Source organism: Microtus pennsylvanicus, chromosome 19 (genome assembly GCF_037038515.1).
Source record: "Microtus pennsylvanicus isolate mMicPen1 chromosome 19, mMicPen1.hap1, whole genome shotgun sequence".
NCBI classification, from domain to species: Eukaryota; Metazoa; Chordata; class Mammalia; order Rodentia; family Cricetidae; genus Microtus; species Microtus pennsylvanicus.
In genome coordinates, this window is record NC_134597.1 from 35911646 (window position 1) to 35983734 (window position 72089).

General features: G+C 39.9%; 1 protein-coding gene across 1 annotated transcript; it reads right to left on the reverse strand.

Annotated features, from left to right (window-relative positions):
* Positions 1–40593: 40593 nt before the first annotated feature.
* On the reverse strand, positions 40594–51324 carry LOC142838216 (TRPM8 channel-associated factor 3-like). Its single transcript, XM_075953572.1, has 8 exons — positions 51213–51324; positions 50179–50815; positions 46016–46980; positions 45661–45758; positions 44705–44918; positions 44188–44427; positions 43142–43479; positions 40594–41133 (listed from the first exon to the last, which is right to left on the reverse strand). Exons 1-8 carry the CDS (start codon positions 51241–51243, stop codon positions 40876–40878), a joined length of 2781 nt encoding a protein of 926 aa, XP_075809687.1. The 5' UTR covers positions 51244–51324; the 3' UTR covers positions 40594–40875.
* Positions 51325–72089: the final 20765 nt, after the last annotated feature.

Genomic DNA, 72089 nt, shown 5'->3' on the forward strand with positions numbered 1-72089 from the left:
AGCTCACATTTTAGAAAAAAGAAATAGACAACAATTAAGTTAAGTCAACTGTATTAGAAACTGGTAAATCAAACAGAGAAAAGTAAAAGAGGAAAGAGAATGTGAGGAATGTAATTTTAAAGAGGCTGCTGTGGAAAGTGGTGTCTGGTGTGGAGCTTGAAGGAGGAAGGGAACCCTGTGGGTATGTGGGAACGGTATGACCAGCAGGAGAAAGGCCTCTCCAGCAGCCCTAGAGTGGGGAAAAGGCCTGGCATGCTCTGGGTCTGTGATCAAACCAGTGCTGTGGTAGGAACAGAGGTCAAAAGAGTAACACATGTGGACCAGAGGGTGGTGAGTGGCCAGCAGGAAGCACCCTGTGAATGACTGGAGGACTTGTTTTTTTGTTTTGTTTAAAGATTGAGGATTGAGATAACATTCAAGTGTCCTTCTGGATGCTGTGTTGAGAGCAGAGTATACTCTGTATAGGCCAGGGAAGAACTCAGAGAGGGTAGGAGATTCTATTACAGCTATCTGGGAAGGAAAATGGCTTGGATCAGATTAGCAGCAGAAATGATGAAAAATTGTTGGATTCGGATATTTTAAGTGCAGAGCAATCAGAATTTCCTGATGGGTTGGATAGGGCGTGGGGAAAAAGAAGGATCAGAGTGACTTTTTTAATTAATTAATTGCTCAGTTAATAAATTTTGCTAGAGCAGCAGGAAAGATAGAAGTGTGCTAAGCTGATAACAGGAAGCTTCATATGATCAAAGATTTAGAACACACATCCAAGAGCCCTGCCAGACAACCAGTATGTCAGTCTGTTGGTTTGACACACACCCTGCATCTCATGGGACAGCTGTAAGTTTGATCACCAGTTATTCTCATTAAACTGCATGCGATCACTCTGGGAATGAAGATAGTCACAGACAGGAAAGTATCCCAAATGCGAGCCCTGGTGCGCTCAAATGTTAGTTTATGTGGTCAAGAAAATGGCAAAATAGGAGACTGAGTGGGAGTCTATGGGCCAGGTTTATCTGGTTTGCTTGTCTTCTACGTAACTCCCAGTTTTCACAGTTTGCATCATTGCAAACTATAGATGGAAATCATTCTATGTTACCTTAGCAAGACTTCTCTCTTGGCTATAAACAACGGCTTCAGTCCTTACACGATGAACATGCCAAGGTCGTGCATAGGACTGGAAGACAGTGTGTGAAAGCCTCACCCTCTTCACCCAGAGGAAGCGAGGGAAGACCGTGAATCCCTTGATGGAGAAACACTGGATACAAGATGCTGCCTTCTGAAATTCCTGGTTATTATACCAAAATTTGCCAATATTTTGGCTACATGTACTTTACGTGTTACTTCTTTTGTACATGTACTTGTGTTTATGTGTGCACGCAGAAGCCTGAGGTTGACTTTGGGTATCTTTCTTAATTGCTCACCAGTGGACTTCCAGGGATCTCCTTGCCTCTGTCTCTCCAACATTAGGACCTCAAGTGCCACCTAGCTTTCCATGTGTGTGTTGCGGACCTGAACTTAGGTCCTTAATGTTTGCACAGCAATAATTTTAGCCTCTGAGCTACTTCCTTGGGCCCTACATTTAACTCTTATGCCCTGATTCTAACCACTAAAATAAAAGAATAATGATTTGCGTCTAATGTTTCTAGGTTTTAAAAGGATCTTGTTTATGTGAACACAGTGTAAATCCTAAAACATCACACAGACCTCATAGTTGCTGTCATAGCGCACAGCCATCATCAAATACATCCTCATGTGTTTTCCAGCCTAGGACTCCCTCTAGCCACTCCTCCCAGGCACTACACTTCAGAAACTGGTGTGCTCTATTCTCATTCTTTCTCTCCACACAGTTTCCTGTAAGGTGAGAAGCAAGTGGGCTGGGACCAGGTTGCACGAGCTTCCCTGGTGGTTAGGAGCCACAGATCTAATATTGATTTCATTCACAAACAGCAATGCAGCTGTGCTTCAGAATGTTAGAAATCAAGCCAAGCGAATCTTGGACATAATTTCCAGGATGTGTCAAGTCTTGAGCTAAAGTAAAGTTTACCAGAGGCAGGAGTTTGAAGTTTTTTACACAAGGTTTTATTTGGCTGCAGGCTGACTTCTTTTGAAGACTATGTCAACAAATGTAGTTCCCTTCCCAGGCCCTGGCATGCCACGGAGTGGCGGTGCTGCCGCCCCGCTTTATGGGTCTGCTGTGACTTTTCTCAGACAGGCAAGAGGCTGGAGATACGTATGGCCTCATCTTCACATCCATCAGTCATTTGCCACCAGATTGCAGATAGCTTGCTGGGCCCGAGGAGGATTTGCTTTTTGATGAGCTGTGTGAGCCAATGAGAAGCTCCTTTTTTTCTGGAGACATACAATTCTAAAGAACTATAGGGATATGGATGTTAGGAGAAACCCAGCAGGACAAGCCTAGGTTATCAAAAATAAGGACATCAATGCGACAGTGAAACAGCGCCTTGGAGATTACTGCTAAGACTTTAAGGGATAGGCGGTCATGGGCATTGAACACTTCGTTCCCAGGAGGAGCTGCTGTCTGGGAGGTAGAGGTGGTACAGCCTTACGGGATGAAGTGTGTCACTAGGGGTGGGCGTTGAGATTAAAGACCTGGCAACACTTCCAGTTCACACTCTGCTTTGTGTTTGTGGCAAAGGGTGTGAGCACTCAGCTTCCTGCTCCCGCCATCATGCTGCAGCACACTGTGTCCCTGCTGCCAGCATGAACGCCCATTTCTGGGGAACTGTCAAATGAAATCAACTGTGCCCTAAGTTGCTTTGCTGCTGATGGTTTATCATAGAACAAAAAAGTAACTAATGTAAGGGTTCCGTAAGGATTCTAACAGATAAATTTCTGTAATTCGTTAGCAGGGAAAACTGTGTAAACAAACACATGCTGAATTAAAATAGTCACAGTGGAGATTCAAAATAATAACAAAAACTAGTTAAAAGTATTTGTGGATACAGTAAATACATCTGAAAATAAAAAGCTGGTTTGCCCAAAAAGAAAGAGAGGAGTTGAATACAGTAATGACCACGAACGGCATTTGCATCTAAAAGGCCATCTTTTGTCCTGTTTCCAATGTAAAGAAGTTTTACAGGTAGATTTTATCAGCATTTCAAGGAACACATAAGCCTAAATAATGCAAATGCTATTCCAGAAAAAAAAGAAAAAAAATGTTCAACTTGTTTAATGCATTGTACATAAATTAGACTTGAGTCATACTTTCAAGTTTATTATACAAAAACATTTACTGCTTTTAATAACAAAAAATTTAAAAGCATTAGTTAAGCAAATCCAGTGTTTTGAAAGTTTAATTACAATGCATATTTGTTTTTGCGTGTGGCTATTTTGCCTGTGTGCATGCCCATGCACAGCATGTGTACCAGGTGTCTGTGTAAGCCAGAAGAGGGCATGGAGTCCCTTGGAACTGGAGTTAGAGGTGGTTGTGATCTGGCACGTGGGTGGGTTGAGAGCTTTGTCCTCATAGATAACACTAGGGAAACTGGAAATGTTAAACAGGCAGGATTGTCTTTTCAAAGCAAAAGATGTATCCCGCAGCAGAGGGGAAGAAAGAGTTGCTGGAGGCAGGGAGACTGAGGACACCAGGAGAAGGGTCCGCAGAATCAGCTAAGTAAGGCTTATAGGACTCGCTGAGACTGCAGCGGCCACCAACAAGCCTGCATGGGTCTGCACTAGGTCGTCTGCATATATGCTATGGTTATTAGCTTAGTGTTTGCATGGGACTCCTAACAACGGGAATGGGGGTGTCTTTTACTCTTTCATCTGCTCTTGGGACCCTTTTTCTCCTCCTGAGTTGCTTTACCCAGCCTTGACATGAGGGTTTGTGCCTAGTCTTATTGTGTCTTGTTATGCTATGTACAGTGGATATCCATGGGAGGACTGCTCTTTCTGAAGGGAAACAGGAGTAGGGGATCTGGGGGGAAAGGCAAAGAGGGGATTGGGAAGAGTAACGGGAAGGGAAATTGTAACTGGTCTGGATGTATTAAAAACAAGCAACCCCCCAAAAAATAACAATAACAAAAAGAAAAGAAAGAAAGAAAAGGATGTATAACCTGATTTTTCCACCTAGAACACTGGGATTAAGGTGGTTAATAATCTGTTGATCTGACTATCTGTAGGGCTGGCCCACACCAAGTTCTAACAACCAGGACCAGAAGCAGCTAATAGTTTTGGTGACCCTTGTGTAATCTATATGGCTAGGGGCTTCCTCAAGCTCCCACAGCCAGAACCAGAGGTGTCTAATAGCCCAAATGACCTCTGTTACCTGTATGACTGAGACCACACCAGATCTTCCACTAGGACCTTAAAATAACACATGTAGTCTGTCTCTATAATCCATCTTCATGGAAGACGTGACATGTACTCTTAGTAGAGTTTAGATATAATTATGTCTCTTTGAGCACAAGAGAGTGTGTACACCAGGAAACTTTTTTCCAAATTGTGCTATAGTTAAATATATCTAAAATAAACTGCTCAGAGTCTCTGCTAGCAGTTTGAACCAACAGCAGCTGACTAAGTCATGTTGAACTGAATTTCCTTCTTGCCTTGCAAGGATGGTTACTTTGCCATCCATGGCATTTGCAGAGACCCAAACATGGGTCTTGGGAATTGAACCTGGGTCCTCTGGAAGAGCAGTCAATGCTCATAACCGCGGATCCATCTCTCTATCTTCCAGTGTTTGTAAAACAGCAACAATAACAAATACACAAACACTACTTATCTCTTTTCCCAGAAATACAGGGATGGCTCAGCTTCAGAAAATCCATTAATTCACGAATATGTTTCTAGACTAAAGGGAATCAGAGTCATTTGACATACATGAAAGAAATAAAGAGAACACCTAAAAAGATAGAAACAGAAACTTTTTAACCTCATGAAACATAGGTCTAAACTCTAAAACAAATATCACATGGGTAAATCTGGGCCACCCCTGTTAAGATCAGGGATGAACATGTGAGCAGATTGTGTAAATAATATTTATTGATGCAGTATTTAAAGCCGTGGTCATCATAATACTTAAAGAAAATAATAATTGACATAGAAAATGCATTGTAATTACTTGGTGATGACACAATTTATATTTTGAATGCCTTAGGATGAATGACAGATTGGTCTCACTGGGTGTAAATGCACATTTAAAGGCAGGCTGTATGTTCAACAGTAAGGCCAACACAAAATGAACTCAATTTTACTTTTGTAGAGCTTTTGTCTACAAAAGGTTTTTTTCTGCTATGTTTGGACATTCTTTTGTTTTACTGTCCTTTTGCTTGTATACTATGTCTTAGATTTTATGTTTTTATAATTTTGGTTTTTTTGTGTTCATTTCTTGAGTTTTTTTTTTAATTTTTATTTATTTTCTTGTTTTCTGAAGACAGGAGAAAAGAAAGCTCATGTAGATGGAGAGTAGGGAGGGTCTGGAGGGAGTTGTGGGAGGGAAAACTGATCAGAATAGAGTTTGTCAAAAACTCTTTATTAATAAAAATGAAACGCCTAAACTGACTTCCACAGTGGCTGTGTTACTTTACATTCCTCCAACAGATATGAGATCCTCTCTGTTTGTATCCTTGCTAGTGTTTGCCATTTCTTCTTTTCTTATGACCACCATCCTGACCGAGATTAGATGGAATCTCAGTTCCGTTTTGATTTATGTTTATTTCTTTAATGGTGTATGAGGCAAACATTATTCTTTTTATGTTTATCCTCACTTACTTAATTTTTTGAGTATTATGTGTTCAGTTCATTGGATAATTTGTTGATTGGATTGCTTGCTTTCTCATTCTTTTTTTTTCTTTTTTCTTTTTTGGATTTTTTTGAGACAGGGTTTCTCCATAGCTTTTTGGTTCCTGTCCTGGAACTAGCTCTTGTAGACCAGGCTGGTCTCGAACTCACAGAGATCCGCCTGCCTCTGCCTCCCGAGTGCTGGGATTAAAGTTGTGCGCCACCACCGCCCGCTTTCTCATTCTTTAGTTCCTTGAGTTCTTTTAGATTTCAATCCCATGTCAGATGCGTATCTTTAGTTGTAAGGCTTTGAAATAAAGTCATCTTATTTCACCCACTAAAGTCATATTATTTCAACCACAAATAATTTAATATACCTGCTTGTTTGATATCAAGGTACCACGTTGTTTTCATTAGTACTTCATTAATGTCTTCATTAGTGCATTGTTGCACTAATGACACTGAGGCAACTCTGAAAGAAAAACATTGAACAGGTGCTTGCTTACAGTTTCAGAGGCTCTGTCCGTCATCGTGATGGCAGCGGGCCTGGCAGCCTGAACAGGTGCTTGCTTACAGTTTCAGAGGCTCTGTCCGTCATCGTGATGGCAGCGGGCCTGGCAGCCTGAACAGGTGCTTGCTTACAGTTTCAGAGGCTCTGTCCGTCATCGTGATGGCAGCGGGCCTGGCAGCCTGAACAGGGTGCTTGCTTACAGTTTCAGAGGCTCTGTCCGTCATCGTGATGGCAGCGGGCCTGGCAGCCTGAACAGGTGCTTGCTTACAGTTTCAGAGGCTCTGTCCGTCATCGTGATGGCAGCGGGCCTGGCAGCCTGAACAGGGTGCTTGCTTACAGTTTCAGAGGCTCTGTCCGTCATCGTGATGGCAGCGGGCCTGGCAGCCTGAACAGGTGCGGGAGAAGTGGTTGAGAACTCTGTATTCTGATCCTCAGGCAGCAGGAGAGGTAGGGAACGTCTCAATCCTTTAGGTAGAATATTAATTTCAAACAAATGTTTCCAAATTGTCTTTGGAAAAGGTATTCTATGACCCAATACATTTAAAATGGTAATTTAAAACATTTTTAAAATATTGATCGCACATTCTATTTGAGTGTTAGTGTTTATAAATGGAGATATGTGATTTGTAGGGATTTGTATATAGTGTGCCCCACCAAAAGGCTCATGGGGTGGGGATTTAGCTTCCAGCTAGTGGTTATATTTGGGAGTTTGGACTTAGATGGAGAAAGTAGGTCACTGAGGGTGGGCTCGTGGGCATATCTTGTCTCTGACACCTTACTGCTCATGTATCTTTTCTGTCTCTCTTGAGATAGGAACCTCTTTCACCACAGACTCCCTTCACTATGATGTTATCCCTAAGTACATGGACTCCAGTGACCCTCTGAAACCATGAATTAAAGTAAGTAACTCCTCACTTGAAGTTGTTCTTGAGTATTTTGGTCACAACAACTAGAAAACAGTTATTTTAGGATATATATTATATGTATATAATAAAATGTACATTTATCTCTTTTACTTGTTTGTTTCTAAATGAAGTATCTATTAATATCTAAGATAGCTAGCATTTTCTAGCACAGAGGAATCATGATAAGGGATTTAGGTTTTATATTAAGAATATGAAGAACTACAGAAATGTTTTCATCAAGGAAAGAAGTGCCATGCTATCAAGATCCACCAGATATAGTTTTAAGATGAATGAAATCAAGGAGAAAATTGGTGGTTCAAAGTGATATAGTGTGGGCCTTAATGGAATGCAAATGACACATATGGGTAGAAGAATGAAGAAAGAAAATCTTCTGTTTCGGTAGATAACAGAATGTTATGGCAGAGGGTGTGGAAGAAGACAAACATGAGAAATTTGAGGGCAGTAGCAGTGGAATTATACATAGCATGGGCAGAGTGAACTAGAAGGGATGCTCATCTCACAATGCACCTAGTTCTCCTTGGGCTGTTCAGGTGATTCTGTGCAAAAGCTGTTGAGCAAAAAGGTTTGTCTGGGAACTTTATCTTGGGAAATACAGCTAAGTTCCAACTAGAAGGAGTCTGTGCAGACCTGATAGAATGTTGCGAAGAGAGTATAGAAACAGAACCCAGTTTCCAGTTCTTTGCTGCTATTCTTTTAGAACTTATTTCCAAATTTATATTGGCTATATACCAGAGATTTAGGGGCAGTAAAATGCTTATCACAAATGATGCTATGGAGGTTGAATTGGCTAATATTTGTTGTAAGGTTGCTCTGCAAACTGTAACAGGCTGGGATTTGAAGAGATGAGTCAGTTGATAGCAATTGCTGATCTTGCAGAGAGCCTGGGGTTGGTTCCCAGCACCCACATTATAGCTCATAACCATCATAGCTTCAGTTACAGGAGATCTGATAGCCTCATAGGGCTTCTGCAGGCTTCAGGTATGCATGAGGTAGACATGCAAACATACGGGCAAAACACTCATACACAAAATAAAAATAAATAAATCTTTTTAAAATGCTAAAGGACTGGCCCAGCTTTAGATCCACTGTGAATTGTGATTTGGTGGAGATGGGAGAATAAAATGTAAACTCCAGGTTCAGAGGTAGGCTCCAGAGCAAAATGGCAGGGAATAAAGGTCATTGTTGTTCACATCTACATACATGTCAGGATATCCAAAATTATCGATGGCTACTATAAGAGAAGCAAGAATTTATAACAACGGGTCCTGGGTGAAATAATTAGGGACCAGTTTATTAGAAATTTGAAGCCTGAATGAACAGATCACAGGGCATGAGGTAAGACACCCAGTAGTAGGTTCAGGGTAGAAGATAAGGACATTTACTCCCGAAGCTGGTCATATCCAGGGCAGAGGCAAAGGCAGTCTCGGTGATATTAGGCAGTTAACCTAATGAGAAAACTTGGTTTCAGAGTTGGGATATCCTTAAATAATAAAAATACAATAATTGCAATCAATATTTACATTCTGTGCCAAGAGTAGTTCATTATATTTAATTATCCCACGGAAATGATTTTATTTTCTAATGACCCCATTCTTATTATTACTATTGTTATTGATGCTATTATTTATCTCCCCCTTCTGACTTTTTTGAGACAAAGTCTAACTCTTGTAGTCCAGTCGGCCTCAATCCCCAGCAGTTCTGCTCCAGTCTTCCATTTGCTGGAATTACAGACATGACTGGGTTTTCAGTATCATTTACACAGGGTGTAACTAAAGCCCAATTAGAAAGCTCAACTAGTAAGCAATAGAGACAGGCTCCCTTGGCCTTGGGTATGGCTTCAGAATCAAGCCTCTTCGAGCCTGTTGCTACTGTTTTTGATGTTACAACTCACAACCCTTTATACCACGGATCAGCCACTTGGAATCCCTGGGTGGTAATTCCAAAACAAAGGACATCTTGGTTTTTAATATTCTGGACTCACTGACTTGGAGGTGGGATAAGCCAGTGGAATAAGACAAGATTTAGGTTGAGAAGGATGGATCTGAGATCTGGTTCACTTCACAGGTGACTATGTAGCCTTAAGTTTGCTACTTAAACTCTTTACACCTCAGTTTTGTAGTTTGCCATTAGTGTTGTGTGCAATGTTTCCATGAGCAGGTTTTGGAATCAGACCCTTTGAGTCCTGGGTTGTCCGTTTTATGATCAGTGAGAGTCCTGGGATATTATAGGCTTTCCTATTTTGAGTTTCCCTTCCTATAAAATAGAAATGATAGCAAGTGTGCCCTCAGCAGAGAGTTTTAAGGAAGATATAATGGAGTATTGGCATGATGCCTCAGACCTGGTGAGCTCTGACTGATGTCCTCTGTATTTACAGAGCTCTAAAGTTTTTTTTTTAATTTATTTATTTATTAAGGATTTCTGCTCCTCCCCGCAACCGCCTCCCATTTCCCTTCCCCTCCCCCGATCAAGTCCCCCTCCCTCATCTGCTCGAAGAGCAATCAGGGTTCCCTGACCTGTGGGAAGCCCAAGGACCGCCCACCTCTATCCAGGTCTAGTAAGGGGAGCATCCAAACTGCCTAGGCTCCCCCAAAGCCAGTACGTGCAGTAGGATCAAAAACCCACTGCGATTGTTCTTGAGTTCTCAGTATTCCTCATTGTCCGCTATGTTCAGCTAGTCTGGATTTATCCCATGCTTTTTCAGACCCAGGCCAGCTGACCTTGGTGAGTTCCCGATAGAACATCCCCATTGTCTCAGTGTGTGGGTGCACCCCTCGCGGTCCTGAGGTCCTTGCTCGTGCTCTCTCTCCTTCTGCTCCTGATTTGGACCTTGAGATTTCTGTCCGGTGCTCCTGAGTGAGGTAAGCCAGACCCGAAAAGAGGAACATGGGATGTACTCACTCATATTTGGTTTCTAGCCATTTATAAAGGACATTGAGCTTATAATTAATGTTCCTAGAGAAGCTAAATAAGAAGGTGAATCCAAAGACAAACACATAGGCATCCTCATGAATATTAACCTTCATCAGGCAATGAAAGGAGACAGAGACAGAGACCCACATTGGAGCACCGGACAGAGCTCTAAAGTTTAACCTGGTTTATGAAACTGTGTATAGTGTTATAGTAAGGAGGGCATAAAGTGACAGCTCGGTGTAGCACAAATACTGTGCAAGGCACCGAGGAGGCCCTCAAATGTCATTACTGTCTTCTGATTCACTGTAATGAACTTACACAGAGCAGACACCAACCATGGCCATCGTCTTCCCTTAGAGAAGCCTAGCACTCTGCGTGTTTTTTACACATGTCTTTTAAAGTTGGAAGGCCACCACAGGCCATGAGCCTAGAATTCAATCTCTTAAAAATTGATTAATTAAATTTTTGTGAGTATGGGTATTCTGACTGCATGTTTATCTGTGAACCACATATGTGCCTGGTGACTGTGGAGGGCAGAAGATGACACTGGATCTGAGTGACAGGTGCCTGTGAACCAGCATGTAGGTACTAGGGATTGAACCCATGTCCTCTGGAAGAGTATCCAGTGCCCTTAATTGCTGGACCATCTCTCTAGATCTTTAATTCAATCTTGTTATTGATTCTAGGATAATGTAAGCAAGCTGCAGTGTCATGGAATGGGCAACAGGGCTGTTTTCTCCTGGATCCCACTTAGAGCTGTAGCTGGGCTTTCTCCTGGCTCCTTGGTAGGTGGCTTTGTTTCCCCAAGTTCTCAGGTACACTCTGTGTATGCTCTCACAGCTGTCCTATGACTTCTTACTAAAGTTCCTAGTAAGAAGATAAAAATTATTTTAGTTGCCTTCTTAGCTTTATTAAAATGAAAATGTTACCACGTGAAACTGAAAAAACGCAGCTCCACATCCTCTCCTTAGTTGTGGTCTTCAGTTTCAACTCTGTTAGCTGTGTTTTCTGACACCTAGAAACAATTTTTCTCATTTTATTAATTGTTTGCACTATTCCTCACAATGTATCTGGAATATATCCACCCCTCTCCCGATTTCCAGTAGGGTAGGGGATGTGAATGCTCGGTAGGGGAAGGATTATGAAGAGGGATAACTAATATTAAAGATAGTTTGAGAACTTCATTTGATGTTTTTAAAGCCTTACTTTGGTTTTATTTGTGTGTTTACATATGTGTGTGTGTGTGTGTGTGTGTGTGTGCTTATTCACTTGTGCACAGGTGGTGAGGGCAAATGCGTGTACCTACATAAACCAGAGGGCAACTTCAGTCGCTCCTCAAGTGCCATTCATCTTCATGTTTTATTTTTAATGTTTATATTACCATAATCTTATTTCTGTTATATATTATTATTTTATTTATATGTTGTTATTATATTATTTTATTAATATAGTATTACTCAAAGGTTTCTCATTGTCTTAGAGTTTTTCAAATAGGTTGTACTGTCTAACTAGTGAACCCAGGATCTGCCTGTTTTTGCTTCCGTAAGACTGGGATTATAAGTAAATGTGTTTTATTAGCACACATACTCTGCCACCCAGTTTTTTTAAAATGTGGGTTGTTGCAGGAGATCAAATTTAGGTTCTTATTCTGCAAGGCAAACATTTACCAATTGAGTCATCAGTTGGACTTTCTGTTATTGTATTTTTAAATCTTTATTTGTGTGTGACTATTACTTCCAATTGTATTTACTATTTCTCAATATACCACTGTGGAAATGAGATCTTGGCCTATACACCTCTCCAACATAAACATAGACCAGACAAACATACTTTGTTTTCTGGCATAACGATGACATCATGAGTTGGGTATTGAATAATACTGTGTGAACAATTATGTTCACCTTAATTATGACTGTTATAGATTATTTTATCACCACTAATTATTATGTCTTCTTTCTTGTAAAATTATTACTTCCCCTGGCATTAATAATTACCTCATTGACTCTTTGGTTAGCACTATATGTGGTTATCAGTACTTTCCCCTGAACACTGAGTCTTTGAATTCATTCAACCATAACAAGTTATATGTTTATTTATCTCCAGTAAGGGAGACATTTTCCCCAAACCCTTCCTTTCTTGCCATCCTGTCGACCACTTATTATTATGCTGTTATTTATTGGCTCTGTGTTTTTTTTTTCGGAAATGAGTCAATATGAAGCATAGACTATTGTTGGTAGGCTTTGGCAATTAGGGGGTGCCATAGTGATTTAGCTGGGAGATCTCTAAAGGACAGACTCTAGCGCTCTTCCATGGACATACCAGCATACTTAGAAAAGGATCTATTACATTATAACCTGACAGGCACAAGCGTACCTGCCCACACCCTGAAAATCTCTAGGGAAAGAAACAAGAGGGTAGAATGTGGAGGGAATCTTCCTCAGTGCCCCTACTCTCAGCACAGGACTCCTGCTTTGGACTGTGTATGGTGTCTCTGAATATAGACGTTACTCACTCGACTTTCCTGCTTTCTGCAGGGAACAACATGGCAGCCATTTTCTGCATCTTCTGTGAAGACCTTTAAACTAGTCTTTGTTTCATCATTCCCTCTCCTTTCATTCTTGCTGGGTTCTGGAGACTTTCCAATAATCTTCCCCTCCGCGTTGCACTTTCCAACTACTTCTAGCTTAGATCTCTGCTTTCCTTTATCTGCTGGGTTGGTTTTTCAAACCACTTGTTTTTACCAAGATTTAAACTTCATGGCTATTGCCTCTGCTCTCACACTTGATTTTTGAAGAGTTTTTTTTTTAATTTTTGCATATGGTTCTTGTGATACTTGCTAAAAATGATATAAAAGACTCGGGCACAAATGCACTGCTTTTAGAGGGTCATCACCATGTTGCTGCTTGGCAGTGTGGACCCTGGGGGTTTTCTTCCTTACATATGTCTTCCCTTCTGCCAGCGGCTTGGTCGTTCCTCTTTGCACATCTCTCTCTGTGTCTCCTTCCTTCTCTTCCCTCCCTTTCTTTTCTCTTATCTCCTCACTCTTTTCAACCTACTTTTTATTTTCACTAGTTGGATGAAACTAAACACAGAGGTATTGCTCATTTCAGTCATCTGTAGATACAAAATAAAACAAGAGGATAGTATGTCCATGACCAGCAATGGGCATTTAGTTTTTACATCTGTGTTAAAGGCTTGACTGAGGTACCTTCTTTGCACTGTGGGTTTGTAGGTAAGTAATTACTGTCCTCCATGTTTCTTGCTCTGGAGACCATGCTGTAGACTACCATGGATATATTCTCATGATAATGGTGAAATGCTAGAACAAAAGCCAGCCATTCACACTCATTCCAAGCCTTGCTCATGCCACAATTAACATACCATCCCGACATGTCACTGGTGCAATTAATATATCATTCCAACAGGCCATGGGCACACTTAACATACCACCCCAACATGGCACTTGCACATTTAACACGCCATCCCCAGGTATGTCACTTTGGCTAAGATCAGAAGTTCTATTTCCACAAATCTGTAGCAAGAGTGGGAATGTTTGGTACTGTTATTGGAAAGTGACTGCTTGCCTTACTATTTCATCCTATCAGAGTCTACCTCTGTGGAATGGCTACCCATCTTTCCCAAATTTCTTCCAGCTTCATCATCACATTCTAAAATCTTTTGATTTGTAAGTGTGACATACATTGTCTGATGGTTTCTTTGTATCAGAGACTTATCAGTGATAAGGAGAATATCACTACCTGACACCCTCTTGACATATAATCATAGAGTAAGAATTCAGTAATAGAAATAAACACTTCCACCCGAAATGAAAAAGTGCTAGATAGAATTTCTGAAGTCCTGCTGGAACAAATATTTCTGTCTCCCTAGCTTAGACTCTGGTTATTTTCTTTAGGAATCACATCCTGATCTGTTGTTTAAATCTCTTTTGTACCCTGGGGGACCTTTCCCTGTCCGTCATTACCCAGTTTCTCCAGAGAGCTGAAGACATAGTGTTTATTTTGTGTCTCATATAGTCTATATGTTTTTCTTTGGGTTCTCCTTCTTATTTAGCTTCTCTACGATCACCAATTATAGGCTCAATGTCCTTTGTTTATGGCTAGAAACTAAATATAAGTGAGTACATCCCATGTTCCTCTTTTTGGGTCTGGCTTACCTCACTGAGGATAGTGTTTTCTATTTCCATCCATTTGCATGCAAAATTCAAGAAGTCCTTGTTTTTTTACTGCTGAGTAGTACTCTAATATGTATATATTCCATACTTTCTTCATCCATTCTTCCATTGAAGGGCATCTAGGTTGTTTCCAGGTTCTGGCTATCACAAACAATGCTGCTATGAACATAGTTGAGCATATACTTTTGTTGTATGATAGGGCATGTCTTGGGTATATTCCCAAGAGTGGTATTGCTGGGTCCAGGGGTAGGTTGATCCCGAATTCCCTGAGAAACGGCCACACTGCTTTCCAAAGTGGTTGCACAAGTTTGCATTCCCACCAGCAATGGATGAGTGTACCCCTTTCTCCACAATCTCTTCAGCAAAGGCTACCATTGGTGTTTTATTATTTTAGCCATTCTGACAGGTGTAAGATGGTATCTTAAAGTTGTCTTGATTTGCATTTCCCTGATTGCTAAGGAACTCAGCTTGTTTCAGCTCAATCTGCTAACAATTTTGACAGTATCATTCTCTCAAAATGATTGTGATTCGTCCATGGGTTTTATCCCATATAACTATATGCTAAAACACAAGTTGTTCTTTAGGAGACAGACATGCTTTATGTCTAGGGTTTCTTAGAGGTCAGTAATTGAGAAGCACCAGGCTCCTCTCAGGCATCCCCTAAAACATTTGGCTCAGCTGTAAATGCAGATAAGATGAAACCTCAGTCTCCTACATGGTCATAGTGAATGTTCCTACAACATTACCTTTGATTTGGTCTTTAATCTGAGGCTGTTTAATAATCATCATGCTTTTTCTTGGAGTCCATCATTCAACTCTCCAACTTCTTGTGCTAAATACCCCCCCTTTCTGAATTTTTGCAAACTAACCATTTATTTCCTTGGTTCTACCCTTTCCTCTATAACATCATTATAGTGCAGCTACTAGAAATTAACTAATCTTTCAAAATTCTTCTTAATTTTTTTGCATAATACCACAATTTATTAAATAGGTTTTTCTGTTAACTATCCCAGGAAATTATCATACTGGTTTTTGGAAATATATGATATCTATTACCATTTTCAGCTTTTAATATGTTTTCGTGAAGCTTACAGCCAATGTCCTATCTATAAGGTTTTAGCAGTGTGTGATATGTGGAATCAATTTGTGTTCTAATCAGGTGTTAGCATAACAAACAGCTTTCGCTGCAACGGTTCTGGCATGTGCTTATTTTTATCACATGTACATCTGTGGTTTGACTGGAGCCATTTTGTTTTTTTAGCTGACTCTGCTGGGCTCCAAAGAGGAAGTGATTATCTGGAGCGTGTCCTTTTCATGCCGCCAACGGCAGGGTACAGAAGAAGTCCATCCACGCAAGTAACAGTTTAAGGACTTTCTTAGAGCAGGGCTCTATTTCAGGGCTGATCTGATACCAAGTCAGCTGCTGCAGTCTCAGTCCTGGGGAAGACCAGTGAATTCCATTCTCATGACAGCATGAGAGCGGATATGCTATAATACTGTTATGTGGGGGGCACGAACTGGTACATCATTAAATTCTCCCTGAGACCAGCTAGAAATATGGGAAAACTAGGTGGATCTGAGAAAGGAAAAGATTCTCTCAACTCTCCTCCACCCCTGAGGTCTGCTTTACATTCTTTGGGGGTGGGGGCGGGTACTGAGCCAAGAATTTCTACACAAACAGACAATGCAAAACCACTGCAAAGACTTCCCATGTAGAAAAGACACCACATTCTCTGAGAAATATCCCAGTTGAAGTGATTAAAACAGCTGACTGACGTTAGCCAAGGCCAGATCACACATTTGACATTTTTTTTAACATTTTTTTATTGATAAAAGAAGAATAAAGAAAAAAAAAACAAATTTCCACCTCCTCCCAGCCTCCCCTTTCCCTCCCCCTCCTCCCACTCTTCTCCCTCTCCTCCCACTCTTCTCCCCCTCCTCCCACCCCTCTCCCCTTCCCCCCATTCCTCTCCCCCTCTCTCTTCAGTCCAAAGAGCAGTCAGGGTTCCCTGCCCTGTGGTAAGTCCTAGGTCCTCCCCCCTCCGTCCATATCTAGGAAGGTGAACATCCAAACTGGCTAGGCTCCCACCAAGCCAGCAGATTGCGTAGGATCAAAACTGCGTGCCATTGTCCTTGGCGTCTCATCAGCCCTCATTGTTCGACATGATCAGAGAGTTCAGTTTTATCCCATGCTTTTTTTGGTAATAGTCCAGCTGGCCTTGGTGAGCTCCCAGTAGATCAGCTCCACTGTCTCAGTGGGTGGGTGCACCCCTCGTGGTCCCGACTTCTTTGCTCATGTTCTCCCTCCTTCTGCTCCTCATTGGGACCTTGGGAGCTCAGTCCAGTGCTCCAGTGTGGGTCTCTGTCTCTATCTCCATCCCTCGCCAGATGAAAGTTCTAAGATGATATGCAAGATATTCGTCAGTATTGCGCTAGGATGGGGTCATTTCAGGTTCCCTATCCTCAGCTGCCCAAGGAACTAACTGGGGACCTCAGCTTGGGCACCTGGGAGCCCCTCTAGGGTCAATTCTCCTGCCCACCCTAAAGTGGGTCCCTTAACTAAGGATTGTGGTTCCGTGCTCCCCTATCCAACCTTCCTTTATCCCGATCCTCCTATTTCCCCAAGTCCCCCCTCCTTCCCTTCTACCTTTTCTCTCCCCATCTCCCCTTACCCCCTTCCCACCCCACCCCCAAGATCCCACTTTTCTCCCCGGCAATTTTGTCTACTTCCCTTATCCAAGAGGATAACGATATGTTTTTCCTTGTGTTCACCTTCTTACTTAGCTTCTTTAGGTTCGCCAATTGTAGATTCTGTGACCCCTATTTATGGCTAGAAACCAATTATGAGTGAGTACATCCCATGTTCTTCTTTTTGGTCCTACTGACTGGGAGAAGATCTTCACCAACCCCGCAACAGACAAAGGTCTGATCTCCAAAATATATAGAGAACTCAAGAAACTAGACTTTAAAATGCTAATTAACCCAATTAAAAAATGGGGCACTGAACTGAACAGAGAATTCTCAACAGAAGAACTTCAAATGGCCAAAAGATACTTAAGGTCGTGCTCAATTTCCTTAGCAATCAGGGAAATGCAAATCAAAACAACTTTGAGATACCATCTTACACCTGTCAGAATGGCTAAAGTCAAAAACAACAAGGATAGCCTTTGCTGGAGAGGCTGTGGAGGAAGGGGTACCCTCATCCATTGCTGGTGGGAATGCAATCTTGTGCAACCACTGTGGAAATCAGTGTTTCGGTTTCTCAGGAAATTCGGGATCAACCTACCCCTGGACCCAGCAATACCACTCTTGGGAATTTACCCAAGAGATGCTCTATCACATGTCAAAAGCATTTGTTCAACTATGTTCATAGCAGTATTATTTGTAATAGCCAGAACCTGGAAACAACCTAGATGCCCTTCAATGGAAGAATGGATGAAGAAAGTATGGAATATATACACACTAGAGTACTACGCTGCGGTAAAAAACAATGACTTCTCGAATTTTGCATGCAAATGGATGGAAATAGAAAACACTATCCTGAGTGAGGTATCCCAGACCCAAAAAGAAGCACATTTGACATTTTTGTGGCCTTTGACTTGAACCTGCCATCTATAAACCTGAACAATGCAAACATAACCCCCTTTGCGATTGTATCTAGTAAAAAAAAATTAAGGTGCCATAAATAGTAAGCTAGCGCACATTTTAAATCAGTTTTTAAAAACTTTTCTTAGTCTTTGAAACTGTAAATTATATTCCTTGAACAATGAGGTGGCATAACACAAATAACTATTTTTTTTCACTGTCTTACTCTACTCTTTTTTTATTTTTTTAATTTATTTATTTATTAAAGATTTCTGTCTCTTCCCCGCCACCGCCTCCCATTTCCCTCCCCCTCCCCCAATTAAGTCCCCCCCCCTCAGCCCAAAAAGCAATCAGGGTTCCCTTTCCTGTGGGAAGTCCAAGGAACCCCCACCTCATCCACTGCTGGTGGGAATGCAAACTTGTGCAACCACTTTGGAAAGCAGTGTGGCGGTTTCTGAGGAAATTCGGGATCAACTTACCCCTGGACCCAGCAATACCACTCTTGGGAATATACCCAAGAGAGGCCTTATCATACAACCAAAGTATATGCTCTATGATGTTCATAGCAGCATTGTTTGTGATAGCCAGAACCTGGAAACAACCTAGATGCCCTTCAATGGAAGAATGGATGAAGAAAGTATGGAATATATACATATTAGAGTACTACTCAGCAATAAAAAACAAGGACTTCTTGAATTTTGCATGCAAATGGATGGAAATAGAAAACACTATCCTGAGTGAGGTAAGCCAGACCCAAAAAGAGGAACATGGGATGTACTCACTCATACTTGGTTTCTAGCCATAAACCAAGGACATTGAGCCTACAATTAGTGATCCTAGAGAAGCTAAATAAGGAGAACCCAAAGAAAAACATATAGGCATCCTCCTGAATATTAACCTTCAGCAAGGGATGAAAGGAGACAGAGACAGAGACCCACATTGGAGCACAGGACTGAAATCTCAAGGTCCAAATCAGGAGCAGAAGGAGAGAGAGCACGAGCAAGGAACTCAGGACCGCGAGGGGTGCACCCACACACTGACACAAATAACTATTGACAGGCAAGCCTGTTCCTTTACAAACCTAATGTTCACATTCTGGCCCTATCGCTAGTGTGTACTTCGTTTTATTTGGCTGTTTAATAAACTCAACTCTGTTTTAAACTGACTGTGCTGAAATTCTCTGCAGGTTAAGTTAAAAACTCACAAACTGAAAGCCTGAAGTTGCTTAGCAGGCTAGGTCAGTCTGCCTTTCTCACTACTGTGGACGTTATGAACTCTCAGAAGTAGATCCAAGAGCCTTTTTTTTTTCTAGAGAAAATATTTCTGTCTCTTCTCTGAAGAAATAGCTCCGTTAAAAAAAATGACTGTATTTCTTCATTGGTTGAATACATCTTTTGTAAAGGGAACAGATAATTTTTTTCATTCCCCATTTCTCTACGGAAGCAAAAACTCAAAGTAAACAATAAATCACACACAGTAAAAGAACTGTAGTGATTCTTCAATTTATGTTGGCAAAGAAAGATCTTGGAAATGTTTCTTAGAATGTGTTGAACACACATGGCAATACTTGATGGAAAAGAGCAGCCATAACTTTAAATTTTACTGGGTTTGTTGAATTTGAATTCACTCTGCCAGTTTTAGTGTGCCTGAGGGTCTAACATTTTGCTGGCTTGGTGAATGAAAGCATAGATCATTATCCACAGACTTCTGGGGACAGGAGGATCCCCAAGATTACTGGAAAAGAGGAGAAGAAAGCAGGTAAGTGGTTGGGTGTTAGAACTCATGACACAGACGTGTCTACTCCATGCCAGCTTTTACATTTCTAGGACCTAAGGGCTTAGAACAGGGTTTGATAGAACTTTTCATCTCTTGCATTTCCTACTTCCATGCTGAAAACTGGTGACTGGAAAAAAAAGATTTATAATTATGTCAGAGCAGAAATGTTTGCATGTACCGTAAAAGTACTGTGATTCGTATGTAACCATAGTCTTGGATCTGGGCTGAGGGGTTTCTGGGCAGCTCTGATTGTCAATGGATAACTTGACAATGTGTACAGTGCAAATTGCCCATGTTGTATGTTCAGATCTGAAGCTGCAGTGAAATCAAGTGACTCAGCATGGCCGAGCATCACCCCAAACACCGTGGATTCACAAAGCACTCGAGTTTCTATCAGTTTTGCTCATTTCCCATCAAGAAATATTTTCCTGTTGCTAAAGATTTTAGAATTTGCTAGTTTTTTTTTTCCTGAACATTAGGCTGCAACTCCAGTTTTAGAAGCTGTGGCTTAGGTTCTCACCAAACACTATGGTGTGGGACATAGCAGTGTGTGTTTTCTTAAATATACTCAATGTTCTTCAAAAACTGATAGGTGGGGAAAACCAGTGCATTCTTGATGAACCTCTGATTGATGCGAGTATAGTCCCTGTTCCCTTTGCAAAGCAGGTGAGTAGAATCATTGAGACTTGTCTTAAGTTGCTCAACTTTGTATTGAAGACAACACTAGAAAACTCGTTAGAGAATGGGATAGCATTCCAGTCTCTCAACCTCTTAGAGACTCCTGAGATTGAGTAATTAAAGCAATCCATTCTTAGTGAGTGAGGACTCCACCGGGTGGTTAGATAAAAATGTTGTTGTTGTTGTTATCTTCTGTCATTAAGTGTAGGGAGGGGCCACATCAGCCTACAAAGGACCACAGTTTAACATCAATCAATTCCTGGCTGTGCCACTTCTGAGATCTATGAGTTCCTCTTGGGTCCTTCCCTTCCTCCTGTAGTTGCCCTGGCATGGTGTGTGCCAGAGTTCATGCAGCTGCTCTTCCTCCTTCCTAGGAACAGCAGCTGCCATTGTTTTTCTGTTAGTCATGGAACGATCCACGAGATCCGACAGATACATTTAATCGTGTCAAGTTTGCCCCGAAATAGATCAAACAGTTCTCTAAAACCATATGGCGGTGGTTTTCTTGGTTTTCAAATGTATGTATGACAAAGAAACTCTTAACAACTGATAGAATTTCATTTTTTGATATTCCATGAGGGGGGAAAACAGCACCCCTTCTATGTATGCCTGACACACTTACCATTCTCTTTGAGCAGGTGGTCAGAAGAATATGGTTTACTCCAGTGGTGATAAAACATGGAGTGGGCCTGGGTTCTCAGAGCACGAAAAAGATGCTTTCTCAATACAACATAAGAAACTGAGTTTAAAAATATATCACATTGTCCATTATTGATTAAAAGTTCAAGAATATTATTTTGTTCCATTGATAAACAAGGTATTTTTTTCATTTATTCTTGTGAAACTTATTTTTTAACCAATATATTTTTCTATGTGAAAAGGTGATCCATGCTTACCAGATAAAGGCTTGAAATTCACAGAAACTAAAAGGCAGAAAATTATCATCTATAAAAGCATAATTATCATCTATAAAAACATGATGTGAGCCGGTTGGTGGTGGAGCACGCCTTTAATCCCAGCACTCGGGAGGGAGAGGCAGGCGGATCTCTGTGAGTTCGAGGCCAGCCTGGTCTACAAGAGCTAGTTCTGGGACAGGCACCAAAGCTACAGAGAAACCCTGTCTTGAAAAACCAAAAAAAAAAAAAAAACAAAACAAAAAACCAGCATGATGTCTTGTTTTATTACCAATGATAAACATAAATATGTTCATAAAAATGTACATTCTAAAATAAAAATCATTTTTTAATAATTATAAAGCAATATGTGGTCTCAGTAGTGGAGAAGAATTAGATCTTGGGAAGTATGAAGAACAAACATGATCCTAATGTCTTTGCTTGTGTTTATTTACTACCCATGCCTCTAATACAGTAAAATACCCAAAGAAATAACTTACCTACCTAAAAATAAGATTATTAGTCTTCCTACTTTTGGATTTTGTATTCTAGAGAATTTCTAGTGTGTATATATATTTTGATCTAGTTCACCCCAGCTCTCCTCTTCAATTCCTCTTCTATTCTTTTTATTGTTCTCTCATAATTTCATGGGTTCTTTCAAAAGCAAAAAACAAACAAAACAAGCATACAAAAAACCAACGAGTCTATTTAGTGTGCTGTATGAGTGCAGGGCCAACTATTGTACCATGGGCAGCCTCTTGTGGACCAAAACTCTGAGGAAAACTGACTACCTTTTCTCTGTAGCCACCAACTGCCAATAAGTCCTCAGTTAGGGGTGGGGATTTCGTACAGATGAAGATTTGTTATCATAAATATGTTTTGGTAATATTATTTCACAGTGTGTAGCTTACTTTTCTACACTCTTAAAGTGGCTTTTAAAAAAGCAGGTGTTAATTTTTTCATTTTTTTAAAATTTTATTTTAAAAATACTATCTTTTCTCATTTTACATACCAATCCCAGTTCCCACTCTTTCCCCTCCTCCAGTTTCCTCCATCTCCCCAGCACACTGCACCCCTACCTATCCCTCAGAGATGTTAAGGCTTCCCATGGGGAGTCAACAAAGTCTAGCACATTGATTTGAGGTCCTCACATTGATCCAAGGCCCTTCCTACTATATCCAAACTGAACAAGGTATCCCTCCAAAGAGAATGGGTTCCAAAAAGCTAGTACAAGCAGTAGGAATAAATTCAGTCTCACTGCCAGTGACCCCACAGTCTGCCCCAGCCACAAAACTGTTTCCCCATATTTTGGTCCCACGCTGGTTTCTTTCCTGTCACGCAGGAGTTGGCGGGCTTCCATTAGTTCAGGTAAGCTACCTCAACGAGTATCCCAATCATGGTCTTGACCTCCTTGCTCATATTCTTACTCCTCCCACTCTTCAACTGCACGTTGTGGACTCAGCCCAGTGTTCCACTGTGGATCTCTGCCTCTGCTTCCTTCAGTTGTTAGATGAAGGTTGTATGGTGACATTTAAGATAGTCATCAAACAGGGCAAAGTCAGTTCAGGCACCCTCTCTAATATTGCTTAGGGTCTTAGCAAGGATCATTCTTGGGGATTCCTGGGAACCTCGCCAGTGCAAGGTTTCTTGCCAGCCCCACAATGGCTCCTTCGATCAAGACCCCTCCCTCCTCTCTCTCCATCTCTGTTTTTCCTCCATCTTGATTATCCCATTCCCTCAAGTCCTCGCCCACCCTTCTTTTCTCCCCACCTTCTCACCTTCTGCCCTCCCTTTTCCTCCCACCCCTATGCTCTCAATTTTCTCAGGAGATCTTGTTTATTTCCCCTTCCCAGAGGGATCTATACATGTTTCTCTTAAGTTCTTGTTACTTAGCTTTTCTAGGGTTGTGGTCTATAGGCTTGTTATCCTTTTCTTTACAGCTAGTATCCACTTATGAGTGAGTACATACCATGTTCATGCTCATAAAGACATCATTTTTTTTTACCACTGAGTAACACTCTGTTGTGTAAATGTACCACATTTTCATTATTCATTCTTCAGTTGAGGGCATCTTGGTTGTTTCCAGGTACAGACTATTACAAATAATGATGCTATGAACATAGTTGAACAAAAGTCATTGTAATATGATTGAGCATCCTTTGGGTATATGCCAATGGAGGAGTGTTCTCCTTATTCCACATCCTCTCCAGCATAAGATATCATTGGTGTTTTTAGTCTTAGTTATTTTGACAGATGTAAGATAATATCTCAGAGCTGTTTTGATTTTCATTTCCCTAATGGCTAAGGATGTTGAACATTTCCTTAAGTATCTTTCGGCCATTTGAGATTCTTCTGTTGAGGATTCTCTGTTTAGTTCTGTACCCCATCTTTTAATTGTATTATTTGGAATTTTGATGTCTAATTTCTTGAGTATTTTATATATTTTTATATATTTTCTTCTTTCTGATGTGGGGTTGGTGACTATCTTTTCCCATTTAGTAGACTGCCTTTTTGTCTTATTGACTGTGTCCTTTGCTTTACAGAAGCTTCTCAGTTTCAGGAAGTCCCATTTATTTATTGTTTTTCTCAGTGTTTGTGCTACTAGGGTTATATTTAGGAAGTGGTCTCCTGTGTCCGTGCATTGAAAGCTACTTCCCACTTTCTTTTCTGTCAGGTTCAATGTGGTCGGATTTCTAATGAGGTCTTTAGTATTGTGCATGGGGATAGATATGAATCTATTTGCATTCTTCCATATGTTGACATTCAATTATTTAAGCACCATTTGTTGAAGATGCTTTCTTTTTTCCATTGTATAATTTTAGCCTCTTTGTCAAAAATCAGTTGTTCATAGGTATGTGGGTTAATATCCAGGTCTTTGATTCGATTCCATTGGTCAACCTGTCTGCTTTTATGCCCAATACCAAGCTGTTTTCATTACTGTAGCTCTATAATAGAGCTTGATGGCCAGGATGGTGATGCCTCCAGAAGTTCCTTTATTGTATGTAGGAGGGCTAGTGATTTTTTTTAGTTGATTTTGTATCCTACCACAATACTGAAAGTATTTATCAGCAGTAGGAGTTCCCTGGTAGAGTTTTTGGAGTCAATTATGTATACTATCAAATCATCTGCAAATAGTGAAAGTTTGACTTCTTCCTTTTCAATTTGTATCCCCTTGATCTTCTTTTGTTGTTTTATTGCTCTAGCTAGTACATCAAGAACTATGTTGAATAGATATGGAGAGAGTAGACAATCTTGTCTTGTTCCTGATTTTAGTGGAAGCATTTTGAGTTTCTCTCCATTTAATTTGATGTTGACTCTTGGCTTGCTGTATATTGCTTTTATTATGTTTAGGTATGTTTCTTGTATTTCTGATCTCTCCAAGACATTTATCATGAAGGGGTGTTGTATTTTGTCGATTGCATTTTCATAATCTAATGAAATGATCATATGGATTTTTTCTTTCAGCTTATTTACATGGTGAACTACATTGATAGATTTTCATATGTTGGATCCATCCCTGCATCTTTGGGATGAAGCCAATTTGATCATAATGGATGATTCTTTTGATGTATTCTTGGATTTAGTTTGCCACTATTTTATTGAGTATGTTCATGAAGGATATTTGTCTGTAATTCCCTTTTTTGGTTGAGTCTTTGTGCGATTTCAGTATCAGGGTAACTGTAGCCTCATAAAGAGTTTGAAAATGTTCCTTCTGTTTCTATTATGTGGAACAATTTGAGGAGTATAGGTATTAGCTCTTCTTTGATATTCTTGTGGAATTCTGCACTGAAACCATTGGGCCCTGAAATTTTTTGGGTTGGGAGACTTTTGATGACAGCTTCTATTTCCTTGCAGGTCATAGTTTATTTAAATTGTTCAACTGGTCTTCATTTAATTTTGGTATGTGGTATCCATTTCTTTTACATTTTCCAATTTTGGAGAGTACAGGTTTTTGTAATATGACCTAATGATTCTTTGGATTTCTTTAGTGTCTGTTATTATGTCCCCCTTTTCATTCCTAGTTTTGTTAATTTGGATGTACTCTCTCTGCTTTTTGAATAGTCAGGATAATGGTTTTTCTATCTTGTTGATTTTCTCAAAGAACCAGCTCTTTGTTTCATTAGCTCTTTGTATTGTTTTCTTTGTTTCTATTTTATTGATTTCAGCCCTCTATTTGATTATTTACTGTCATCGATTACTCCTGGGTGAGTTTGCTTCTTTTTGTTTTAGAGATTTCAGGTGTGCTATTTCGTTGCTTGCTTGATAATTCTCCACTTTCTTCAGTTAGGCACTTAGTGCTATGAACTTTCCTGTTAGCACTGCTTTCATAGTGTCCCATAGGTTTGGGTATGTTGTATTCTTATTTTCATTAAATTCTAGGAATTCTTTAATTTCTTTCTTTCTTTATTCCTTGTTCCAGGGGTGATTCAATTGAGCACTATTCAATTTCCATGTGTTTGTAGACATTCTGCAATTAGTGTTGTTGAAGTCTAACTTTAAATTATGGTGATCCAATAAGATACAGAAGGTTATTCCAATTTTTTGTTTCTGTTCAGGTTTTCTTTGTTACTGAGCATGTGATCAGTTTTATAGAAGGTTCCATGAGGTGCTGAGGAGAAGGTATATTCCTTTGTGTTTGGGTAAAATGTTCTATGTATGTCTGTTAAGTTCATTTGAGTCATGACATCTGATAGTTCTCATATTTCTCTGTTAGGTTTCTGTCTGGTTGACCTGTCTATTGGTGAAAGTAGGATGTTGAAGTCTCCTACTATTAGTGTGGTGTTTGATGTGTGTTTTAAGCTCAGTTATGTTTCTTTTATATATACAGGTATTCTTATATTTAGAGCACAGATGTTCAGGATTGAAATTCCATCTTGATAGATTGTTCCTGTGATGAGTATGAAGTATCCTTCACCATCTCTTCTGATTAATTTTAGTTTAAAGTCTCTTTTGTTAGATGATAGGATAGCTATCACTCATTTCTTAGGTCCATTTGATTGGAAAATCTTTTTCCAATCTTTTACTCTAAGGTAATGTCTGTCTTTGAGGTTATGGTTTGTTTCTTGTATTTAACAGAAGGATAGATCCTGCTTTCATATCCATTCTCCTAGCCTGTGTCTTTTATATGTGAACTGAGTCCATTGATACTAAGAAATATTAATGGCCAGTCATTAATTCCTGTTATTTTTGGTGGTAGTGCTTGTGTGTTTCCCTTCTTTGTTTTTGTGGTGTAGTTGGCTTCCTTGAGTTGGAATTTTCTTTCTAGTACTTTCTGTAGGGCTGGATTTGTGGATAAGTATTATTTAAATTTGCCTTTATCATGGAATATCTTGTTTTCTCCATTGATGGTGATTGAAAGTTTTGCTGGTATAGTAGTCTGGGCTTACATCTGTGGTCTCTTAGTGTCTGCAGCACATCCCTCCAGGACCTTCTGGTTTTCATTGAGAAGGTGTAATTCTGATAGGTGTGCCTTTATATGCTACTTGGCCTTTTTCCTTTGTAGCTCTTAATATTCTTTCTTTATTCTGTATGTTTTGCATTTTGATTATTATATTTGGTGTTCTGTAAGCTTCTTGTATCTTCAGAGGAATATCCTTCTTTAGGTTGGGAATGTTTCCATCTATGGTTTTGTTGAATATACTTTCTGTGCCTTTGAGATGGAGTTCTTCTCCTTTTTCTCTCCCTATTATTCTTAGGTTTGGTTTTTTTTCATGCTTTCTTAGATTTCCTTAATTATTTGTGTTAAGAATTCATTGGATTTAACATTCTCTTTGGCAAGTGAATCTATTTCCTCTATAGTATCTCCAACACCTGAGATTTTCTCTTCCATCTCTTGTATTCTGTTGGTTATGCTTGCATCTGTGTTTCTGTTTATTTACTCAGATTTTCTATTTCCAGAGTTCCCTTGGTTTGTGTTTTCTTTATTGCCTCTATTTCAGTTTTCAAGTCTTGAACTGTTTGCTTCACTTCTTTGATTGTTTATTTTCTTGGGTTTCTTTAAGAGATTTATTGATTTCTTTCAATGTTTTGTGTGTCTTTTCCTCCATTTCAATGGATTTTTTTTCCTTTCCTCTTTAAAGATCTCCATTATCCTCATAAGGTTACATTTAAAATCATTTTCTTCTGTTTCTTCTATGTTAGAATGACCAAGTCATCCTGTTGTATAACCACTGGGTTCTGGTGTTACCTTGTTGCTTTTTACGTTGAATGAATTCTTGCACTGGTGCCTACCCATCTCTTTCTCCAATTGGTGCAAGCAATATCTTGGTCCAAACCTTGAAGTTGCTGTCTGTGTCTTCAGGAGTTCTTCTTAGTTTGCTCTGCACTGTCATTGTCTATGTCTCAGGGGACCACTGAGGTTTCTCTTGGCCTGCTCTTTTGGTCCACTCTCTTGGTCTTCTCTCCTGGTCTGCTCTGTGTAATTGCAACCTGTACTTCAGAGTTCCTCTGAGTTGCCAGGAATAGGAGGGTTTTTGGTGCAGAGTGGGACTTGTAGCTTACAGGGTCTGATCATGGGTTTGAGAGTGTTGGAGCAGCCTCCCTGCAGGAAGTTTGCCTGTTGGCTGGCTAGAGAAGCTGAAACAGATAGGGGAGGAGACCTGGGTTTTGCCCCAGTACTGAGGGCCTACAGAGTTGGGTATCCATGTGGGTGGGTGATCACTCATCTCTTGTCCTGCTCTGTGCATTTGCAGCCTATACTTCAGAGTTCCTCTGAGGTCACAAGGATAGGTGGGTTTGGAGGTGGAGTGGGTCTTGTAGCTTACATGGTCTTATTGAAGGGGTGTGGGTGTTGGAGCCGTCTACCTCTTGGTCTGCTCTGTGCAGTGCCTGGTTTCATGTTTTTAATAATTTATTTTTATTGTTTTTAATGATGCGAGTATATGTATGTATACATGTGTGTATAAGAGTGTGAGTATTCACATTTGCATGTTAGTTCTTGTAGAGACAAAAGGCATTAGGTACCACCGGAACTGGAGTCCCAGATAGTTGTGAGTGACTTGCCCTAACATGTGCTAGTAACCAAACTCACCTTCTTGTAAATGCAGTACATACACTTAACCACTGAGCCATTTTTTCCAGCTCTCCAAAGTGAAAACTAAATTTTGATGAAATGTGACTTCTCAGTTTTTTTCTTCATAGATTGAGACCTGGTGTCATGTCTAATACATTTGACTCAGCTTAGGATATCAAATATTTTGTCCTTTCAGTTCACTCTAATTTTAACCAGGCATGGGGAGAATATATTCTCTTTCCTCTCCTGTCCTTTCCTCTCCACTCTTCTCCTTTCCTCTCCTCTTCTCCTCCCTTTTATCATGTATACCTAATTTTGTTTAAGGTGCCCTAAATGAGTGAAAAAGAAGGTCTTTATTCACAGTACAATAGCTAAAAATCTCAAATGCATATCTTTCCCTGCAACTCTTGTGGTTAAAGCTCAGCCAGGGCCACGAAGATGCTGAATCTGCAACAGATGACACACAGATAGCTTAAAATCATGATGTGTTCTGTTAGTTGCCTCAAGGGGCCAGTGCCTCCATCAGTAGTATTATAACCAAACTCTCCTCATGGCATTTTCCCCTGTGGCTTTGAACTGTTGGTTCCTAACAGGTTCAAGTTCGACTCCCCACGTGTTCCATCAACAATGGGTGCCTGTCACATCTGCACATTCCTGCTATGCCAGGAAGTGAAGCCTGGCTGAAACTGGGGGAGAGCTTCAACAGTTACCCCAAGTGACCTGCTCCCCTCAGCTAGGCAGGCAATTCCTCCTAAGGGTTTGTGATCTCTAAACATAGTTACCCTCTGGGAACTAGCATTCAAAACAAGAGCCTGGGGGTGGGGATAGTTTAGTACAGTGTTCTCCACTTACTTTCTAACAAATCCCTTCCCCGTGAAGTGACTCGAAGGTTTTTTTTTTTCTGTTGCTTACTAGCCAAAACCCTGAGCAGAGTGATATACTACATCCACTCCTGTCATAGTATCCTGAGCAGACATCACAACAACATTCTAATGCCTTCCTCCTATAAGAATTCACTCCATTTATTAGAATTTGTGGGAAGCCAAAGAGGGGCTACATCTTCTTTGCATTAGGTCCTGCTTGATTCATGAAAGCTTAGGTCCTGTTTTAAGAATCAGACACAGAAGCAGGAGCAGGAATACATATAGAAATACTCAAATCCAGAATATACATCTTAAGAAGATAGAGGTCATTCTTATTTTGCCTGGTGGACAGCATTTTCCAATGGCCAACCTGTGCACTGAATAAAGAGAATTGAGTGAGTATTCATTAAATAAATGAGCCCACTAGTGGTTCATCTAGAGTTGAAATAGGGGCATTATATAAAAAGCATTTTTTGTCACTTACGGGCATTCCCTGTGTGCCACTATTAATACAAATGAAGACACAAAATAGGTTTTAGTAACTTTTAGCTCAGGAGTTCTTAGATTAGGGAACACATATACTTTTGACTGAATACCGGAATTCTAGATTCTGCTGAACAAGGTAAAAATAATAATTCTGTCTTAGGAGAGAAGAAGGCGGGGTTAAAGCTCTTTTGCTTCCCCAGCACACAGTGGAATAAATGTAGACTTTGTTAATTGGCCAAATTGTCGATCCCAATGAGCTCGTGCTGGCACACGCAGGTAGGAGTCCCCACAGGAAGGTGCGGGTACCTGCTGTGATCTGTGCTGCAGTGTCTACTGTAAAGGCCACCCCTGAGGGAAAAGGAGCAAGTCCAGAGCGGGCAGCCCTTCCTCGGGCTACTCTTTTCCTTTCCAGGGTGAAACTCACTGATGCAAATTGCTCAGCTGGGTCTCAGTTAAAAGTCTGCTCCCTGGGGTTCTGTGCCACAGCTACTTCTCTTCCTTCTCTCTCCCTTAGTCACTTCTCTTTTCCCGGAACACCCGCCAAACAGGTCCACGTGGAGACAGCTAACAATAAAGAGGCCCAGGAACAGTTCAAAGTCTGCTGTAAACTTTTAAAATTAAGCCCTTGAGAGTTTAAGAGTTGTAATTAGAATTCCTGGTTAGAAGTGACCTAAGATAACCCTTCCATCTCGCTGAAAATTTCCCATGCCCACAGGTCAACTAGACTGTGGGTGCCAGTCAGTGGTCTTCTGGACCCAAGAGTGAGCAGAGCCTTCCTTAAACTTTATGATCTATGCCCCCAAATTTCCTTTAGTAGAACAGTTTGGGTGCATTTTATTCTTCACTATTAAAGTAGGACAGTTTAATGAACACCCACAGTGACAAATGTTTGCACTTGTTCAGTTTTCCTCAAAATAAACTTCCAAAAGTGGAATTATAGCTTGGAAAAGCTGGAGTATTTTAAAGAGTTGTTAAAAATATCAACTCCCTTTCTTTCTTTCTTTTCTTTTTTTTTGTTGTTGTTTTTGTTTTTCGAGACAGGGTTTCTCTGTAGCTTTTTGGAGCCTGTCCTGACACTAGGCTGGATTCGAACTCACAGAGATCCGCCTGCCTCTGCCTCCGGAGTGCTGGGATTAAAGGCGTGCACCACCACCGCCTGGCTCAACCCCCTTTCATTTCACTCAGTTATGCAAACATTTGGTTAGCATCTAACATACATAAACAAAGTACTCATTACGTTCTGGAATCCGACAGTGAATAAGACAAGTTTCTGACTCCCTAGTGCTCAAGGAACATAACAAAAAATTAAGCAAAAATTGCACCCTAAATTGGACATCTTTATCACAGCCCTAAAGTTCAGGGAACATTGGGGAAGAGGGAGCAGAAAAATTCAAGAACTAGAAGATGGTGAGCAATGTGGAGAAGCACTGCCTTCTTGATACGGCAGGTTGTCACACGCATGCACTCACAGCGCTTGTGATTGCCTGCACAAGACCTGTATAAGACCCAGCATCTCCACATTTATGCCTGGAGGTGGGAGCCTCAGGAAGTCCAACCACTCCCAGTGGAGCTACAGGTAGGTAAACGTTCCTGGGGATTGAGAAATATTTTCTTCAGTTGTAAATTGCTAATGCTCCAGTTAATAATTTCACATCCTTTGTACAGCAACTCCAACAAAATTCTGGGTCATTAAAATAAATAGCTTGACAGTGGTGGCAGGAGGCAGAGGCAGGCAAATCTCTGTAAGTTCAAGGCCAAGCTGGTCTAAGAGCTAGTTCCAGGACGGGCTTCAAAGCTACAGAGAAACCCTATCTCAAAAATAAACAAACAAAAACAAAAAAACAAGCAAAGAAAAAAAACAATAATAAAGACATGGAAGTAAGAGGGGGGCATTTTGAAGGAAGGGTCCAGAAAGAATTGGAGGGATAAGAGTGGTTAATGGAGGAGTGAATAAGATCAAATGGATTATAGACCTGTTTGAAATTTTCAAAGAATAAATTAAAAAGCAATTTCATCTTATGAAAAGTCTCTCACTGGCCTTTGAGGTTGTAAAACACAGAATACTTTGTTTATATTTATATCTCTGTAGTCTTCCTAGCATGGATTGGAAAGAATAGTTAATCTGAAATTGTATAAAAATTTAAAAATGGACCCAACAGTTATTAAATGCTGTATAATTCTTATAAAAATAAACAGTGAATATATAATAAAATATAAGTAGTCACAAATGCTATATGAATACTTAAAACATGGCTAATATAGAGTCAGGAATAGCTTACTTCCTTATCTCATGCCCTGTAGATTTGTTTTTTAAAGCAAACTATTTCTTCTGCACACTCTTCTTGCTGTCTCCCTAATGCAGACCATCACCAGGTCTGGTCTGGACTTTGAAATAACTTCCTTATTGATCTCACTTCATCCCTCTACCTTCCCTAAAGGAGGATTTGTTTACTCTTCCAGCAGCAGATGAAGTGAATCTCTTGAAGTTGAAGTCAGAGTGTACATACAATTCACCCGTCAATACACCGATATTTCCTTTTTCTTTTTTTCGGAATAAAACCCAGCCATTGCCATGGTGTTCAAGGACTGGATATTTTACTCTAAAGATCAGACACATGGTGATGATGCTCATCCCCCCAGCTCTGTTGGGTGACTCTGGAATTCTATTGAATACAGTAAGAAAAGAAAGGGAAGAATGTAACAGGCTCACACAAGAAAATGAAAGAAGTTTCTTTTTAACCTTTGAACTTGAAAGATTTATATATTTGGAAAACATACAAGAACCTACAAGAATGGAATAATAGCCAAAAAGTAATATTAGTGAGATGAACAAACAACAAGTTAATGTAAGTCCATTATACAGAACCATTTATATTCTGCCTGTGTTCTGTTTACTAACATTGGAAATGGCAGTTTTAAACACTGCAACATCCTACCAGTCTCTTAAAGAAGAATTAGCATTAGTATCCTCAAACTGTTCCATAAAACAGCAAGCAAAGAAGCACTCCGAAACTGATTCTACAAAGCTGGAATCACCCTACTGTCAAAAATCCCTTAAGGGCAGGGGGAAAAAAAGCAAGACGTCGACACACAGAGATGATTCTCAATAAAATACTTGCAAACTGAATTTAAGAACACCATCACCTAGCTGGTTTCATTCCAAGGAAGCCAAGAGGGTTCAACAACAACAAAAAAAATCAGTAAGTATAATACAGAACATAAGTAGACTTGAAGACAACGATCATGTGTTCATTTCAATAGATGCAAAAGAGGACTTTGATGAAGTCCAACTTTCCTTAAGAATAAAACCCTTGAGAATCCAGAGAAGAAAGGACATGTATTAACGCAATAAGGATGTATAGGAAAATATACAGCAAACAGTATAACAAATGGAGAAAACTGGAACAGCTCCTCTAAAGTTAGAATGGTGCTCACCCTCTCCGCTCTTGCTCATTATACTATCCAATGCCTCATCTTCAGCAATAAGATTAGAGAAAGAAATGAAAGGTGTGCAAGTAGGAAAAGATGATGCTGAAAGCGCCTATTTGAAGGTGAGATGATCCTATAATCAAATGAGCCTTCTTAAGAACTTCATCAGAAACTCTTAGAATTGATAAACACAGTGAAGTGGCTGTGCACTTATAAATCCTGGTAGCTTTTCTATAAGTCAATAATGATCGTACTGAGAAGAAATCAGATAAACATCCTACTCCCTATGGGGTTTCAAAAAATTAAATATCTAATAATCATCCTAATCGAGGAAATGAAACAACTTTATAAGAAAAAAAAACTTTAAAACAGTAAAGAAAGAAATTGAAGAAGGCAATAGAAGAAGGAAAAAACACCCATGCTCATGAGCTAACAGAATTAATATTGTGAACAATCACTATGTTCCAGAAATGACCCACAGCTTCAAAGTAGTCCCTATTGAAATTCCAATTAAATTCTTCCCAGAAACTGAATTGATACGGAAGGAGAAAGGACACAGAATAGGCAGAGCACTGCTGGAGGCACCACAACACCTAACTTTAAATTAGATTACAGAGCCCAGTGACAAAGACGACATGGCACAGACAGAAATCCTGACATGTAGATCAATGGAATAGAATAAAGTATCCTGAAATAACCCTCCATAGCTGCAGCCTTGACAATGCTGTCAAAGGACTCACTGGAAGAAAGCCTCTCCAACAAATGGTGCTGAGAACACTGGGTATATACACACAGGAAAGAATGAAACCAGGCACAAAGCTTTCTCCTGCAAGGGAAAAAAAATCAATTCAAAGTGTAACAAAGACTTTAACATAAAACCTGAAATTCAGAAACTGTTAATAAAAACCCTGGGTAAAAAACATTAAAAATATAGACATAAAAAAGGATAGTTTTGAAGCACTGTAAATCGTACAGAAAATAGTTCCAAGATAAAATGGGATTGCATGAAATTGAGATACTTCTGCAAGGCAAAGGAAACAGCATAATGAAGAGACAGCCTTCAGAACGGGAGAACTTTGCAGCTATATATATGTCTGGGGATTAATACCTAGAATTCATAAGGAGCATCAAACATTAAATAGTGCCACAAATTAGCCAATCAATAAATGGACTAGTGAATTCAGTGGACAGCTCTCACAGAAAAAAAGACAAGTGCAATAACTGAACAAGTGTTCAGCATCCTGAGACATCAGTGAAACACAGATTGAAGCTGCTCTGAGACCCACGTCATGTCAGTCAGAATGGCCATCACAAAAAAAGGAAAAAAAAAGAAAAAAATCAATGACAGAAAGGGCAGATGAGGAGATGAGGAGATGGGGGAGAGGAACCCATATATCCCACCGGGGAGAATTTAATTTGCTTCCTTCCTCATAGAAATCATTAAGAAAGTTTCTCAAAAAACTAAAAATAGAATTAGGCTATGACCAGCTGTACTGCTCTTTGGGTCCATTGTGAAGCTGATTGTTAGCTGTTAACCTGGCAAGACCTAGCATCCTCTGGGAGCTGCGCCTTGCAACATGCCTGTGGGTATTATCTTAAATACAGTAAGTGAGGTGGGAAGACATGCCCACTGTGGGTGGTACTCACAACCTACGGCTGAGATTCTGGACCACGTAAAGTGAAGGAAGCAAGCTGAGCTCTAGCTTGCTCTATGCTCTATTTGACTGCAGATGTGACCAGCTCCTGCTGCAGCCGTCTTCTTGTCATGATGAACTATAACCTGGGCATGTAAGCTAAAGACAGACCGTTCCTATGGTATGTTGGTATGTTACCTTTATCGCTATGTTTTCTTCGCAGCAACAAGAAAAGAAACCAAGACAGCAAGAGAGGGTTCCCAGTCAGTTTAGCACTGCCCATTAATATTTAGTGTTGTACTGCTTGTTCTCACCAGCCACGGAAGGTTTGGATCCAGCCTAGATGCCCATCAGCAGCAGATCGATGAATAAAGAGAATGTGATATGTACACATAATGGAATCTTATTCAGCTCTAAAGAGAAACAAACTGATCTCTATCACAGGAAAATGTATTCCATGGGTGGTCAGTCTATGAAGCTAAATAAGCCAGGCTTAAAAAGAAAAACATCACGTGTTTTCTCCCATGAAGAATGTGGTTGTGTGTGTGTGTGTGTGTGTGTGTGTATGTTTAGGCTATGAAAGGAGGAAGGAAACTATTAGAGAGTATGAATATGGAGGGATGATGGAGGTATCATAAAAGTTAATGAAATATATAGAACAGAAAATCAATTACAATCATCAATTAATGAATTCAAAACTACTGAGACCACTGAGAAGTTGGGAGGGAGATGTGTACCCTGGGAGAAGCAAGAGAGGGAGATAATAGAATGGGGAACCACTTGGGAGGAGGAAGGGGGTAAGCAAGTGTGGGAGAAAGAAGATGGGTGAGGGAGTGAATAAAAACAAAACATTAAATAATTTTATAGGAAAATGCTGCAATGAAACCCCATATTTAACCAAAAATATGGGGTTAATAGAATGCTTTTCCTTGCTATCTATAAACTCTGTGACTGTGTAGATGTACCAAAAATGGTGCCATATTTACATTCTTGAGACCTTTCCTGCTTCTCCAACCTAGTTTCTCTGCATTTTTTATTTTACATTTTATTTATTTTTTTTGAATCTTCCACACATGTACACAACGTGTCTTTAGCGTTTCTGCTTCTCACTTTCCATCTCCAACTTCTCCCAGGGTACACGTCTTCTGTCCAACTTCATCTCCTCCTTTCGTGGTTTGTAATTTGTTAGTTGATGTTTCTAATCCACTGAGTTCCAGCGGTCTTTCTCTTATGTTCATAGCCAAGAAGTCATCCATTGGGGAATGGAGAAATTGCCAATGGTCACATCCTAAAGAAAAGTGATCCTCCCTCCCTCTGCAGTTGCTTCAACTTCCTCTATTCCTCATCTTCCAATAGCTCTTCATCTAGCAATTTTTAGTTGGTTTGATCTCAAGCAAGTCTCCTGTATGTAACCACAGCTGCTTTGGATTCATGCATGCTACAGTCCTGCCTTGTCCAGAGGAGAGCGGTTCATGCATGCTATAATCGTGTCTTGTCTGGAGAAGACTGGTTGGTGCGTGCTGTAGTCCTGCCTTGTCCAGAGGAGAGCGGTTCATGCATGCTATAATCGTGTCTTGTCTGGAGAAGACTGGTTGGTGCGTGCTGTAGTCCTGCCTTGTCCAGAGGAGAGTGGTTCATGCATGCTATAATCGTGTCTTGTCTGGAGAAGACTGGTTGGTGCATGCTGTAGTTCTGCCTTGTCCAAAGGATAGCATTTCACAGCACTCCTTTTCTTTCCACACTCCATTCCATGATGTATCCTGAGCCTTGAGGAGGGAAGATTGATTCACGTGTTCTATTTACAGCGGAACATGAAGTCACTAACTCTTAGCACTTTGAACAGTAAAGCATCTCTGCCTTAGCCACTACCCACGACAATAAGGAGTCTCGGAGCAGGACTGGGCAAAGCACAAATCTATGGGCAGAAACAGAAATATTTAGAAGGCACTTTGACAACATAACTAATTAGAAAAACATTAATAGGTTCTTCCCCCGGGCCTATGATCTCTCTAGTCATGGGTTTTGACAGATAATGTTTAAAATACTAGGCATGAGTACCCTGTGCTGCTGGCCTCAGATCCAATCAAGAGAGTGTCCATTTATCCTCACTACCACAGCAGTAGGCTCATCTTGCCTGCCGGGTCAGTATTGTAGCGTGCAGTATCTAGCTCTTGATGTGACCATAATATCTTTTCCCTCGGCAGCATAAAATAAAATCCTCTCTCTCCACCTCCTGCGTTTTACAGACCTTTCATGGCTATTTCTGTTCTTTGTAGCTTCTTGCTTATGGAAGGATTTTGGTTTCCTGGCTCTTTTCCTTCTGCTTTTCCAACACTGTGATAGAATTTTACAAAAGATCTCATTTTTCCTTCCTTCTGAGGCTGGAGTGGGCAGGGGCAAGGAGTGGGATGGGGTGGGGAGGAAATGCGGCTGCAGAAGTTTCAGCCTGGGCTTAGTGCGCCATCTGGAGGAGAGATAAGAAAGGGCCGCAGTTATTTAGATTGCCAAAATTTGGGGCTCGTCCTAACCTATAGGAATGTTCATGACCAGTAGTACTTTATGCACACACAGTAAGAGAGGGTTTGACAATAATCTCTAGAGAATGGGAGAACTTCTTCATAGTTAATGTTGAATGAGATTCAAGTGGACAGAGAAAAGATATAGGGCTGGCAAGAAGGAAAGAAGAGGCCCTTAAATGTGAAGGTTGGGGAATGTATTTAAAAGTTGGTCGTTTCCCTGGACAATTTCTGTCTTCATCCCCTACAAAACATTGCTGAAGCCATTCTCATAAGAACTAACTCTTGAGTATAGGAAATGGGAAAGGGTAGATGTGTGTGGTGTTCTTCGTCATTTGATCTGACCATCAATACGATCAAAACTTATGTAGAAGAGAAAAGGAGAAAGACTAAAGTTGTATTGTGACTTCCTAGTAAAGATCTCTTTGAATTTCAGCAAATAGAATACTTTGCTATAAGAACAAGAGTTTGGGATTCTTGATTAGTTTTCTACTATTTTATATAGCCCACAAGTACCTATGGAAAATTGTCTTGTGTGTTTTGGTAATATATGGGAGATTCAACTTTAAGAAACGTTGGTGTCACTTGTGCCTTAGTGTAATGGACTGCCTGGTGGGGAGAGAACACTAACTAGACAATTGTAGGAGAGATGAGAAGTATTTCACGAATGCGTAGTGTGACCACAGATAAACCATGTACCTACTCCTGATTCATAGCTGGGCATCTATTCTCTTTTAAGAGAGAATCTAGGGATGTAGGTCAGTGGTATTCACATGCTCAAGGCCCTAGGTTTGATCCCAAACATCCCTTGATCCTCTCGTGTTAAGCAAGTGAGTACCACTGAGGCATATCCAGGCTCCACAGATATATAGATAAATATGCTCCCCATAGATTCATATGTTTGAACACTTGGTCCACAGCTGATGATGCTGTTTCTGGGATGATGTGGAACTTTTGGATCTACCGAGAAAACATAGACTACTGAGAGTAGAGTAGGCTTTGAGGGATATAATGTGCTGCTTCCTATTTTCTATTTTGCTGAGGGATGAAAAAGGTAGATAGCAAGTTCCTGCAGTTTCCGGCACCACCATACCCTCCCAGAGACAAAGAACTCTATTCTCTTAAATCATGAACAAAATTATACTTCTCCTACCATGAGGGACTCCTGTTACATATTTATCTGGTCACAGCAATGAGAAGAATAAATGATACTCTTGGTGACTCTTGGCCAAGTTTACCATCAGAAGTAAGCTATCTTGTGTTTAACTGTCCTCTCTCACATGCTGGGGCCCCAGCTATTATGAGTAAGAAAGAGATGTGGACCCAGGAGAGTGTATTCCAGAGAAGGTTCACTTTATTGACTTCTCAAGCAGCAGGCTGCGGGGTGCTTTAGTAAAGGGACTTTACTTGGGTTTTTCTGATATCCGGAGAAAGAAACTCAAGTTGGCAGAAACAAAGGCAACACTTTATTGACTTAGTAAACAAGACATTCTGGGTCCTGCTACGGAACTCAAGTCACTACTAAATCAAGATTCATGAAAACTATCATTGGAGACATAGCTCTTTCTCTTTGATATCTCATCCCTTTTTAAGTCATAGAGTCCTGTTTCTGTGAGTATAGTGCTACTACAAGACAATTTTAGGTTTATATGATTCATAGAAACCCCGATTTCAGGAAGAAATTCTTTCCTAACTATGTTTTTGTGACTCATTAGGAAATCTGTGAGCATAGTTAGTAAAGTTACTGAGTCCAGCAAGTTGAGAGGTGTGGTTGACCATCCATGGATTCATGCCTGCTTTTTGTGATGGGGATGTTAGGAGATCTTGATTGACAGCATATTTCTGTCATGTAAAAATGAAAGTCAGTTCTCCATAGAAAATTTCACAAAACAGATGAAAGCATAAAGAATTCCTATATGTGTTTCTCTTTTAGCATATCTTGGGTTCCTGTCATTATGAACAGAACAGCTATGATAGATTGTTCTTTCCGATAAGGGCTGTGGAGATAGCACTGATGACTTATTTCACTAATTTATTTCTTTTCACTTTTCATGTGTGTGCATAGGATGCATTCATGTGTATATGGATGTGTGTATGTGTGCACATGAATGTGGAGGACAGAGGTTGATGTCAGGAATCCTTCTTATTTCTCTTCCACCTTTATTCTTTGATGCAGAGTATCCCAGTTAAACCCAAAGCTTGCCTTATGAGGTTATTTTTGCTATCCAGCTTGCTCTGAGGACCTCTCGGCCTTCCAAAGCTGAGGTTACAGATGGGCCACTACACCCACCTGACATTTTGGGGGCCTCCATTCTGGTCCTCCTGCTTGTGTGGCCCTAAAGATCTATTTTAAATTCTTCCTTTATCACTCCTTGGTCATTTTGAAATTCAGGTTTCCTCACTTGTCCTGAAAGCCATATTTATGTACATAGTTTAGCAATATTCATGTGCCATGAATTTGCAAAGACATTCATGCTACAACACAGACATCTAGGGTAAGTTTCTGACCTCAAACGGCAGCATATCTTGCCTAGATTTCACAGTGGGTATGACACAGGCCAATGGTTACTTTGTGGGCCTTGGTCTATCTCTGATATTAATATAAGTTTTTTTTAGGATAACAGATGTAATTTTCATCAAATCACACACTTAATTACAAAAGAAATAAAGTCTGATATTTGGTAGACTATGCAGCCACTGTGTGGCACAGGTGAGGTGTCTGTTTGTCATCAAATTCACATGCTAAGGGAAAAATTCTATGCTAAGGTAATAATTATCAGTTAATATGGTAAAGATACCCATATATTCATATATATGAGTCATTATCACCCACTGCCTAAATGGAATACATCTTCATGAAAAATATATATCAGCTTGCTATATAAATGGAATATATCTTCATGAACATAAATGTGTATGTGTATACATATCAACCTGTTATATAAATACTTTAACTTCCATTAACACACTATCTTGAAGCAGGATCTGTCTGTGATAATTCATAAGCAGTAGTTTTGCTATAACACAAAGGTTAAGTTGGGTTAAGAAAAATACAATGAGGCCGGGCGGTGGTGGCGCACGCCTTTAATCCCAGCACTTGGGAGGCAGAGGCAGGTGGATCTCTGTGAGTTCGAGACCAGCCTGATCTACAAGAGCTAGTTCCAGAACAGGCTCCAAAACCACAGAGAAACCCTGTCTCGAAAAAGCAAAAAAAAAAAAAAAAAAAAAAAACCAAAAAACAAAAAACAAATAAAAACCAATGAACTCTTAATCACAATAATTATTCATATTGATATTGACAAAGTATTTGCTGATCAACTGCTCCAGTCAAACTGCTCAGATAAATGATATCTGTGCTTGAATTATAGAATTAGGAGAAAGATTTTCCCAATGGAGCCAACCAAAGATAGTTCTTCAGTTAAATCTCCAGAATTGATCAGCTTCTGTACACACACAGAGAATGTGAAAAATGCTAAACAGAAAGGTCAAGAGGCAAATCAGGTAGCTTAAAATTAATCTAGAAGCAATATATTGAGCCATCTATATTGCAAGTTTTGAAAAATTACTGTCTAATTGAATCTGTTTTGCAAACGATGATTAAGATGATTCTGACAACTGAAGGGGTGAAAGTTCCTCAACTTGAATTTTGTTGAATCATGAGGATTTTTTGTTGTGTCCAATAAATAAATTGTCTTTTCCCAGCTAGAACTTGTGTTGTGACTTCATTCTGTTCCCTTGGCTGTATACATTTTCATAGGGTTTTCCTGCCACTCTGGCAAATAGGCCAGGCTTTCAGCGACGTCATTTTGGACAGGCCAGCCCCAGGCTTCAAAGAAAGGGACCAGGTTCTTCCGCACAACCTCAGAGAACTTCTTCACCCACAGATTCATCTTGTCTTTGTTGTTTTGAGGAAAGCTAGAGAGGGATTGGTAGTCAGCAAAGATCTTGATGAATGCCTCCCACCCGAAGCCCTCCTGGAGCTGGAAAGAGAAAGAAATAGAAAAATGACATATGCACCCAGCACATCACCCCCTGAACTCATGCGCGAAACCACATTGGGATTTTAGTAACAAGCCATACTGTTATGTTGGTTTAATTTGTCAGTGGGCCTCCCATTTCTTTTCTTCTAGAAGCCTATCCCTGTGGCAGGTGTCGTATCTCAAACTGCTTCAGTACAATGTCAGAGGGATTTTTGGGTTGTTACTCATTTGATCCATATCAGGGTCTCGGTAAGCAGCAGTGAATTTGAGCATTGCTATTCCTGTTGCTGCTAAGCTTAATAATGAAGATCTCAATCAGACTGAGGTGTGCTAGATTTCTTCATCTTGAGCAGGTAAACACTGCGGGTAGATGGCTGGGATCACTCTGTCTTAGATTTAGCAAAGAAAGATGTCTGGTTCATGTTCTATGACTCTGTGACCCTTAGGAATAACAGCACTGAGCAATAGTTAAAGCATTTCAGCCAGCACCCACTGGTCCTTTCATTCTTGCTCAACCTTAACCACAGCCTAGGCTAATAGGAGCTGTTTCACACTAACCGTAACCAACTGTCCTTGAAGGTCTGTGTGGATTTGGGAGTTATGCTGAGCAGCAGAGGCATGTGCTTAGACATAGCAGAAGCATGCACATACAAGCAGCATTAGAACACAGAGCAGGGAGTAGAGACCGCCAAGGAAAATAATAAAGGAAGGAAGACTTCCTAGAAGCAACAAAGACGCTGATATTAAAAGCTACTTGGGGTTTCTTGATATGTAAAAGAGGTAGTTTCAGTTCGGAGATAAAAAAGGAAACATCATTAGGAAATGCCAGCAAGATGAACCGTGGCCTGTCGTTCTAAAGAGAAAATGTTTGCAGTTGCTGCAGATTGAGTAACAGGTGGGAACTTGAACTGGATGGAGGTGGTTTGGCATTGTACCTGAAGGAGCAGAGAGCTACAGTTGGTAGTAGGTTTACATTGTTTTCCGGCAGCATTCTGCAAAAGAAATCCATCTGGGATCCCGTTTAGAGAGCAGGACATTGCCACGAGAGTACTGGAGAACTGGACTGGAAGGTGCTGGAGAGCTGAGCTCTGCTTGTGACGCTGGGTATGGAAAATCAACAGTGGCGGGCGGGGCAGCTACCCAGCCAGAAATTCAGACTCAGGCCCAGCCAGAGCAGCAGCCTCTCCCGCATGGACTTTGAAATAAACTTGAATGTCAAGGTTTTGATGGACACCATGACTGGATCCAGTAGATTCTCAGACAGATTTCTTATTAAGAGGGAAGCTAGTGTGGTCCAGAAGTTATCTCAGACTCATTTAAATCGCACAGGCAGTGAAAACACAGAGACAGAGTGCGCTCATGCCTAAAGCATTGAAACGAGGCCCTGGGTTGATCTTTACAAATTAATTGGGTCATCAGCAAGCAGCTCATTTCTGCTACCCTGGAAGTTCTAGCAAGTAGTATGGCTATATGGATATTTTTCCAATGTATTTCCCACAGGTGGTGAGGACTTAGACGGGAAGGGACTTTCAAATGCTATGAAATACTGCACATTACTTATTTTATGGTGAAGCCTGACTTTATTCACATTTGAGGCTTGCTTAAGAAGATAATATTTTGAAGAAATTCTTACCAGGTCACAGTCCCTAATACATAATACATTGTTGGAGTGGGATGACCTTAATTTCTCCTAAGGTAGCAACGTAAATCAGGAGAAACTCTTTGCATCTGACAAAGCTGAGTTTTCCTGCTGATTTCCTGAGTACAGCTATTTGATTACATTGTATTTGCCATAGTGATCCCACAAACTTTTATTTATTTCCACAGCTATGTGGTTGGGTATTTAGGTATCTACATATTAACCGTATCATATGTATCATGCCCGACCCACAGCAAGATGCCACCCTTGGCCTATCTCCCATATCCTGGAAGGACAGGCACTGTGCATGGATGTGGGGACAACTGGCAAGTCTGGTGGCTCCCACGTCACTGAATATTTGCTCAGTACCTGGAGATAAGTCTCTAGAGCTGTCCAGACAACCCAGTTACTCAGGGGTGCTCCCTTGGCCAGGTGGTTTTTGATCCTCTGCTTCCGAAGATCAGGGTTTAGAGAACGGTGGGCCTGATCCCTGTGGATGTTCAGAACAGTCTCATGCACATAAACACTCCAGAGATTACACAAGGCTTCAGTGGTGTGAGGTGGGAAACTCCATATTCCCTTCTGTTGGTTGTGACCCAGCTCATGGATCACACCCCAGCTACCACGTGACCTTATGGTGACCTCGTCAACCAGGCCTTCTGCTATCCTAGTGTGGCCCATGATGGGGTATCCAGAGTGCAGAAAACCTGAGGAAAACAACAGGAAATAAGTGAAGAAATGACACATGTAATGTAGACCACGTCTCCACTGTCGCAGAAGCCCCAGGATACACCGAGTAAGCGCACTTGGGCTCCACGCACTGCCCAAGTTTATTTGCAGCCCATCGGGCTTTCTTCTCTTTTTCTTGGACAGAGGTCGACATTCGTCTGCCTTTCCCTGTGAAGGGTAGGTGTATATGGACTGTAATGCTGACTGGCATCATCCAGGATCTCCTCTATTTTTAGCTAGGTGATGCATGCATGTCATGACGTCTTGTGTGTATGTGTCCAGCACTGAGGGAAAATAATAAGGTTCTCCCCCCCCCCCCCATTTAGTCTTAATCTTAAGGAATCATTTTGAACCTCTGCAGATGGCAATTAGTTTTCTCATTGTTTCCTACACATCTATTATTTAACCTGTTTCATTCAGCATTAACAAGTCCTCTTGTCTCTGCTGAAACCTACTGAGCATACATCTCTTGTCTTTTCTCTTCCCCAGCTTTAACTCCATTCAATCGTCTTCTGTAAGGACACATGAAAAATCCACAGATTTTGCTTTTTGCTCCTAGTTTCCTATGTTTCCTAGTTTCTTGCATTTTTGAGATTAAATGATGATGGACTATGTTCTCCACTGATCTCTACAAAGTTCGGTTCAGTTGAAGCTCAACTCTCAGAGCATCCCTATGGAGTACCTACCAAGTGAAATCTGTTTATCAAGCACAACCCTCTCGGGTCTTTGGAAAGGGAAGTGTGTGGCTGCCAGTCTTGCTACAGCCTGGAGCATCTTATCCCAGAGTTGGAGCAGTGGGAATGGGTCCTGAAGGACCTTGAGGTTTCCTGTTGGGACTGTCAGGATAATATTCTTTGTGGCTAGTTCTCCCCAGGGAGCTTTGCTGTGCTTGATAAGCTTCTTCCATTCCTCCTGTGTCGTCTCACCTGGAAATAAAGATTACATACCACTTTTTCCGAATTTCAAGTTAACTGTAGACCACACAGAGAGATAACTTGGTAATAAATCTCTTTTTGTCTTTCTTTGTCCTCCTTTTTTAACCTTCTAGACCCTAGGAGAGGTATTGATACTTTTTAGCTCCCTCTCTGTCTCGGGACTCACAATTCCTCAATCATTCCATTGCCTCTCTCAAGCCTGGTCCCTTCTCTCCTTCCAGTTTCTCTCTGTTCTACATCCCATTGTGAAACTGGGTCTCTTACTCACCCATTCTGTAGTATGGAGCAGACACAGCCCCACTGATGGTGATCGACACATTATCCTGATTGTACTTGGAGGGAACAACGATGTAGAGAAGCCCCCCATACAGCCAGGAGATGGACTTCGGGGATTCATTTAAGTCATGTGTGTATGTCATCACAGGAGGACGGTTGTAAGCCTTTGCTTCACTTATGTTATCCGTGTGGCAACCAATGAGGACCTATCATAATGAGCATAAGTCATCATGAGAATGGCCAAACCATTTCCTCTCTGTATGGATTTGTATATGTGTGTAGGAGGCCTGCCAGAGGTGGCGAGAAGAGAACCTCAGAATGACAAGGGTCATATGTATAAGTAGAATATTGCTGTTACTTATCCACCTTCTCAAGGGCACCCTTACTTGTTCATAACCACTCATTGTTCTCTGTAGAGTTTGAGGATTTAAAAAATTAAATCTAACTAGTTCCAATGTAAATATTGACTCAGAAAGCAACTGCCCATGTCTCTGCTTTGGGTCTCCACAAGCAAGGACTGTGGAAATGGCTTATGGAGTTGAAGCTTGGAAAACGTTTGGATAGTATTTTGGATTCTCCAAGAACAGAAAATGAGAGAAGCTTTGAGAATAAGCACAAGATGGAGAGGGGTTGAAGGGAGAGCATTTCTAAGCATCAGTCATGCACCAAGATTCAGCCTTGCAATGACTACTGTCTTTGTCTATAAAAAGAGGGTCTGCTCTGACCTATCCATCTGGTGAAGTTGTTGCGAGAATCTAAAATATTACTGAAGAGAGTTAGGAGGTTCTCTGTAAGTTTGAGGCTGGCCTGGTCTACACAGTGAGTTCCAGGAGAGCCAGGGCCACACAGAGAGACCCTGTCTCGAATAAACAAACAAATTGCTAGAAGAGAATGTAAAGCTGGTATGGACATGTCAAAAATTCACTTAATAGGGAACGAATGCTTTACCTTCAGCTTGGCATTAGTGACTTCACTGGGAAGTGTTATTTGTGCAACCTGACCTTCAGGCAAGTAGAGTCCAGTGCTCACCCAGGAATTGCGGTTGTCTGACAAGAATCATAAGAGAGGTTATAATCTTTCTACGTTCAGCCCAGAATTCTGACTCCACCAACAGAGCTACACGGTCTCATCGACCCTCCTTTAACCACCCAAGCTGCCTGTGTTCCTAAACTTCCCTTCTTAAAAGTTTATAGAAAAGAAAGAAAATGGACTTTTGAGTAGAAAGCGCTGTGTAGCAAGGCTGATGCTTATCAGCCCCTTTTCTCTAGTCCTGAATGCCCAGAGTCCCCTCTCCATTTCTTACCTTTGCTGATTTTAATGACCATGGGAGATTCTGTGGGGGGTAGTAAGGAGGGAGGAGGAAGTAGCTGAGAAACATCAACTCCAGATTTGAATAATTCATAAGCCAGGAAAAGCAGAAAGGCCTCAGAGCTGCCATTTAAGACTGGGTGTTCCTCAGTCACAGTTGGGAAGCCCTTGTTTTGGATGATTTTCAGGGCATGTTTCTTCACAGAGTCATAGACAGAAATCCTCTGATGTGTCATTTGAAACATGTAGGAACAATCTTTCACGAGCTTCTCCAGCCATCTCTCTTGAATTATGGTCTCCTGGCTGTCAATCATGGACTCAAATTGGGCTAGGGTTCTACGGATATGATAGTTTATCACCTGAGGATTTGGGACTGGGAAGGAGCCTCGCTTGACTACCTGGCTTAAGATGCCAAGGCCAAAGCATTTAAGGATGGTGTTATTTGGGCACTGAGTCATACACTCAGAGTCTGGGTTCCTGCGGCCCCATAGCCAGGCCTCTGCACCAATTAGCAAGCCTCCGCCTTCTGCAACAAATTCTTCTACTTTCTTGGCATCTATGCCAGTGAATGAGCAGCAGCAAAAGACACTCAAATCACTGGTCAGAAGTTCCGTTTCACTCCACTGGAAGCTGCTGCTTGGTAACATAGACTTCAGGGCTTTCATTTCTGAAGCCAACCCAATCTTGCCTGTTTGATGTCCCATCAGCCAGCGCAAAGCATTGAGCACAAACGGCAGCATTGCTTCATTAATCATCAAACTCTCATGTCCTCCCAACACCACACGACCACGGCCGTAGCGGGCAGCTGCGAGAAAGCAATTGAATGAATTGTCCACTCCCAAGGGAAAGGCCCGCTGCCCATGTACCAGCAGCTGGGAGGGGACTGGTCCTGTCTCGATGTCTATCTCAGACAGCCCTTCCAGGAGTTGCTGCTGGTCATATTTGAGCTCATCTTTACACCTGGAAAGAGACAGTTCTCACATCACTGAAGAGGAATGAGTAGAGACAGGGTAGCAGAGATTATCCAGGACCTCGGCGCTTTTGGTACAAAACCTTCTGCATGCCTTTAATCCTAATATTCTGGAGGCAGAGACAGGCAGACCTCTGTGAGTTCAAGGCCAGCCTGATCTACTAAGCAAGTTCCAGGATGTCCAGGGCTGTGACATAGATAAACTCTGTCTCGAAAAAGAAACAAATGAAAAAAAAAGAGTGAACGGAAGAGAGGCATGTACATCTCACTGTGATGCATCTTCAAATCTACTTTAACTGGGAGTGTTTAACATGACAGTACCTTTATCTATTGTACAATAAAGCTTAATATACCTGTAGAACTCATCCTAGTGAAATTTCCCAGAGGGAATTGCTGCAAGTTGCTTCTTTGAATCATTAATAGTATTAAATAAACTGAGTGTGTAAATAGCCTGCCTTTGGAAATAAGTCACAGTGGTAGAGCACTCACCACACATGTGTATGAACTTGGGCTTCAACCTTAATACGGGAAAAAATTAACAGAAACAACAACAAAATAATAAAACTGGAAATGATTGTGCTGAAGGAGAGAAACCAGACTCACAAATGCTACTTTTCCCTCCATATGCAGAATTTTTTAAATGATATAAAGGTAGAAGGGGGATTCTTTAGGAAGAGGACCAGTGGGGACAAGGAAGCCAAGAGAGGGTATTGAGGTGACTATGAGGGAACTGTTTCGTGTGTATATGCAGTGCTAGCCTAACCCAATCCATCATTTTGTACAATAAACACAAGTCAATAACAAAGAAAATAAAGGGAATGGACAGAAAGGAAAGGGAAATGCAGGAGATGGAAGGGCAGAAGAGGGAAGGAATGGGAGGGAAGAGGGGAGGAAGGGAAGATGAGAGGAAGGGAAGAAAAAAAAGAACAAAACTGATCACAGCAGGTATGTGTCTCTGTATTTCAACAAAACAAGAAAACCACAAAACAAAATAAAACAAAACAAAAACTCCAGGCTATTGAGTAGAATGTGGGAGGAAGTATTGGCAACATGTAAAAAGGATAAAGAAGCAGTTTCTGTAATACGGGAAGGACAGTTGATAATCAGTAAGAGGAGATGAAAGTTAAGTGGAATAATTGAGGAGCAGACATTTCAAGAAAGAGGCATAAATTGCTTTGAATATATAAAAAAATTCTGCACTGGTAATCAGACAACACAAATGAATAAAGTTTCTCTATCCCATAGTGACAATTCATTAAACCAAAACTTGTCATTTTCCGCACTGGTAATAGTACAGGCTATATTTTGCTGTGAGCAGAAGTCAACATGGCTTTTGTAAATGGTAGTTTTCAATTTCAAAAGACATTTCATAACAAATATTTTGAGTCAGGCCTTTGCCTGATTGGACTAGGTGTAAAAACTTGTATGTGGTGAGCTGTAGATGTTCATGTGGAAGCTTCAACAACAAATATTGATAATAGCTTCACCCTCTGCACTTCTTCATCCTGCCAGAGCAACTCTCTCCTGTTCGTTTGTTGTCTTTTGTTTTTCCAGATAAGGTTTCTTGGTGCAGCTGTGGCTGTCCTGAAACTCACTCTGTAGACCAGATTGGCCTTGAACTCAGAGACCCTCCTGCCTCTGCCTCCTGGGATTAAAGGTGTGCACCATCACTGCCCAGCACACTAGTTACTCTTAATGGAATCTTTCAGGAAGGAAAATCATCGGGCCTTTGATCCAATCCTACAGTCAAGGGAAAACTACTTGTTTCTTTTTTATCTAATTTTTATTAGATAGGTAGTTTATTTTTTAAATCTAATCTTTATAAAGATCCTGCTCTACTATGGAAGACGATGCTGCAGGGCTGCCTCTAGCTATCTCACCACACTTTGCCACTTTTAGCTCAGGTACTACCCTTTCCTGAAGGTCCACTTTGCTTCAGGAGAGAGGCTCCTGAATGTGAAGCTACACAGTTTATTCATGTCACATTTTCCTACCTATCTCTGGAATAGATTAACATTGGGCTTCATTGACTGATTTACTCATTCATGTTTAATCCGTCTTACAGTACCAGATTTTGCATGATGTTCTAATAATACAATGGTAAGCAAAACAGACATAATTCATTTTTTAAATTTCTGTGCGTGAGGGATGATGTGTATAAACGGTATTTACTTGTATGTGTGCTCACAACTATCTGCAGATGAAACTCTGAGTGTGTGTATACCCATGGTGACATCAATCTAGTGTTTAGATGTCTTCCTTGATCACTCTCAACTTTATCTATTGATGCTGAATCTCTCAATTGAACCCAGAGCTTTACGCATTCAGGTAGCCTACATAGCCAGCTTCTTCCAGGGATCCCTCTACCTTCCACATACTGGAATTGTTCAGGAGCCTCCATGCCAGCCTAGCATTTGTTGGGGTGCTAGGGATCTAATTCTGGTCCTCCCACTTGGTTGGCAAGGACTTTTCCTTCTAAGCCATCTCCCCAAATGTGAAAAAACACAATTTATTTCTCATATATTTTGTAAACCTTTTCTGTACTTACCTTCAAGTTGTAACCACTCCTTTATAATTACTTATAATGAGGGCACTCAATTGTAAATAAAACAAAATACTCCAGTCTCAAGGTATTAAATAGCAAGTCTATTACTAGAGAACATAAGATAGTGTTGCTTAACTAGTATGATGGTTCATATAGGAATGACTCCCATAGTCTTGTATCTGAATGCTTAATCTCTAGGAAGTGGCACTATTAAGAGATGTGGCCTTGTTGGAGGAAGTGTGTCACTGGGAGCAGGCTTTGAGATTTCAGAAGCTTAAACCAGGCCCAGAGTCTCTTTCTTCCTCCTGCTTGCCAATCTAGATGTAGAATTCTTGGCTCCTGTTCGAGCACCATGTTTGCCTGTATGCCATTAAGCTTCTCACCATGATGATAATGGAGTAAACCTCTGAATGTGTAAGCCAGCCCTGATTAAATGTGTGCCTTTCTGAGTTCCCATGACCATGGTGTCTCATCACAGAAATAGAACAGTAACTAAGACAACTACCATAGGTGAAAACTACATTAGTATTTATAATTATTTAACTCCGTGATAACCAACTTATCCACTGCTAAACCTAAAGCTCCTTTTAAAATAGGGTAATTGGGTAATTGACACTTAACAAGAAAGAGAAACGTCACTTACTTGACATAAAGCGTGAGATTGGGTATCTCTCGAGAGACATCGAGCCAGTCTCTATTCCCACAGACATCTGTGAAGTACACGCCAGCCACACTTGTCACCTGGTTCCCGGGGAAACTGGACAGCACTTTGTCATGGCCATGTTGACTGCCCCAATACCAGGCCTGGCCCCCTATGAGCAAGCCCCCACCACGCTTCACAAACTGGACCAGCTTCTCAGTCAAACTGTCATTGTAGGCATCAGTGCAGTAAACACCCAGAGCCTCTCCAGGCTCAGGCTGAACCAGTGCCTCTAGACCAGAATAACGTAGGATGTTTACCAGTGATGCCAAGGAGGAGTGCACTGTAATGGGAGCCCCTTGGGAGGGGCAGAGCCAGTTCACTGCGTTTGCAAGAAATGGGGCCAAGTTAGCATGCAGCAGGTAACTCTCATGGGATACGACAACCAGGCGGCCTTGGCCATAGGAAGAGGCAGCAATGAGCACCTGGCCCTTGGCATTCACCATCACTGGGAAGGCAGCCTCCCCAATAAGAAGGAGTTCACAAGGGATGTAAGTTTTAGGGAGATCCCAGCTGGTCACTCCATTCGTGAGGGTCTCAAAAGCAGCATCAGGATTTGTTGCCATGGTTCTTCCAACTGCTGCAGAAGACACAGAGACTCAGGATGTGAATGAATAAACAGGCACTAAATGAATAAAAGCAATATGTATTCTCTTACAGTGTTTTGCACAAGAAAGTCTGGACTCAAGCTTGAGAAGTTAGAGTGCATCCACCTATGCGTCTAGGAAGGAGAAAAAAAACAAGATATCCTGAGTACATTGGGAGCATGGCAACCACAGGGGAGGGGAGGGGAGAGAGGGAAGAAAGGGAAGGGAGTGAAGAAAATGTATAGCTCAATAAAAATATTTTTTAAAAGAGTATAGAAGGAAAGAAGAAGAAGAAGAAGAAGAAGAAGAAGAAGAAGAAGAAGAAGAAGAAGAAGAAGAAGAAGAAGAAGAAGAAGAAGAAGAAGAAGAAGAAGTTGTTAGAGTACTTACCTCTCGCTTCACCCTTAGGATGTATTTTCATCACTCAGTTCTTGCTTTCTCTTTCCTTACTTCTACCCAGATGCTCCCCATAACTCTCTTCCATTGTTTTGACTCTTTTTTTCTGACTCCATGCTGCCCACCAGCTGCTCTTCATTTATAAGATCCCCATGGCTACGGCTTCTTTAAGGTACACAAATCCTTTATTTTGCTAGGCATATTACAGTTATCAGCTCCATTTTTTATTTGTGAGGAACTAAGCTCATCTTTCCAAAAGAGCAAACATATGAACTTATTTCTTTCCGTGTAAAGATGATACTATCAGCCTTGAGAGGTTTGATGTAAAAGTTGGTTTGTTTAGAGACTGGCATATACATCTGTCAAAAGCCGACTCCCGTTTGTTTATCATTCTCCCCAGTTACTCAGGACGATGGGGAGCAGCACATTTTTAGAATTGTATTTGCCCTCTTCTTTTCTCCATTTCAAACACCCCATCATCAAACTTCACAGCGTATGAATTCCATCTCTTTCCACTCTTGGCATTCCTAGCCTGTTTCAGGACCTTAAGATTTCAGGCTTGGACTACACCAATTATCACATGAGCTCTCCTGGTAAGATACCCTCACTGTTGATTGGCTTTAATGTCAAGTAGGCACAACCTAGACCCTCCTGGGAAAAGAATCTCAACCAGGAATTATCCTGACTGAGTTGGCCTGTGAGCATGTTGTGGGGATGGTTGCCTGGCCTGTGAATTGGTTGGTTTTTTTTTTTAATTTTTATTGATTTTTATTGAGCTCTATATTTTTTTTCTGCTCCTCTCCCTGCCTCTCCCCTCCCATTCAACCCTCTCCCAAGGTCCCCATGATCCCAATTTACTCAGGAGATCTTATCTTTTTCTACTACCCATGTAGATTATTAGACCTGTGTATGTCTCTCTTAGGGTCCTCATTGTTATCTAGGTTTTCTGGGATTGTGGTTTATAGGCTGGAGTGGAAAGAGTCAAGGAGGCCCTTCATATGTTGGGTCCTGGATTGTGCAAGAGTGGAAGAAGCTAGCTGGGCCCTCAGCAAGCAAGTAGTAGGCATGATGCATTCATTTCTCTGTGTTCATCACTGGGGATGTGGTGTGACATTCTTAAGCTCCTACCCATATGAATCCCCTGAAATTATGGACTGCTACCCGAAACTGCAAACTAAAATAAATCTTTCCACCCCTAAGTTACTTTTCTGTCAGGGTCTTTGTTGGCTCAGGAGAAACAAAACCAGAGAAGGCGCCTCATTCCTGGAAAATGGGAACCTTTCTCTCAGCCTGCAAATGACGTCCAGGTGTGCCTCGCCATGGCCTTTCAGCTTTATACTCCATTCTAGTCTCAGTAAAGACTATTTAAAAACAACGTGAATCTGCCTTGCGATTTTGAGTCTGCAGCAGCTCATTTCCTGCACACTGCCCTTTTTTCTTTCCCTGGTTTTACAGTTTCCCAATACTCATTTACTAAGAGAAGTCAGGTGACCAAGTTTCTGCCTTTAAGAGAAGTCAGGTGACCAAGTTTCTGCCTTTATACTGACCACAGAGACTAGTTCATAGAAAGTACAGGATACAGGATTTTAGATGCAAAACATGATTTTGGTTCATGTTAAGGTCACATTGTGAACAGGTCTTGTTATAGGAATAACGTGCCTTCCCAGTGAAAGATCACTCCATTCACTTAGAGATGAAGGGAAAGCTCTTTGCCAGGGTTCCTAGCTGACTGCGCCTAAGGCCCAAAGAAGAGTTGGGCTTGAACAGAAGGTTTTACCAGCTTATTACAATTTAGGCTTATGCATTCCCCAAATACTGTCATCTTCAAATCTCTTTTGTCTCGGCCCCAGGACTTTGAAGACTTTGGACATTTAAACAGAGACAGGAGACTGTAAGTCTGGTAGCTTAGGCAGATAGGAGATTTACACAGCAAAGCTGTTGCCAGAGTTATTTCTTAAGTACACCTGTGTTGCTCTTTCAAAGAGTTGCTACCCATGATCATCTTGCTCAACTGGCAGAATTGTGTTTTTCCTGATAAGAGCACAGGGAACTTAATGGCAGATTAGACTCAGTGGTGGTTGTGACCCTGTGCTGCCCCTCTTCAGCTGCCTTGGAGGTATGAGTTTAGGGATGGGCAAAATGACTGGATGTAAGTCAGGGCCATTTCTTTATTATTGGCATGAAGCCTCATGATAGGTGGATAAGCATGCACATCCTAGCATCCTAAATGTAGCTTGTCTCTAACAGGCCTGATTATCAGACTATTCATCTTTGGGGTATTGTGGAGGAAATGTTCCTTTACCTAAATTCCCATTGTGTGACTTAATGTCTCCTAAATAAATCTACTAGTAAATCTTTTATAACCAAGGTTCTCAATCTGTGGGTCTCAACACTTTGTCAAACTTTTGTCTCTAGAAATATTTACATTATGATTCATAATAGTAGCAAAACTAACAGTTATGAAGTAGCGATGATGTAGTTTTATGCTTTGGGGTCACCACAACATGAAAACTGTATTAAAGGGTCACAGCATTAGGAAAGTTTAGAGCCACCGCTGTAGGGCATGCATTTGATTCTTTTGCATTTCTTTGATATCCATACAGCACTGAGAGTCTTCCCCAGCCGACTGCACAGCCTAACTGCACAGCACCTTTCTAGTTATCAAGGTTGTTGAGTGAGTGAGAGGAGAGCCTTGTCCATTTTGAGAAGAATGAAGGCTAAACAAGATGCTTCAATTTCAGCACTAGCTCAACCTGTCAGCTATAGCAGGGCGACTCGTTTTCAGACAGTTCATAGGCTTGCTTACCCCATGCAAGTTTCAGAAAGAGCAGGTGTAAGCACACTGCCCTCTGCGTGCTCATTTGTGTAGCTGCAGATTAGCTCTGCTTAACACAAGGATTCTTTGTCTCTTACTGAGGTAGCCAGAGACATAGGCAAAGAAAGCTTTACTTTGACAAAGAAATGGATTTCTTCCCTTTAAAAATATTTATTTTTTATTTTATGTGCATTGGTGTTTTGCATACACGTATGTCTGTGTGAGGGTGTCAGATCTTGGAATTACAGACAATTGAGAGCTGCCATGTGGGTGCTGGGAATTGAATCTGGGGCCCTTGGAAAAGCAGACTTAACTAGTAAGCCATCTTGCCATTCCAGAAATGGACACTTCCAATCAACCAATTCTAGAAGGAATACTATTCACACTCAGCATCATTTCAGAAGCAAAGCTAAGGATCCAGAGCAACGTTTAAAAACCCATCTACTGGCTTTGCTTGAAGGGGAAAGGTTAGTGTTTGGTTCCTCAGGTCAAAGGAGATCTTATCAGAAATTATAGGTGTGAGAGAACCAGTCCAGAATGTGGAGAGAGAAACATGTTGTTACTACCTAATGATAGGGGACAGGAGGCCATGCATAGGGTAGGTGGCCCATGGAATCTGCTAACTTCAGCATGTGTAAGTGAAGGATAAGGAGTGGGCATCTTGGATGAAAGGGCATGTGTAAAGATTTGTTTTAAGGACATAGCACAAATCCCTATTCAAAATCTGGTTATCAGGGTGGGTGAGATGGCTAAGTGAATTAAGGGGCTTGCCATTATTAAACTTGATATCCTGAGTGTGGCACCTAGAACCCATATGATGGAAGGGGAGAACTGGCCCCCAAGAGTTGTCGAGTTGTCCTCTGACTGACTTCCATATGGAAGACATCTCTCTCTCTCTCTCTCTCTCTCTCTCTCTCTCTCTCTCTCTCTCTCTCTCTCTCTCTCTCTCTTTTCTTTTTAATTTTTAAAGCAAGCTCTCTAACCCAGGCTGGCCTCAACATCTCAACTGATGATGACCCTGAACTTCTGATTCTCCTGTCTTCACTTCCTGAGATCTGACGTTACAGACATGTACCACTATACCCATTTTTGCAGTGCTGAAGATCAAACCCAGGGATTCATGAATGCTAGTCACATGTTTTACCAACTGAGCCCAAACCCAACACATATGCCTTTCATGGATAGATGGCTCAACATGACACCATCTTTCTGTATGCTGTGGTTTGTGTACAATTTCCCCCCTCAGAACTTAAACTGAGACTGATTGCTAATGTACTATTAGTGAAAAGTGATGGGCCCTTAATAGGTGATCAGGTCTTCAAGAGGGATTTATGCCTTTTCCCAGGAACTTGGAAAATTCTCTCTTGGGTCTAGATGACTTCTGAGAGGATGGGTTTGCACAAAGTGAGGCTTCTCCTCATGTTTTCTTCCACATAAGCTAGTGTGCCCTTCCCTCTTTCCAGTATAAGGTGAAAAAACACAAGACCCTGACTATTGTCTGCTAGATCTTGGACTCTGAAGCCTCTGGATCTATGAACCTAAATTACCGTATTTTGTTTATAAACCACACGTTTTAGGGTATTTTTTTTACAATAATAGAGAATATAATGAACCATAGTGTGACCACGACTGGTTTGAGAGATCTGCTGGCTTATACAGGGAAAGAATAGCTTAAAGAGGAAGAAGCTGATTTCTTAGGATGGAGCTAGCACTGCAACTGAAGAGGCTGGAAAATCTCAAAGCTCAGGTCACTTAAGCAAGGGTTATGGACATAGATCTCTCAAGACATAAATCACTGACTCCCAAGAAGCACAGCCTCCGTGTCCCTTAAATGTTTAAGGAAGTCTCCAAGCCAAGCACCACCTTCCAAGAGGAAGCAGGAAGAAGGATATAACTCAAAAATGATCATACCTCCTTTTTATGTACAAAATCTCCAGATCGTCCATCCTATGTCCACACAGATATCGTTTCTCCTTGGGTTGGCCTGTGGTCATATCTTTAGAGGACTGCCTTAATTAAGTTAATTGATGTTGGATTAACCAAGACACTGTGGGTAGTACCATTCCTTAGGCACTACCTAAAGGTACAAACCTTAGGGATTGTGGTCAAATTCCATTGAAGAATTTCCTCTGAAGACCCATTCCTTTTCTTTGATCTTCAATTAGGAACTGGAATATCTCTACTAGTCAGATAGGGCCAACTGGGGAATTGTGAGTTGGGTGTCTGTCACTGGGGTAAGAGGCACAAAACAATGTGGTGGTCTAGGTCATGGGCAGATTAGCTGTGACTAGCTGTGACCTCTCTAAGATTCCCAGGATGAGTGCTGATTCATCCATGACAACTAACTCACCAAAATCAATAGGTTAAACAGCCATTCACTAGAATCTACTCACCAACACATTGGCCTATGTGCCTACTACCTAATTTATTGAGTTCAATGGTTTTTGTTACTTGTACAACACTCAATGTTTTATACCGAATGAAGGACATATTTTAATGAATTATGAAAACATATGTCTAATCTAAATTTGGACTAGTTTTTATTTTAATTAGTTAACTTTGTCTTATTTTTCTCTTTCATATGTGGAGTACATATTCATCATATTAATGTGGATATGTGTGCTTGCATAAATTTTCATAGGGTGCACATGGACAGGTGTGTATGCATGCTACAGTCAGAGGTTGAATTTGGGAATTTTTCCCAGTCAGTCTTTCATATATACATTATTTCATGGTCTCTCAATGAACTAGTCCAGCTAGTTGAGTTTGGAGATCCCTTGTCTGTGCCTTATGAGGCACTATAGGGGCTACCATGCCCACACAGCCCTGACGTGGATCTACAGGTGCCTTAGGACACATTATAGGAACAGCTGTGTCCAGCCAGTATTGACATGGGATCTGCTGGTTCCCTAGAAAGCATTATAAAGGCTGCTGTGCCCACCCAGTGTTGACATGGGATCTGCAGGTCTTCACACTTGGATGGCAAACACATGAACTGCTGCCATCTCTCCAGTCCATACTTTATAATCCATATCTACAACTAGAAAATTTCTCAATGGTTCTTTCTACCAAAGACCTCTTACTGTGTTGTTCAAGAGAAACAGAACATAGAATAAGCCCTATTATGCAAAAGATAGGTGAAGAGGAAAATATACACTTTTAAGAGTTAATATTTAAGAAGAAAAAAACGATCAAAACCAGATTAAACTAGACACCATCTAAAGCACTTACAAAATGATGGTATTATCTTAGTGCTTTCACAAAGCAGAAAAAGTGGCATGGAACTTAGGGTAGAGAGTTTAAAGAGAAAGTAAAATCAAACAAGCACAAAATTAATTGTTTGAAATAACAAAATTTTTGCAAAGAAAAAAGGAGGAATGAGAAAAGCATAGATAATTGTTATTACAAGTGGAAAAGGAGCAAAGTGGGAGGGTGATACAGTGATGGCTGAATAGCGTGGAGACACTGTGAGAGATTTTAAACCCAAATGTTTGAAAATTCAGACAAAAATAAATGGGGTGTTTAACACATAGCTTCCAAAAACTGAACTGAAAATGTTAGCTGATATGAAAATAAAATTTATTATAAAGAAAATTCCAGACTGTGTCTTGTGAACTACTTGAAAAGTTCAAAGAACAAATAATTTTAAAAGTTATGAAACATTCCCAATAAGGTAAAGTAAGAAACACCATATAACTTATTTTATGAAGAAGAGTATAAGTTTGATGTCAAAACATGGTCAGAACACTAAAATGATGATCACAGGTCTGTCAACCGGTAAATTTAGATCAAAGAGTCCAAAGAGCAGCATTACAACTGTAAACAGTAATTATATAGCTCATAATATACATGCCTAATTAGATTAACACTAATTGGGACTGAATATTAGTTTAACATCAGAAAACACATAACTATATCCACCTGTTTAATATAAGAAAAATACATTATGATTTCAGGTGTTGAACAAATACTTTTTTGTTAAGTTCAAAGATTTTTCATAAAAATCTCTTAGAAAATAAACGCAAATTTCCAAAATCTGTGAATAGGTATGTGTAGAATTTTAATTAAACACAATAGTTAAGTGATGAAAAGACCAAAGCTTTCCTTTTGAGATCAGAAATTAAAACTATGTTTTATTTTAAACTGGCACACAATCATTGCACCCACTTTGGGAATGCATAATGACATTCATTTCTGAAAAAAATTATTTTTACATATGTGTATGTTTCTGTAAGAATATGCACGTGCATTTTGTGAGAGACTGTGTAGGCCAGAGAGGCTGGGGCTACAAGTAGTTGTTGATGATCCAATACAGATGCTGAGAACAGAATTCTGTTCCTATCCTGAAGCATAATTTATACCTGTGAGACTCCACTGGAGAAAACTGGTTTTTTCCCCTTGGCCCAGTAGGTTTCAATTCCAAATAGCTTCCTGGATATGGCTGGGTACCTGTGTACACTTTCCCTTCTCAATGATGGGACCCTGTCTGGCTTGAACCTGTGCAGGCCGTGGGTGTATTGACACAGTCTCTGTGAGTTTATAAGAGTTGTGTCTGGAAGACAAGGTTTCTTTGGAGTCAGTCATCCATCACCTCTAGCTCTTGCTATCTTGCTACCTCCTCTTCCAGATAGCTTCTGGACCCCCAAGGGAAGGGTTTGATGAAAAAGTACCATTTAGGAGTGGGTGCTCCAGAGTCTCTCTTTACATTGTCCAGTTGTGAGTCTTTTTATTAGTTCCCATCTTTTGCAAGAAGAAGCTTCCCTGAAGAAGACTGAGTGAAGCACTGGCCTATGAGTATGGAAGTATGTTATTAGCAATCATTTTTTGACTCGTTACGTTAGCAAAACAACTATACTTGGTTTTCCTCTGTACCCATATCCAGTTACAAGAATTTTACCCAGTTATCTTGCATCAATTGGGACAACTGTGTGGCTTTTGTTCCTCGTTCTGTTGGTGTGATAAAATACATTTATTAATTGGCATATTTTAAACTCACCTTGTACTCTTGAAATAAATTGACCATAAACAGATAAGCTATTAAATCCAATTATTCTAGTATGTATCTTTTTTCAATTCGTGTTTTTCAGGGATATTGGTCTAAATTTAGTTTTTGTTGGTGTGCCCTTATTTGATTTTAGCATTTCAGTAATTTGGGGCAGATAGAAAGGGTTTGGAAGGGTGATATCCCTTCCAATTCTTTGGATCAATTTGATAAGATTTGGAGTTATTTCTTTTTATATATATTCCAAAGAATCAAAGCCAGCGATTATAGAGATATTTATATATCCACACTCATTATGAAATTAGCCCAGCACCCACCAGTGGATAATGGATAAAGAAATTGTGGTATATCCACACAGAGAACTTTTTACTAAGCTAGAAAATAAATGAAATTGTGTTATTGTTAGAAAAATGTCTGAAAGTGAAAATCATTGGATGAGAGGAACCACTCCTACAGAGACAAGTATCGTGTTTGTCTCATATATGAATCTTGTAGAGGAAGGAAAGAAAGGAACAAAGGGTGGGGCTATTAGGATGTTCAAGAAGGAGGGGAAATGGAAGAGGTAGATGAGATTAACAAAAAAGAGCTAGAGAAAGAAGAGGAGGAAGAAAAGTAATAAGAAAATATGATCAAAGTACATTAAGTGCATCTGTGTGAATTACATAACAAAGCCCCCTACTTTACATAATTAATGTATACCCATGAAAATTTTATGAAGTTGAGTAGCATAGCTATCATCCCTGAGCTTTTCTTTGTTCAGAAACTATTCATTGCTTGTTCAAATTAGTATTCGTTATAGGCCTGTTCAATTCTACCAAGTCTTCATATATGGTTCAGTTTGGGTAGATACCGTTTGGATATGAAATGTTACACTCTGGCTCACATAGCTAACAACTTGGTCCCCATCTAGTGGTGCTGCTTTGATAGGTCCTGGAACCGTTAGGAGGTGGATGGAGCCCAGCTGCTCAAACTGTGTTACTTGGGTGTGAACCCTGGCAGCTATTTCCTGACACAGTTCCCTGCTCTCTGGTCTCTGAGGCATGAAGAGCCTGTGATGCTCACTGCTACGGCATGGTCTGCTGAGGCATGAAGGGCCTCTTACATGTGCTGCTACTGGCATGAATTCCAACCAGCTTTTCCCCTCATGATCAACTGAATTCTTTGAAACTGTGAATTAAAAGAAATCATTTTTATTAAATTGTCCTATCAGAAATGTTGTTACAGTAATGAACCAATAGAGTGGATTACATCAGTCCAAGAATTTATTCATGTTTTCTAAACTTTAAATGGCACATAATTCTCATGATATTCTCTTATGAGTCTTTTATTTCTTGGTATAAACTATAATTTTTTCCTTCTAACCACTGCTTTTATTTATTTAAATCACATCTTTTCCCCAATTAGTCTATAAATAAGATCTGTTTATTTTACATTTTCATTAAAAATCTCTTTATAAAATTAATATTTGTATTTTTATGTATCAATTTCATTTACATATGCACTAGTCTTTGTTATTTCATTCCTTCTAAAAAGATTTATTAGATTTTGTTCAAATAATGTTCTCTGATAGAGTATCAAAGTCATCAGATATTACTGTATTGGGGTCTATCTCTCTATTTAGTTCTAAGAATTTTCGAAATATACAATTCTGTATTCATTATTAGGCATGTTTATGTCTACAGTGGTTATTTCCTGTCAAATAGTTGATCTTGATTAATAAACAATGAATTTTTTTTACTTAAAAGCATTTTAACAGCTGTAATTACCCTACATGCTTGCTTTCCCCACAGTAAATCCATCTATGTATGCCTTCACCACTGAAAGAATTTCTCTTCAGAATACAGCATTGAGTCTTGTTTTTAACTCATTCATTCTTCAAAGCTTTTAACTTACATGCTTTTTGTTGCTAGAGAAGAACTTTCTCCTGTCATTTAATGAACATTTTAGTTGTTGTACATATTCATCTCTTTGATTTGGTTTTTTTATTGATGAAGTTTGATTCTTTTTCTCTTGTGTGTATCTGCTCTGCTAGGGAGAATTATTCTTGTGTCTATTTTTATGATGATAACTACCATTCTTCTCCCTTTAGTTCAGCATCATGTTTTGTCTTAAATACTTCTTGGACGACTGGCATGATGCAATGAATTCTCTTGCTTTTTGATTTCCCTGGAAAGACTATTCCTCCTTCATTTCTAAAATATCTGCTCACTGAACTAAAGGCATACATAGATAAAAAATGAAGTTATGGGCTAGGTAGTGTATATCCATAACATGAAAGTGGATGTGTGTGAGAGAAAGAGAGGGAAAAGGGAGAGAGAGAAAGAGAGAGAGAGAGAGAGAGAGAGAGAGAGAGAGAGAGAGAGAGAGAGAGAGAGAGAGGGAGAGAGAACAAATAGGAAAATGGGAGGCAGAAGAAGTAAAAATATGGAAAATAGAATCTTCATTAGCATAGTTAAAATATGTATGAATTAAGAAAAAATAAAAAGGTCATATATTTATCTTGGAAACCCACAAATCTGTAAAGAAAATTATGAGAGAAAGTATCAATATGTAAACTTGAGGTATAAGAGAAAAAGTAATTGTGATAAACTCAGTTCTCTCTATGTATTGATCTATGGCCTGAAGAAATCACTCAGGATAAAAATTCCAAAAGGCTTCCTGTTGCTGTCCTTATTTGCTTCAGTAGAAGCCATGAGGAGTGTTGAACGGGACCTCAGAGATAGGGATTGTTGAGCATTTTAAAAGAAAATCAAGTATAATAAATACTGGATTAATATAATAAATACTGAGATAATACAATAACGTCCCACAACACAAATTAAAATAGAGAATCTATATACAATACTAAGTTTTAAAAAAACTATAAAAACACGTTGGAGATTTTATCATGTTAAGTTAATTCTGGTTGATTTTCTTCATTAATAAGGCCGGCTATTCTTCACTGCAGAATAGTTATGTTAATAATGGATTCATGTTCTTTGATGATATAAAGGAGGACTGAGGTTCTAAAGGCAAGTTAATAATTAATCGTCATATTGCAACCTACTGGGTTACAGGGTTTTATACATTTGGCCTCCTATGAAAGGACAAAGATAAAGCTCTAAGCTATTTGGACGTTCAGACAGAAGTCCAAACATGTTTATTAAAACTGTCAGCATCACATATGTGATCTATAAATGAAAACTGTAGTCTCACTGGTCCTATAATGGTTATAATTAGGACAACATGCTTTTTTAAAGATTTATTTATTGCACATACAGTATTCTGCATGCAGGCATGCTTGCATGCCAGAAGAGGACATTGGATCTCATTATAGAAGGTTGTGAGCCACCATGTGGTTGGCTGGGAATTGAACTCAGAACCTCTTGAAGAATATGCAGTACTCTTAACCCCTGAGCCAATCTCCCCAGCCCCTGGACAAAATGCTTATGAGTCTATATACATTCTTTTTTTTTGTCTATATACATTCTAAGGTTCTAAAATGTATAAAAGCCTGAGAATATCAATAAAGATTATAAGGATCTGAAGGCATAAAATCTTGGATTAAATGAATCTGAGAGAATATTATGAAAAATATAGAAACAATTTATAAAAAATAATGGCTTTACATGTATATACATCATTACAAGATTTTTTTCCCTTCCATAATATCACTAAAGTAGGATTTCAAAGTTCAGAGTTTAACACTAATAGAATTCTGACAAGCTAAGAGAATAATGATTGCTTACTGATTGGGTCACAAGCTCAAGATTTTAAAATTCTTTTGGTTGTCATCTGAGTATAGTCTTACATGCTGTTTGATGTGGGAATGATTTCTTTCTAATCTGTTGCTTTCATTGGTTAATTAATAATGAAACTGACTAGGCCCATTTGATAGGCCAACCCTTAGGTGGGTGGAGTAAACAGAACAGAATGCTGGGAGAAAGAAGCTGAGTCAGGGAGTAGCCATGATTCTCCCACTCCAGACAGATGCAGGTTAAGATCATTTTTGGTAAGCCAGCTCGTGGAGCTACACAGATTATTAGAAATGGGTTAGATCAATATGTAAGAGCTAGCCAATAAGAGGCTAGAGCTAGTGGGCCAGGCAGTATTTAAAAGAATACAGTTTCCATGTAATTATTTCGAGTAAAGCTAGCCGGGTGAAGGGACACAGCCCGCCGCAGTTCCTTCTATGGAGTGGCGCTCCAACGTGATGGGCTAAATCCACTTAAAAACCCAAGAGAGCTTAATTTTAAACAGAGATAAAACAGAGTTTAACACAGAGTTTTGCTGTTTGTTGGTAGTGTGCCTTAGAGAGATTTCCTGATTCAGCAACAGCAGCAGAAAAAAAAGCTGTGTCATTTTAAAGCGCAGCTTCCTGGGGCTGTGCTGCCTGTGTGAACTCTGGTTTTAAAGCATTTCAATGGATTTTATGGGACTGGATGTTTCTGTTCCCACTTGAGATCGAAAGGAGAGTGCTCTGAGACCGTGCTGATGGCTCAGAGCTCCCCGCCTGCACCTGGGCAGACAGCAGAATCAGGCTTAGGCAGGCAGAAGAACATGGCGGATTCCTGCCACCATACAGAGAGGTGTTTTCAGACTGTGCAGTGTTCTGCATGTCAGATTTGGCTGTAACTTGGATGAAAAGTGTTTCTGCTCTGCACGCTCAGTCTCAGAGTTAAAGCGCTGAGTGCGGCTCCTACCTGGCAGCCCCTGAGCTAGTAGAAAATGGTACATCCTCCATTTTGAAATTGGAGAGAAGTGGAGCCAACATCCAGAGCAGCCCTTCGCCCTGCAGCTCAGAGGCGCAACTGATTCAGTCACAAGTGGCTCCGCCATATCGGACTGGGCGGGGCAAGCCTGCAGTACCTGTTTTTGACCTAGGAATGTCACAGCTTAGATTCTTAAGTGCTTAGTGATTTAAAGGTGCAAAACAAATTGCTCCTGGATAGTAAAGAAATTACAGATTCACAATAGGACAGATTCAGACATAAAAGACCTTTATGGATCACAGTGTTGGATGAATGTACATAGGCTTGGGAGAGAGAAGAAAAAAAAATATAGAGAATAAAGTTAATGCCTTTAAAAAAAGGGGGTAAAGTCTTTAAAGAGACAGAGTACAGATAGTTAAGAGATTAAAAGAAATAAAGAAAAATAAGCCAACCAAAAATGGAAAATTCACAGAGTCTGGATTATGTACATTGTGTTTTCTTTAAAATTTTTGACTGTGAAGGAGCTAAGTACAGAGAGACATTTCATTATACGGGCTGCCAAGTGGAACCAGAACCGATATCATGAGGGTATGACTTCAGAATTTGGGTCTAAGGATATGATGCTTTGGAAAGGGTCTTTTTTTGTTTTCACAGAGGATGAGACCCTGTGGATTGCATCTATCCCAATATGGTATGATAGGCCACACCCTCCTGAAAGGTTGCTGTGAACACCTTCAAAAAATTACTTCACTCAACTGCCAACTGAGATGACCCTGGCACACAGGTTATACCATGAAAGACCTAATTAACGATGCCCCCATTCAGCAGGAAGCAGTTTGGAGAGAAAAAACTGTGCCCATATTCCCAAATACTGTTTATAAATGTTCTTTTACATTTAAAGGGGGATATGATATAGATATGAATAATTTGCATTGGTATGGATTTTAAGGTCAATTTTGTTATATGTATATGCATATTTCTAATCTTAATTAAGGTATTGTGATTGTGTAGTTCATGTAAAAATGTAATGTATATAGATTGTTAATGGATAATCATCAATAATAGCCAAGCTTGTAGTCATGTTAGATTTTCTAGACATATAGAGATATATTTCAGATAGGCATTCTTCATATCTTTCAAAGACTACAGAACATGGTATTTAATGTTTTAATAACTTAGGGTTTTCATGACAATGAGACACGTCTGCTCCAGGCAGCACCAATCTACTTCAAGAGGAAGATGGGCATCAAAGAATCACCTTGTGGAGTTTGATAGCCATTTGGGCAAGAAACTGTTCTTGCCTGGACTTATGCATAAACTGGACACAGAGAACCCGCAGAGAGAGGACTGATGAACTTGCCTAAAGGTGAGATGGTCTTTCGGGGTTCCTGATTCATGAAAGAGTCTGTGAGACCTTCTGCATGACACAGCAGAAAGTGACTGACTGTCTTTGAAATTTCCTGCTTCATGGAAATGTCTGCTGGATACTATGGGCCTGAAGGCTGAAGATGGATGCCCCAACGGTACAGAGGAACTTTGGGTGACTGTCCAGGCAGCAAGATGTCTCTGTCATTTCTAGAGTTTTGGACTTCTTGTTTGCTTAGGTAATATTATATTCTTCTGGAGTCTTTGATGGAGTTGAAGAATGGTTAGTTATAGTTATAGTTTTCCTTAGTTATGATAAAAGATAAAGTAGATATAAATATTGTAACTGTAATTCTTGCTTGATAACTGTTTTGTTATATGTAATTTTACTATTTTAAAGTTAAAGTCTTTCTTTTTTTTTTTAAACAGAAAAAGAGGAAATGATGTGGGAGTGATTTCTTTCTAATCTGTTGCTTTCATTGGTTAATTAATAAAGAAACTGCCTTGGCCCATTTGATAGGCCAGGGTGGAGTAAACAGAACAGAATGCTGGGGGAAAGAAGCTGAGTCAGGGAGTAGCCATGATTCTTCCACTCCAGACAGATGCAGGTTAAGATCTTTTATGGTAAGCCAGCTCGTGGAGCTATACAGATTATTAGAAATGGGTTAGATCAGTATGTAAGAGCTAGCCAATAAGAGGCTAGAGCTAGTGGGCCAGGCAGTGTTTAAAAGACTACAGTTAACATGTAATTATTTTGGGGCATAAGCTAGCATGTGGGAGCTGGGGCGGCCAGAATGCAGCCCCACCGCTTTTATTACAACAGCTGTTTAGCCCAAATCTATAGTTCTTGCTAGATCTCAGGAATATGAGTTTATTCCTGCTATTTTACAGATACCTGTTACCTGTTTTTTTCTACAATATGAATTTTGGTACAGATAATAATGCTAATATATCTAAATCTTTTATGTCTTTTTATAAAATGGAGATTTATACAAACTTCAGAAAATTGAGAGAATTATAAAACTTAGACCAACTTCCCACAATTTAAAAGGATTATGATGTTTTTTCTCTCTCCTTATCCTGGGACTTTACCCTTCCTTAATTATTGTGACAATGAGTTTACAATTTTAAAATGAGTTCATAAATTTTAACTTCTGTTCTCAGTTCATATCTGTCTTAATAGGTTCCCATTTGACTGACAAAAACATCTAAGCATTAATTACTGATAACAACCTGCTCCAAATGACTGAGTCCTAAACTTGCTGAAACCTGATGTGGATCAATCCAGCCAATGTGATAGCTGTCTTTTCAGCTTGTCAATGTCTTTTTAGCTTGTCAGTGTCAGCTTCTAAGTTACTTCACCGCCTTTGACCAACATTCTAGTCCTCTAAGGCCCTGAGAACAATGTCCTAAGGACTGCAGGAAGTAATTATAGAAATAAATATATCATTGCTGTCCCCCACCCGGAATGTTAGATAAAAAGATTTTTTTTGTCATAGAAACATGACATAATATACTATTTTGTCCTCATTCTCATTTCCAAGTTAAATAAATAACAACTCCTATATGGGTACCATTAAGCTAATGCTGCTAAAATTCCAATATCAGCATCTTGAACAAACCTATCTCAAAGGTTTAAGATGATACACTATTGAAAGGCAAAAAAGATGTTAAAAGGTCGTATGGGAGTCTTAAGACTCAACCTAAAATAAAATAAAAATGGGGAAGTTATACCCATAGTCACCATATATACACTTTATTTTAGATTTTTAAAATGTGGATGACTGTGAGCAATCTCCCATAAATAGATTTTAGCATAAAAGCACCACCACATTATTTGCTAAGTACTAATGGAAAGTTCCATCTACTGGCTTATGAAAGGGTCTTGATACTGTTTTTGTATGGGAAAAGGGCATGTTTGTGGTTTGTTTTCAAAGGACAAAATTGAGGCTCAATTGGTACATTGTGCAGAAATAGAGGATGCTGACCCTGATGTTATGGTACTATGTTTAATGAATCATGCCCTGATGGTGTTTCGATTGTACTTCTCAAATAGATGGTCATACCCATGTATTTGTGTTAAAACCACCATCTTTCGTAATGTTGCCAGTGCATGTAAATGATCTATGGTTTGATGACTAAGGATTACAGGTAATTAAAAAAAATGAAAAAAGCTTTAAGTAGACAAAAACATGCTACTGGATTAGTCATGGCAGGGATTTCAACTCTTGTTGTTATGCTTATTACTACTGCAGTTGCTTCAAAGGCTTTGTCTCAGTCTATTCAAAATGTGGAGCTCCACACACTTCCCTAAACTTGATGCTAGAGGCTGGCAGTCGAAGGCAGGTAAGGTTTCTTTGCCTCTTTTCCATCTCAGACAGGACATGAATGATAAAATTCTTGCTCCTATGATGGGTAAGAATGGAATGCGGTAAGGGATGCCCTAGACAGATGCAGTCATCTGTGGGACTCTGAGGAGTCTTTAAAATAAAATAGAAAGAGAGAATGTGTGGGAACACATGTATGACTTGGTTTCCATCTGGAATCCTTTCTGACTTATAACTCATTTGAGTCTAAGTTTACTTGCTCTGTTTTTTTTTTTAAGAACCTTGAGGGCTTTGAGAAACTTCTGATTTAGCCTGTGAAAAAATAACACTCTAGTAGAAAGGATGCTGCTGATGCCAAACCTCAGGAACATTAAGACAGAAAATAAGGCTGCTTCTGAGCAGCAAACACAAGTTAGATAGGAGGCTACTCACTCAAGGACAGAAATGATCTTGTGGTTAGATTCCGACTGACCATCTGTGCCATGCTTTCTTCTGCTTTCGCATATAAACAAGTTCTGAAATAAACTCTGGGCTGTTTGGCTGCTTTGGCATGACCAGACAGACCTCCTGATTCTATCCTGTCTTCTGTCTTAGCTTCTATCTGACTTTCCTTTGGCCTTGAGGATCCCACTCTAGGAACCCTAGATGACTTTGTAGGAGTGGGCTTTTGCACTTCAAGTACATTTTTGTGAGCATGTTATATTTTATGATAATAGGAATATTATTGGATGCTTTAGTTATAAGAGACTAACTTGAGTAAAAACTGAGATAACGATCCATAAAAATACATTTCTCCTTTATCAAAGTATATTTCACAACAACAAAATTAAAGTCTTAAACAGTTCTTTATGTTTTGGATTTTATTTTACTTCTTTTCTCCTAAAGCTAATAGTCCCTGTATCAATGTATAATTTTATGTAACTATATAAAACCTAAAACCAAAAATGAGCAAAACCATGCTATGTTTGTCTTCTTGAATCTGGCTTCTAATCTTCTTAACATCTCTAGTTAAGTTAATTTTTCTACAACTGACACATTTTTATTTCTTTCTATGGCTGAAATAAATCCCACATGGGTCTACTGCATTGTCTTTATTTGTTCCTAAGTTGTTAGACATGTAGGTTGGTTCTTTGCCTAGCTATTATGAATAATGCTTCAATAATCAATGATATACAATTGTCTCTATAATATGTTGACTTAATCTTAGTAGTGTTTAGGATAAGGGAAGCTGTCATAACTCAATAATTTGTACTACTTTGCTGTGCTTTGGACATGGTTTGAATGTTTTAAGGCTTTGGGTGTTGAAATTAATACGTAGTGTAAGAGATTTAAAAGGATTAAAGCTTCATTTAACTCTAGTGTTGAGACATGGGACCTTTGGAAAATGATTAGGATTAGATAAATTATTAGGATAAACTCCCCATTATTGATTCTTAATAGCTTTAAAATAAGAAGGAAAGAGAATACAGACACACACACACACACCATGTGTATTCTTTGTCTTTTGTCCTGTATACCGAGACATGAAGACGGCCATTATAGGCTACAAGTTTTGGTCCTTTGTCCTTGCATCTCCAGAACCATATGCCAAATGACAACTAACATTTGTCCAGTAGCCAGCTCTATTATTTTGTTACATCAGAGATAAACAGACTAACTCATACTCTATGCTATTCAGAGAGTAAAGTTATTTTATTACATCAGAGATAAACAGACTAACTCATACTCTATGCTATTCAGAGAGTAAAGTTATTTTATTACATCAGAGATAAACAGACTAACTCATACTCTATGCTATTCAGAGAGTAAAGTTATTTTATTACATCAGAGATAAACAGACTAACTCATACTCTATGCTATTCAGAGAGTAAAGTTATTTTGTTACATCAGAGATAAACAGACTAACTCATACTCTATGCTATTCAGAGAGTAAAGTTATTTTATTTGTATGGCTCAAGTTGAGGTTCCTTCTGGCCAAGTGTCCTTTTTCATGCGAGCTAAACCAAATGGAAAGGCAGCCCTTGCTGTGGTTCCATGACATCTTGGGTTTCACATTACACTCTTTCTCCAGTGTATCCCAAGATCTTGAATTCATTCGAGCACAATATATGTGAATGTTTCCATCAAACTGAAGCATATTAATTTGGGAGAGTTTTAGAGACAGAAAATGAAAATCATAGTGAAAAATAATTTGCTTCAGGAGAAGGGAACTTTTCTTTTTCACTGAAACTAGGGTGGGAGACTGAATTTGCCTTGATGAAACAGTTTCCAATGTATTTGAAAGGCAGAAGCTGCAATGTTCATGCAGGCCACAAGGGGGGAGAAAATCCCTGTAGACAGCACAGACAGCACACTACACGGGACCTACTCATCATAGAATTTAAGTGATTCCCTTTAGCTGTATTTGTTATTTCATTTTTAGCAGTGTTTCCCAGCAGAAGGCTAATTGGAGGTTCACTTAGTGAGACAACATACCAGTGTTCTGGTTTTATGATATTTATTGTCCCTTCCTTTAACAAGTTTCTGACTGTACCACCTTCGGCAAAGGATGTAGAGGTAGATCTTCTTTACAATTACTAGTAAGTACTTCCCTAAACTAGGCTAGGGTAACTTCTTTCCTTAAAATCCATCCATCTTGGTGGGATGTAGGTTATTCATGCACTGGGTCTCCTGCTCTATATGAAGGTTGGGGTTTTCTCATCTAACACAGTAATGGTGGAGTTGGAATATCCTTAAGAAAACAAAGGTCCAGAATTTAAGACCAACTTTATCCAAGTCCTCATTTTTGGAAATTTTAAATTAGTGTAGGTAGGACAGGATGTTGATCGTACCTTAAGTCAGTGGTTTTCAACTTTTGGGTCGTGACCTCTTGGGAAGTGAATGACCCTTTCACAAGCATCACCTAAAACCATGGGAAAACACAGATATTTACATTACAATTCCTAACAGTAGCAAAATTATAGTCATGAAGTAGCAACAAAAGTAATTTTATGGTTGGCAGTCATCGTGACCCTAGGAACTGTATTAAATGTTACAGCATTAGGGAGGTTGAGAACCAGTGACTTAAGGTATTTGTGCCTTGAATGAATGACCTTTATTATCCAGTAATAGTTTTCTGCTTGAATCCAGACTCTGCAGTCCAGAAACTGGGCAGGGTCTGATGCAGGCAGAACTGTGGGAAATGGTGGATCTGACAGCAGGTTAGTACTATCCCATCAGAAGGTCCAACTTCCACCTTCCAGATCCAGAAATACAGCTGTTCTGTTTGTTAGCTTTGTGTCTCTGCTTTCTCCTAGAGAAATGGGGACAGTAACAAAACTTCTTATTTGGTTCTTCTGAGGAAATGTAAGCACAAAGTGTTTTAAAGAGAACATTCCTATATCCTTGGGAGAAAATAAATGCTGAAATAGAATTTTTAGGTTGTTTGGTTTCAGTGAAATTATATAAGGGAAGATTATTTTTACTTTGCTGTTGTTACAACCGTCTCCTCTGTGTTAATATAGTTCACTGACCTGATTCACAAAAAATCAGTTCAGTTCTCAAGGACTCTTAATGACCACACACCACATCTGTTCAAATGGTCTGTTAAGGATTATTCAAGAGAAATAAAAGTTGTGTTACTGAGGAAGGAATTCCATGGCTATCCTAAAGGCAGCATCTCTGATAAAGGTGTCCCTTATAGCCAACTTGCATTCATGTGACTGAAGAACATAGCACCTGAAGTTTCTGTCTCTGCAGAAACAAGAAAGCCTTGCTTTGCCTGAATGCCATTCCCAAGTGTAGACAATTTACTTTTAATTACTGTGAGCAGCCTGGCATAATTTGGTTGTCCACAATGAGGCCACTTGTGTTGATGCTAACTTTCCATGGTCTACCTTTGCTGGTTCAGTAATAGAGACTTAGTCATCTTGGAGCTACTCATGGACTAGAAATAAAGGGAATAAGTTTTCTTGTTGTTGTTATTGCTTCATTATCTACTTTTACATATAACCTCAATAAAAATGTTTGGATTTCCTTAAGCTATTCTTCATGAAAAAACAATAAATTCCTTTACGTATAATTTATTTATTTTTAATTGAAAATAACTTTTTTTCATACAATATATTCTGTTTATGCTTGTCTCTCTCCAAATTTCTCCCAGGTGCTCCTCATCTCTCTATCACCTGAATCCACATCCTTTCTTGCTTTGTTTCTTTAGAAAACAAACAGGCATCTAACGAAGAAAAAAGTGACCCCAAAATAAAGAAAAAAATAACAAAATAAGATAAAACTAAGAAAATCAACCAGAATAAAACAAAACAACAGAAAATAAACAACAACAAAAAAACCAAAGAGACAAAGAATAAGGCCAGGAAACACAAATAGATGCAAAGACACATACATTGGCACGAACAGAAATAACAGAAAAATCAGAAACAATATTAGAGAAGCTTGTAGGGTAAAGAGGGAAAAAGGCCAGTCAAGACACTATGAGACAACAAACAAATAAACCCCCAAAAGTATCCTTGAGTTCATTTTGTGTTGGGAATCTGCTGTTGGGCATGGGACCTGACCTTAAGAATGGTTTGTATCACTCATGAGACTCTGCTAGAGAAAACGAATGCTTCATTTGTTGAAGAAGGACACTAAAAAGAAATCCTATGTTAGGTCAGAAATGAGAGTGATAAAGGA

Coding starts and splice junctions, on each gene's coding strand:
- LOC142838216 (XM_075953572.1), bottom strand. CDS start 51,243: ATGAAAATACATCCTAAGGGTGAAGCGAGAG. Junction 45,759..46,015: donor GGTCATTAAAATCAGCAAAG/GTAAGAAATGGA, acceptor GATTCTTGTCAG/ACAACCGCAATTCCTGGGTG. Junction 43,480..44,187: donor TGATAAACAGATTTCACTTG/GTAGGTACTCCA, acceptor TGTTTTCCTCAG/GTTTTCTGCACTCTGGATAC.